Source organism: Malus domestica, chromosome 07 (assembly GCF_042453785.1).
Source record: "Malus domestica chromosome 07, GDT2T_hap1".
NCBI lineage: Eukaryota > Viridiplantae > Streptophyta > Magnoliopsida > Rosales > Rosaceae > Malus > Malus domestica.
Window position 1 is genome coordinate 23,014,568 of NC_091667.1, and position 72,089 is coordinate 23,086,656.

Consider the following 72,089-nt stretch of genomic DNA (forward strand, 5'->3'; position numbering starts at 1 on the left):
CTTGTGTGATCTGTGTATTCCAGTTTTAGTTTTAGTTTCGTACACGGTTTTGAATTTTACAGACCATGAGTTAATTGTAAAAATCTATCCCCATAAACTGAAACTAATTTTGAGCTCTGTTCCCAGAAAAAAAAAACATGTCGTGATATGATTAGGTTAACCGTAGTTTTTGAACAAGAAAAACATGTCATAATATGATTGGGCATATTATTATGAAACTTGATTGATCTAGAAGGAAAAAGTTGAAGAGGACACAACTTTTAATAATTGAAAAAAGAGATAGGGTACTCACCGTATCTTTTTTGTGAGGATTCCTAATATCCTTCAATTCTGTTCGTTCATTGTATATTGTGTGGTTAGTTTTCGTCAGATACTGTTTGTGTTTATTTTAAATAATATAATTTAAAATAATTTATGACCGTACGATGTACGATGAAAGAATAAGATTAAAGGATCCCCGGGATCCTCGCTGTCTCTTGAAAAAAAATGGAAAAAGTTTGCCCCGAAAGGGCTTGAAGGCCATGACTTTAGAGAGTAATTTAAAGATCTCAGATTTGATATTTGAGTTTACTGAATCTGTTGGACCAAATAATATCTTGTGTAACTCTTTAAATTTAGCAAGCAACAACGTTAATTAATTTGTAGAGGTTGTTGAATATGCTCTAACATGTCAAATGCAAATATCAATTTCGTCCATATGTTTTTTATATATTTTTTTCTCTATTTTATAATTGTACGAGGAGGAAAGCTCAAAACAAATTCCAGCGATGAAGTTTAGGGTGAATAGGAGTTGCTTTCAAGTTAAACTATAGTTCATTTGTTACTTGCATTAGCTAATTAATTATGAAATTCTTTTCATGGTTTGTGCAGCATTTCAAAATGCCTTTATAAAACAGAAAATTAACTTAACTAATTAACAAAAAATTGGTGGCACATTTGCACAAAAGTTGAAGTTTAAATGGAAAATTGTTGAAAACAAAACACTACAACAAAGTTAAGGTCTTACGGCTTGTGATCTAAGGAGTGTTTTTAGTGTGTGCTGTAATCCAAATGATGTGGTTATTGGCAGAGCTATCTCTGAGATTTTGGGGGCCCTGTACAAAATTAATAAAGGGGCCCCTATTTAAGATAGTTTTTAAAAAAAGGTAGGACAATATATTGACGCTAAAAGGTAATCACTTAAATTAAAATAAAGTTTAGCACTCATTAATTGCAAGTTTAAAAATGTCATTAATAATAAATAAAAAGAACTACAAACATAACGTTCATTAAATAATCAAAAGCAGTTTAATCTTAAATAACCAAACAAGAAAAAAAAACTTCAAAAACTCTAACTTTAAAGTTTCACTTGAATATATAACATTATTATATAATAAATTGAAAAAATACCCTTTTTTAAGGTATTATTATTGCCATTAAAAGTATCTCATTGTACTCCAAATTTTTTATATTTAGAAAGGAAAAAAAATTAAAGCTCATAAGGAATGCATGATGAGATTTTAAAGTGCTAACAAAAATAATTTTTAAATATAGAACATTATTACATATAAATATTAGGTAATAAAAATTTTAGGGGCCCCTTCAAATTTGGGGCTTTGTGCGACTGCACCTTTCGCTCCTCTTCATCGCCCCCTCTGGTTATTGGTGATTGGATTATTACTTAAGTGTTGATTAACATGTTTATTTTCTATTGATGACATATCATTTAATTTGTAAATTTGGTTTAATATTTTGGTCTACTTAGCATTAACTTATAAATAATGGGTAGTGCTAATCACCCACACATTTTTACCTCCCACGCATCCTATTTGGTTTTTGTTCATTTATCTTTAATTCATTCGATCCGACGACCGAAAATTGAGAGGAGTGTGTACAAAGTACAAATAGGTGTGTTGATAGTACCACCCTAAATAATAGTATATACGGTGTGCAATCTATAATACGTAAGATCTCCTTAACAAATTTCACATCTAATTTTTTTTGCAATTATTCATGATTTATCGTACGCTTCGTAAATTAGCTATATTATTCATGACTCGAGCTTAGCGTCACCCCTTTTATCATTCAATCATATCATTTTCATTACACACCTAATATGTATCACTTATGAATGCAACTACAACCATACGAAACCGAACAAAATGTCACCCATTGTTCTTTTTCAAGTAATTACTTTCTATTTGTTTCAAAACTAATAGTATTAATCAAGCATCAAATGCCACTTTCATATTTTTTCTTACAATACCAAGCATCAAGCCATTAATAAAAGATCATTAAGTGTCATGTCAACATTAATCACATCATTACACATCAAATGACTAAATAATTAAGAATATAAAAATATCAACTCAAATTTTATCATAGCATAGTAAAATATATGTTTAACTCTATAATGTTTAAAAAAGAAAAGAAAAACTCTATAAGCCTATAAGCTCTGATCATCTATAAGATTTCGAAATTTACATTATATAGTTTACTATATAGAGACCCAACCAATTAAATTAAGTTTATTTAACTCGAGTCAATGACCCAATGCTGCCCATCAAGCTTAATCTTAAGTCCATAAACTCGAGCAAACAAAGTTACCGCCCTTCTTACACCTCTGTCATCTGCCGCCGTAAAATAATCATGCCCGAATATTATTCCGCCAGGACGTAAAATCCGGTAGGCCCGGTTAATATCGGACCATGCCGAAATAAAATCATGACCTGCATCCACTTCGATCAAGTCTCCAAACACGCCCATCTGGCAGAGCCAGTCAAGCCCCGCCCCGGTCGAAAACGGGACGGGCAAAACCGACTCCGTGGCGTTTACTGACACGACGTTCTGCATGAACTGGTAAAGCAGAAGAACGTCGCTATTTAGGAGGCTGATGTCGCTAAATCGACCGCGGAAGCCAGGCCAGCCACGGAAGTCGTCGAGGCAAAGGATTTGGGTAGTGTTGAGGCCGAATTGGTGGGTTAACTCCGCCATGTGGATGGCGGAGGCGCCGAGGAAGGTGCCAACTTCGATGATGGTTTGGGGTTTGAGTTTTTGGATGAGGTTTTGGAAAACGGCGCCTTTGGAGCCCCAGCCCTTGATGCGGCTATGGCGGAGGAGAGGAGCGGCGTGGGGAGGGGGGAAGTTGGTGAAGGGGGAGGTGGAGTTGAAGAGGTGGTCAAGGAGAGTTTGGCGGATGAGGTGAGGAGGGAGTGGGGGAGAGCAGTGAGTGGTGAGTAGGAAGTGGTCGAGGTTAGTCGGGAGGCTGGCTAGTTGGTAGAGTATGGGGGTGGAGGGAGGAAAAGAGGGGGGTGAGGAGGAGGTGGTGGGAGAAGAAGAGGAGGAGAGGTAGCCTAGGGTAAAGGAGATGAGGAGGAGGAGGAGGTAGGCGATGGGTTTGGCTAGCTTTAAGGGGGTGAATATTTTTTGGTGGTGGGGATGGTCTCCTCTCATGGCGGTGGGTGATTTTAGTAGATGGGCTAATGAGGGGAGGGGGAGGGGGGGGGGGGAGGTGTGGGAGAGAGAGAGATAGAGAGAGAGAGAGAGAGAGAGATAGAGAGGGATTGAGGGGGACTGATTCGAACTTAAGACCAGGTGTTATGAAAATGACTGGAAAACGTCCTAAGACATGAATCTCCTTGCATGAGTTTATAAGTAAATTGAACTATTTTCCAATTAATTTTATGATTGGACTTGAACTTCTTTATAGTATCAAAGCATGTTGTCTAACGTGTGAAGCTCAACAGCCATATGTGCTTCACATCACCTCATTTGTCTTGTCCACGTGTTTGACTGGAAAATTCACTAGAGGATGCATGTTGACATGAAACCCACATTGATGAGAGGAGGAACCTTGCATGAGCTTATATGTTAGGCAAATCTCTATATTACTAATTATTTTTAGGGTGCTTTAGATTTTGGCCCTTACAACTCATTATTTCTAGACAAAAACCCATCTATCTTTAAAGATCCAGTTTAAGCCCAAATTTAAAATTTGCAAACATATGAGAACACTATTGACCTATTAATACAATTTATTTACACTCATGCCACTCATACTTTATGGTCCCTTTTCCAAATTCCTAAATTTATGCCAAATTAAAAGTAGTAGAAAAAGTGAAATAAAATGTAAAAAGTGTTTGCATTAACCGTATCCATGTCAAACTAGAAATGTAGTTTTTTTTTTTTTCGTGATATATTTTGTAGCAATTTTACCCATATTAATGGGTAGGTAAATTAGTTTGTTCCAATTATTTAAAAAAAAAAATACTATACCTATATTATATATTTTGAATCAAATAATATTCTTCTAACTTGTAGGTAAATTATTTTCTATGTATTGTTATATATGTTAGACACGTTTTGTTGTTGTATAAACATGAGTGGAACATAATATTGTTGATTTTATACATTAAACTGCATTTCTTTTATTATAGGTAAATTATTTTCCATGTACGAGTACTTATGTTAGGCACATTTTGTTGTTGGTACATACAATATTTTGTATCATTGTAAAGAAAGATATTACATTACACCCATGGTATAATTGTTGTAGGTAAATGATTGGAAATTAATTTGTAGTTAGGTAATGAACATTTTGAATCATTAGAAATGAACATTTCAAATAGTAAATTAATTTGTTCTAATTATATAAAAAAACAATTACACTACACCTAGTTATATTTAATTTTTCCAATTATTAAAAAAATTTATACTACACCCAACCAAATAACATTTATCTAACTTGTAGGTAAATTGTTAACCATGTATTTTTAGATATGTTAGGCACATTTTATTGTTGTATAAACATGGGTGTAACATAGTATTTTTAATACTATGCATCTAACTACATTTCTTCTTAATATAGGTAAATTATTTTCCATGTATTAGTACATATGTTAGGCACGTTTTGTTGTTGTTATAAACATTATTTTGCATCATTGTAAAAAAGAGATATTATATTACACCCATGGTATAATTGTTGTAGGTAAATTAATGTGCATGTAGATAATGAAATACAATGTTCTAATATATTAATAAAAAAAAAGGATAAATTCAAAAGTATTCAAGAGTAGGGTGAAAAAAACTGAATCGAATAGTTTTATGAAAATTCAAAGCCTTTCTAAAAAATTAATATGCAATAAAATTTTAACATTAATGTCTTTTTTTTTCTTGTTGCAAAATCATTTACTCTCTCCTTACAATTAATTGTCTACATCAAATATGTAATAGGGGTATTTTAGGCATGTGAAAAATGTAAAATGTGTGAAGTAATATGAAATTAATGAATTTACTTATGTGGATCCTAGTCATTGGGTTTTCTTTGAGTAAAAATGTTATATAGGGTTTTATATGAAGAAAATTGAGTTGGAATGGCTAAAATCATATTTTCTGTTATTTTTATTGTGCAAACTCAATCTTTTCAGTCTTGACATAGATACGTACCGGGGTGAGAGACGAAGGTTTGAATTATAATGCATGAGTACCATGGGAAATTTAAAAAACTAACCATTTTTATCACATTAATTTGATGCTTACTTGATATACATTAAGGACATGTTTACCTAGACTTCCTATAGTTGTTAATTTCCCTTGTAATAACTAGCTAGCAACCAGAACACGATTTGTTTGTGCAATTAAATGTACTTTTTTATTTTTTATTGTTTAAGGTATAATTGGAACATCCAAAAGTAGATTATAGAATGTCGCATTTTTGTATATGTTGCTCGACCTTGTTAGACGAAGTCAACAATCAGTTACTATCCACGTAACTTGATGAGTTTTGGTGTGCTTAGAAATCTTATCCCGTTGGTCTCCCATGTTTGTAGGACTTGTTTTCAAATGTCTTTTGTAGTCAAATTGTTCGTAATCTATTTGTAATCTTTTCATCTTTCTGTTTTTAATTTTCAAATTCAAAGTTCCATGTAATTTGGGTTTTCAAACTCACGATGTAATCATGAAGTTATTATATATACATGCAACCCACAGTTGTTTGGGTAGGTAACTGAAGTGAAAAACCTGAGTTCGTAAGTTTTACATTGTTTCTAGAGCATTTTTTGTCTAACGACAATGACCCTAGACCTTTCTTTTTCCATCACTGCTTCCATGGCTCAAACCATTGACGCTGCTTCCCAAACTACCAACCCCACCCACCAAACAACCATTTCCATCCTTTTTCATCCTCCATGACTATACTTTAGTGCACATTAAGCTTGATAGGACCTACTACCCACTGGGGTTGCCCCAAATTCTTCCCATCATAAAGAGTAGGGCTTTAATGGGATATGCAGGACCAAATGATCCTTAGTTGGATCACTGGATCTTTGATTGCTTCTGTTTTGTCAGTGGTGGCAAGCAAACAGACTGCTCGAGCTATCTGGGAAGCTCTTGAGCAAAGGTATGCGTCTTCTTCACAAAATCGCATTTTGTTTTTATGAAATGAATTATTGCAAACCAAAAAGGGTGATCTATCTGTGAAGGATTACCTTGATCGCATGAATGCGATAACTGACAATCTTGCCTTAGCTGGGCTATCTGTGAATGATGATGAACTAGTTCAAATTATGTTGAACAATCTGGGGCCGATGTTTGAGATGACTGTTGGTGTTGCTCAAGCTCGTGACACACCCATTACTTATCCCACCCTTTTGGCATTACTATTGACTACAGAACACATAATAGTGGAGCGAAATCCTCATGTGATTGAGAATGTTCTGTTAATGCCTTCGTTGCTACAAGAGGCTGCAGTGGTGGACGAACTTTTGGCTCTGGAAGAGGTGGATTTCTACCAAACCGTGGTGTAGCTTTCAACCAATGAGGTTTTAACCCTCATATCAACATCATCCAGTGTAATACATCATGTAATACAGAAAAATTTGTTCCAAATGGTTATAGGATTGTGTGTTGAATTTTAGCAAACCTAGGCATCCAACACTTGATTGCTACCAAAGGATGAATGGTGCATATGAAGGCAGAATTCCTACCAAGCGTTTCTCAGCAATGGCGTCATCCTATCCTATCACTCTCAACAAGCAACCAAATGGAACATGGCTGCTGGACACGGGTGCAAATGCACATATTACTCCATAAATCTAAAATTTGGTCAATCCAAAGGAATACAATGGTAATGATGGTGTAAGAGGTGTAGGTAATGATTCTGGCATCCCTATATCTCACTATGGTTCTAATAAATTATATACTAATGCTTGCTCATTTGACTTAAATAACATTCTTCATTGTCCCACTACCTCCACAAATATTATTTCTGCACATAGGTTTACTTTAGATAACCATTGCTACCTTATCATATTTCCACACTTTTTCCTTGTTAAGGACCTTAAGACCCGGAAGACGCTTTTCTGAGGAGGGAGATGTGAGAATGGGTTATACCCATTTCCAAGTGGCAGTGGACAAGTCAAATATCCAGTTTCATCATTTGTGGGAATTAGAGTCTTGATTCAAAAGTGGCATGCTCGACTTGGTCATCCTGCCAACTCAACAATAAAGTTTTTAATTTCAAATCAGTTGGTACCAATTCTTGGTACTTCACATGTAACTTTTTGTGAGTCGTGTCCTTTAAGAAAGAGTACTAGGTTAGTTTTAAATGTCTTTGAGTCTATTTCTCAATTTCCATTGCAACTTTATATTCAGATGTATGGTGTTCTCCAGTTATTTCCAATGAAGGTTTTCATTATTATTTGCTTTTTGTGGATGATTATTCTAGATATTCTTGGATTTTTCCTATGAAAAACAAATCTCAAGTCTTTGAAATTTTTGTCGAATTTAAAGCTAAAGTGGAAAAAATGTTTAATTTGTCAATCAAAACCCTTCAATGTGATGAATGTGGTGAATATAAAAGTCATGCTTTCCAAACTTTCTTGCACTCAATGGCATTTCTCAATAGTTTTCATGTACCAAACATCCTAAACAGAATGGAATTGTGGAACGAAAACATCAACATATTGTTGAAACAAGTATTGTTATGCTTTCACAATCTCAGGTGCCCACAAAATTTTGGTTATGCATGCTTGGCTGCCACATATATATTTAATAAATTGAATGCCAACTCGTGTTTTGTCTAATTTGTCACCCTATGAGAAACTTTTTCAAAGAAAAGCCAAATATGAAATGTTAAAAGTTTTTGGTTGTCGATGTTTTCCTTGGTTAATGCCATACGCACAAAATAAGCTTCAACAAAAGTCAAAATTTTGTGTTTACCTAGGGTATTCTTTGAATCATCACGGCTACAAATGCATGGACTTCACCACGAGATGTATATTTGTCTCGCCACGTCCTATTTGACGAGGACAATTTCCCTTTCAGAGACTCACATCTCCTTCAGAAAATGTTGACACACAAGGTACGATTCCCTCCCTGACATATTGTTTACGTTTCCCTTATCCCACTCTCCAAATCTACCTCAATTACCTAACTCTAGCCAACCTACTTTAGCCATGATCCAAGAAACCTCTTTTAATCCAACCATATCACCTTCCACCACCTTTTAGCCTTATCCAACTATTCCCACATATTCAACCCATGTAGAATCTACCAATCCTATTCCCATCGTGACTTTAGAACCTAACCAACAATTAGGGTCCCTTTCATCATCAAATGAGCAAGTGTTAGTGCCTCTAGAACATGTGTCAGTGCAATCTATGCCTCCCCCAATGTGCCTGAACATCATATGATGGCACGTTCCAAATTTGGGATTCAAAAACCAAATCCTAAGTATGTTATGCTTGTAAATGTTGATCATTTTCCTATTGAACCTACATGTTTTAGTTAGGCTGTTAAGCACCAAGATTGGAGGAATGCAATGGTTCAACAATTTAATGCTTAGCAAAGATGTGGAACTTGGGTTTTGGTTCCATATCATGCCAAGATGAACTTGCTGCCAAATAAATAGGTTTTCAAAATTAAGAGACGTGCAGACGGTACCATAGAAAGACATAAAACTCGTCTAGTTGCTAATGATTTTCATAAAAAATATGGAGTGGATTTCAACGAGACATTCAGTCCCGTAGTCAAGCACAACACCACAAGACTTATGCTTAGTCTTGCAGTCTCAAAGAGGTGGCATGTTAGGCAACTTCATGTCCAGAATGCTTTCCTGCATGGTTATTTAAATGAAGAAGTATATATGCGCCAGCTATCAAGGTTCATTGACAAACAATTTCCAAAGCATGTATGTAAGTTGCAATGCTCCATTTTTGGTTTAAAACAAGCCCCGAGGGCTTGGTTTCAACGGTTCTCAGATTTTTTGCTTCAACTTGGCTTTCAAGACTCTATTTGTGATTACAGTCTGTTTGTCTACAATCATAAAAGTGTGTATCTCATTTTGTTAATCTATATGTAGATGATATATTGGTCACAGGGAACAATTCTCATCAAATGGCATGACTGATTAGGAAACTGGGCACAATGTTCTCTATGAAAGATTTGGGACCACTAAATTACTTCCTAGTGTTGAAGTGAAGTATGATGGTAACTCTATGCATCTAAGTCAATCCAAGTATGCCTTGGATTTACTTACACATACTAAATTTACAGAAGCGAAACCTATCTCAACTTCAGTTTCATTTGGACAAAAACTAAGTGCATATGGAAGTGATCCATTTGACAAACCAGAATTGTATCGAAGTGTTGTTAGAGCCCTACAATACATAATTATTACTCGGCCAGACTTGTCCTATGCCGTTAATCAAGTATGTCAATTTATGCACTCCCCTAAAACTACTCACTGGATGGGTGTGAAGAGGATTCTTTGTTAGTTGAAGGCCACACATAACCATAGACTTGTATGCAAGCCTGAAAGTTCACGGTTGACAGCATTTTTAGATGCAGATTGTGTTGGCAATCTGGACACACGACATTCCACATGTGGCTTTTGTATTTACTTGGGTTATAATCTTGTGTCTTGGTGTTCTAAGAAGTAGAAAACAGTTTCACGATCGAGTGTTGAAGCTGAGTATATGCAATTATACTGCAGCTGAATTATCCTGGCTCAGGTTTATGTGAGGATATGCACTTGAATTTTACACAGCCCACTATTTGGTGTGATAATATTTCCTCCATAGCCCTAGCTTCGAATCCAAACTTTCATTCACACACTAAACATTTAGAGGTTGACTACCACTATGTGAGAGAGAAGATGGTGCGTGGACAATTGTTTGTTAATTATATTTGTTCCCAGGATCAGCTTGCTGATGTGTTTACCAAAGGGTTGTCTTCATCTTGTATTAAGTTGCTAGTGTCCAAGCTTCCAGTCATTCCACCACCTGTTAGTTTACGGGGGGTTGTTAGATGAAGTCAGCAGTCAATTATTATCCACGTAACTTAAGGAGTTTTGGTGTGCTTGGAAATCTTATCCTGTTGGTTTTCCATATTTGTAGGACCTGTTTTCAAATGTCTTTTGTAGTCAAACTGTTCGTAATCTGTTTGTAATCTTTTCATCTTTCTGTTTGTACTTTTCAAATTTAAAGTTCCATGTAATTTGGGTTTTTAAACCCACGATGTAATCATTGTGGATGCAAATTTCTTTCCCCTTGATCTTGGACAAGATTGCACATACAAAACAATTTACACCTTAGGTCAAGGCCAAGAGCCTCATGCGCCCACGATGAATTGGGGGGGGGGGCTTTGGCCGAAGAACCTCCGATGCCAAAGTTAAAATTTAGAGAGAAAGTATTTGATAATTTTGGAGAATTTTAGCAAGAGAATGAGAAATGTCTTTTGGAGAAGAGAATAGGGCTTTTATAGGGGAGTGTGGCTGGTCCCCTTTGGAGAAAAGGTGGCCGGCCTTTAAGTGTTTTTTGGGGTGTTATTTGGTGATTCAATCAGCAATTGATATATTAATTAGGTATAAATATATTAATTGGCTAATTATCATAATAAAAGAAATGTTTTGGGAGGTTTTTGGAGGTTATGTAATGATAACTTAATTAATTAGATAAAAGAAGGAAAGAAAGAGGTAAATATATATGGAATGAGGTAGGTTTTGGGAATTACCTTATAAGAGGGATTTGATGAGATGATTTTTGAATTGTTACCTTTTTTTGGCACTTTTGACTTAGCTGAGAGATGATTGCCCGCTGCTCGCGCGTAAGAATCCTGTTGTACCTCAAGGGTATTTTTGTCCTCTTTTGTCCAAAAATCCACGTGTCGCCTTGTGATTATTTTTGGCTTCATAAATGCCCCTACACCTGCTGGGCTACTCGTAGGAAAGGGCAGCAGGTGAAAAGATCTTCTTACTCTAGGAAACTTAGGATTGCTTCCTATTTTGATGTAGATTCCCTCTTTAATATGAAATTAGATCCTTTTAGGAAAGGGAAATAAATTTCTCTCAAAGCCTATTTAAGTCCACATTAAGTGGGTTGTTAAATCAACTTTGGAGAGCGATTTATTCTACCTTACAAGAGAGAGAAAGGTTAGAGGATATTTGTTCCCCCTCCCCTAGCAATCTTCTACACTTGCCCATGCAAATGACCGTCTTTCGTTGCTTTTTTCGTCTTCTCCGTGCCGCACTGATGTAAGGAAAACTTAATTCTCTTTGTCTTCTTCTTGGGAGGTGCTGCCACGAGGCAGCTGTCGGGATGGTGCGGCACGTCAGTTGGTAGGGGCCAGGAGTTGGCTTGTTATGGGCCAATGAGGTGGTGTGGCAGGGGCCATTGCTTGTGCTGCTTGGTTTGATTAAAGCCAAGGATTAGCTCGGCATGGGCTGAGGAAGTGGCATGGTATGGGCAACGGTTTGGGCTGCCATGTCTGGGCTGCTTACCAAAAATGAGGAAACTACTTGAGTTTGATTTCTCAACTGCCATAGATGGAGTAGTCAAGGATAAAGCTGCCAAGATCGAAGCTGCTGAAGATGAAGTGTCGGATGAGTGAACTGTTAAGTGAAAAAGTGGTTGCTGCCCCATGACCATTTGCTGCCTAGTTGATCTTCAAGCATTCGATCTTTTAAGCTATGTGGCATTCTCGCACTGGAGAGCTTACCCAAATGGGTGTCAGGGAATTAGTTTACCTTATCGTACTGGAGAGCAATTAGTTTACCCTCTTGCACTGAAGAGCAATTAGTTTATCTTCTCGCACTGGAGAGTAGACCCATATGGTTGTATGTGAATTAGTATACCCTCTCGTACTGTATGTGAATTAGTTTATCTTCTCGCACTGGAGAGCAGACCCATACGGGTGTCGGGGAATTGGTTTACCCTCTCGCACTGAAGAACAATTAGTTTATCCTCTCGCATTGTAGAGCAATTATTTTATCCTCTCGCACGGAAGAGTAGACCTATATGGGTGTCGGGGAATTAGTTTACCCTCTCGTACTGGAGAGCAATTATTTTATCCTCTCGCATTGGAGAGTAGACCTATATGGGTGTCGGGGAATTAGTTCACCCTCTCGCACTGGAGAGCAATTAGTTTATCCTCTCGCACTGGAGAGCAATTAGTTTATCCTCTCGCACTAGAGAGCAGACCCAGAAAGGGTTTTTAAGCAGTTGTTGTGGACAACAGTTGAGCTAGGCTTATGAGTAACTTCTTGAATCTTCATTGAGAATAAAGAAATAAATCAATTGTGCTGGAAGGTAGAAACTGCATAACAAACTGGATAATCTTTGGCTTGCGAGGCCTTGTTCGTCGAGTTGCTTGAGACTTCGAACTTATTTGGAAAAGCCCAAACAGGGTTCAGGGGGTGATGAAGACTTCCCCTGCTTGGGTAGGCTGTTTCGTTGACCTATCAAGATACTCATCGCATCGACCTTCATTTGTCAGCTTCTAAAGGTACTGCTTCCACTTTAGGCAGCCGTTGATAGTGTGGCCTGGTCCTTGATGGAATGCGCAATACTTTATATGATTTAGCCTGGTAAGATCGCCTTTCATGGGTGACGGCAGTTCGAACCAAGGTTCGTTCTTGAGCTTGTGGAGTATTTGGCCAATTGGAACTGTGAATTTGGTGAATGTTTCAGGCCCTAAGTCTTATTTGGTCGAGGAAAGTTTCATGTGCTTCTTTTTCGACTCGTTTTTGTTAGACTGCTTGGCCTCGTCCCATTTGCATGCTTTTTTGCCTAAGCATACGAAGCTGCTAAGGTTAGTTCTTCTCCCATGATTAGTTTTCTGAATAAAGAATGTTCGGTGGGAAGCCCATTTTTGAATGCTGCCGTTGCTATGTCTTCATTGTAGCCAACAATCTTGGCCTTCTTAGCTTTGAACCTCTTGACATAGTCGTGAAGTGTTTCCCTAGGGTCTTTTACGATGCTGAAGTGATGGTCGGATGTCTTTTTGATTGAGAGGTTAGATGAATACTTCTTAATGAAAACAAAGGAAAGTTCGTTAAAACTCTGGATCAACTGCGGCGGTAGAGTGTGAAACCAATCTTGCGCTTCGCCTTGTAGAGTTGTGGCAAAATTTTTGCACATAAGCGCGTCGTTGTTCTTGTAGAGGATCATGGTACTGCAGTAGTGCTTGAGATGTCGATCCGAATCTTCGTCTCCTTTGTACGGAGTGAAGTGAGGCATAGTGAACCCGCGAGGTGGATCTGTTCGCTCGATCTCATTCGTGAATGGTGACATGCTTATGTTGGTCATGTCTCGTCGAAGCGCATCATCAGCAGGCTTGTTACGTTGGAAATTGCGCAATCGTTCAGTTAGGAGCCTCTCAATTTTTTCTTGAATTTGCCTCTGCTAGGGCAGTGGAACTTTTGGCTGCCCCGGTCGTGATCTATGGGTTTGGGCCACTCTTCCCTATGATTGACTCATCTATGTCGCGGTTGCGGTGCATGTGGCATGTTCCTGGCAGGCAAACAGGCTGCTCGTAGGTTGTCGGTTAAACTTGAGTCAGATTAAGGTACTGCTTCTCTCCGTCTACCGTGCTGCCTACTCCAATGTGAGGTGGAGAATACTCCTTGCGAGCCTAGTTGTGAATGAACACTTCGCCTGGAAGGTTGCCCATATTGATAATCGGAGTGTGACTTCAACCGTGATCGTATGCTCGTCCATAGGCTTGATTGGGAATGCACGCTCATCCGCGCGCTAAGACGTGAGTATACGCTATCCCAAGGATCCAGGTGGGAGCATAAACTGCCAGAATGCTCGGATCGTGGTTGGTTGATGGGCTGCTTGCCGGGATGTTGGTGGAGAGGTTCATATGCCCTTGTCCTACTTCAGGACACCTCGTCTGAAACACGTTGGATCTCGATGCGTTGCAAGAGTTGATTCACTAAGGTTGTCTGTTGTGCAAGGATGTTCGTCAACTCTATGACTTGTCGAGACAAGTGTTGTTCGCCATTTAGATTGGAAGATCTTGGAAGGAATGTGCATCCTTGAACAGTGGAAGTGTGGTAAGCTCCGGGTGCGAGATTTGAGTTGGGAAATGTCAAATCCGTGAAGAAATATGGTGAAAATTCCCCCGGCTTGATGGTAGGTCCGGATGGTTGAAATAGTCTTGGGCCGACTTGGGCTACTTGGGAGGCACAGAGGCATGCTGGGCTGCGGGAGTAGACTGGGCCACGGGAGTGGGCTGCTCAGTGGGAGCAGGCTGGATCACGGGAACAGACTGGGTTGCGGGAGCAGGCTGGGCTACGAGAGCAGGCTGGGTCACGGGAGCAGGCTGCTCAATGCATGGTGCATGCAAATATAAGGCTTGGGCTCGGGCCCGTGCAAGCTTGGATGGCATGGCTTGGGCCATGGTGGAACCTTGTAGTGGTGGTGCCACTCTGCTTACGACCGCATTTTGCCTCATGGATCTCCACGATCCCATTTTTTGAGTATTGGAATTTTCACTTATGGAATTTTCTAAATTTCTAGCCATTATATTTTTCTTATACGTTTTATCAAAGAACCTTTGCAAATAAAGAATTCTAATAATAAGAACATATGAAAAATATTCAAATGGACTAGAAAATAGAGAAAAACCTTTTTATGCGAGAGTCTTCTACGAGTATGGATTTCAACTCTCAATAAAAGCACCAATTTGTGGATGCAAATTTCTTCCCCCTTGATCTTGGATAAGATTGCACCTACAAAACAATTTACACCTTAGGTCAAGGCTAAGAGCCTCACGCGCCCACAATGAATGAGGGGGGGCTTTGGCCGAAGAACCTCCGATGCCAAAGTTAGAATTTAGAGAGAAAGTGTTTGAGAATTTTGGAGAATTTTAGCAAGAGAATGAGAAATGTCTTTCGGAGAAGAGAATAGGGATTTTATAGGGGAGTGTGGCCGGTCCCTTTTGGAGAAAAGGTGGCCGGCCTTTAAGTGTTTTTTAGGGTGTTATTTGGTGATTCAATTAGCAATTAATATATTAATTAGGTATAAATATATTAATTGGCTAATTATCATAATAAAAGAAATGTTTTGGGAGGTTTTTGGAGGTTATGTAATGATAACTTAATTAATTAGATAAAAGAAGGAAAGAAAGAGGTAAATATATATGGAATGAGGTAGGTTTTGGGAATTACCTTATAAGAGGGATTTGATGAGATGGTTTTTGAATTGTTACCTTTTTTGGGCACTTTTGACTTGGCTGAGAGATGATTGCCCGCTGCTCGCGCGTAGGAATCCTGTTGTACTTCAAGGGTATTTTTGTCCTCTTTTGTCCAAAAATCCACGTGTCACCTTGTTATTATTTTTGGCTCCACAATCATGAAGTTATTATATCTACATGCAACCCACAGTTGTTTAGGTAGGTAACTGAAGTGAAAAACCTGAGTTCATAAGTTTTATAGACCTGACCACCAAAAACAATGATATGATACATTTCCATTCCATTTGTTGGTTATATGTCAGCAATCTGTGATAAATTTATATATGCTAATAAATAATAAATGTGTACAACTAATTAACAGTGTATGAACAATGAAATAATATTAAACAGAAATATTGAAGATCGAGCATTGCGTACCGCAATGTCCTTAAAACAGAAATTTTGTCTCTACTCAGTGCTTGTAGTTCTACGGACGTCTGCTTCACCAGGATTCAACAATTAAGTTAGAATTCCAGCATCGGAAAACTGACTTCTGGCGAATTTATGTGTGGTTCTCTCAGTAAGAAGGTTTAGGAATGTAGAAGAAGAATTTGATATTTTCTGTGTTCTAAATGCCATGCAGATGGATGTATATATAATATGATTATGCCTGTTCGCAACATGTATGTGGAAGGGATGCATCTGTTGGGAGACATCTTCTCAGAAGGGTGTTTTCTTTTTGCGTTTTTTCACACTTCAAACTTCATCTGAAAGGATGAGTCTGTTGATAAAATAATTAAAAAAACTAATTAAATTAGAAATTAATTAAAAATAATTTATTAAATCCAAAAATAATTAATTAAAGTATTTAATTATTAGAGCCCAAGCCCCATCTTTTGATAATTAATCAGTGTTCTAAAATTTGGCCTAGGTGGCCGCCTAGGCGCTGGGCGGTGGTCGGCCGCAGGGATTAACTCAAAATCGGGAGTAAAATCAGGACAGGAATTAGGCGGCCGTCAAGACGGCCTGGGCGGCCCTTGGGCAGCCTAGGTGGGCGACTTAGTGGCCTACGCGGTCCAGGAATTTTAGTTTGTTCTGTTTTCAAGAATGCAGATCAGCTGCATATTGCCTTTCTGGGTTTTTGGTTCACGGTTTGGTGAAGAAGACGAAAGGTTGAAGATGATGAGAAATGACTTTCTCACTCTTCCTTTCACACAACGTACACTCTACATATTTTTATTATTTAATTTTTTTTTAGTTTAGCTCCAATCAAGTTTTGACAGCATGCACCAAGTTGCTCGCTTTTTGTAAAAAAACCATAGGCTGTCAGTCCTATTTTTCGTAAAAAATAATGGGGTGTCAGTCCTTACACAAGTAGAGCAACCCTAGAATTGTCTGATCCACGTCCTTTGTCCAATAGGATCTGCTTGTACCATACTTAGGGCCTCGTTATTTAGATCTCGTATAAATACTCAGGGGACTTAAATGTAATTATGTAATAAAGGAATGGGCAAATATGTAATAAGTGAGGAGCCTTTATTCTATAAAAGGACCCCTCACTCTCCTTATTAAGAGCAAGTCCAACCTTGCTCTTTGCTCAGGGGACAGGCACCAGGAAAGGGCCCGAGGGCCGGTTGGTTATTCTTTAGCCATGGAAAGCTCGAGTGAGGGTGGGAGCCCGAGGGCCGGGAGGGGTGGGCAATCGACAGGCCTGTGGCCCGAGGCCCTTGCCGTCAGGCCTGGGTCCGGGCTTTTATTTTTTTATTTTTTTGTGTCAGGCACGTGCCCCTCACTCGCGAGTGGAGGCGCGTCGCCCGACAGGAATTCAGAGCACGGGCCCAGCAACCCAGTTACCGTTGGGAAGCCAAGTGGCTTCCCACGGTTCGTTCGATCCTAACGGCTCTTTAATACGAGCCGTCCGATTTGCAACGGTAATAAAAAAAGCTGATTTTATATCAACCGTTCGATTTGAGATCAACGGTTGATATTAATCTGCTTTATAAATTTAAAAAAAAAAGAAAAAAAAGTTTTAAAATTAAGAAAAGTTACCATTGTGACATGTGGCACAATCTGAAGTGTTAGAATTCAATTTTTTTAAAATCCAACGGCAAAGATTAATTATTTGAATAAAAATTAAAAAAATGTAAAAAATCCGAAAAAAATTGTAAAAAATCTGAAAAAAATTTGTAAAAAATTGTTTTTACTTTTCTATAAATACCACTTCTTCTCCATCTACCTTACACCACAATTTCATATTTTCTCAACTACTTTCAATCAAATTCCTATCTTTCTCTCAAAGTTTCAATCCAATTTTTTTTTCCACAAAATGATTACTGATGCAGGTACGAATTGGTCGCTTCTTGAAGATGTTGCGTTGTGCACTAGCTGGGTTGAAGTTACTCCCTTATGGGTAATGAGATGCAGTTGCAAGAAATGTGGAGTTGAATTCATACCAAATTTCTTGAGCGAATGAGTGGGAAAAGAACCAAAAAATTGATGTCTAGTCGTTGGAAAATACTTAGCCACTCCTTTAGTATGTGGAGAGATGCCTTGACACAAGCTAGTAGTAATGTTCGAAGTGGGGCAAATTATGCGTATGAGGTAAGAATATATTATAATTATTTGTTTGTATTATTATTTTGTTACCTAATTTGATTATAATTATTTGTTTGTTTTATTTATTTGTTACCTAATTTCATTATTATTATTTGTTTGCATTATTTATTTGTGACCTAATTTCATTATTATTATTTGTTTGTATTATTTATTTGTTACCTAATAATTTCATTATTATTATTTGTTTGTATTATTTATTTGTTACCTAATAATTTCATTATTATTCATTTGTAGCAACTTCAAGCACGAGCATGGTATGCTGCCAAAATCAAATCAAGAAACAAATCATTCCACCAGTGGGAATGTTGGAATATTGTTAAAGATTGTTCTAAATTCAAAGTTGTGCCTCTTGGTCCAGAAGTATGCATGAACAGCACCTCTCTACACAGCACCTTTGTACACAGCACCCCTCCACACTCTACACCCGATCATGGATCCCATGTTGATGAAGAAGATGGAGAAGAAGTGCCTGAAACGCCCATTCCTGAACAAGCGTTGGGGTCAACCCATTATCCAATTAGGCCTCAAGGTAAGAAGGCTTCAAAGAGGAAAGGGAGTGCTTCCAAGAATGATTATGGAAAGTACATGCAAGAACTTGCTCATCAAGGTGAATTGACGTTGGTACGGGAATTGGCGAAATATGATGCTGAAAAGGCTAGAGATGAGGCAAAAGCTGCAGCTATTCAACAATCATTTCAAGCTGAACAGAGGGAAAAAGAGCTACTTAGGCAAGAAAGGGAGTTGCTTAGAGAAGAAATAATTGCACAATGATATCGTGACATTATGAACACGCGTTTAGAAGGGAAGTCTCCAAATTCTAAATATTTTTGGCAGTCGGAGAAAGCGGATGTGGTGCAAAGGAGGCGTGCAAGAGAAGCGAGATCAAGACAAGATGGTCCTAGCACAACAAGACAAGATGGTCCTAGCACCACATATTGGTTAAGTGATGATGAATAGGGTGCTTTTTGTAATCGGAGCCCATAGTTTTCCAATCACTTTGGGTTGTAATTTATTATTTATGTTGTTTCCAATTTATTGAAGTTAGTACTTTATTTAAAGTGAGAGTACATTTATTTAATTTCGTAATATATTTATCCAAATAATAGAATCTTTATTCATCAAATTGTTCACGTATAATGAAATAAAATTACATAAACATACTAAATAATAAAAAACTCACTACAAAAAACACACCAAATAAAATTACATAAACATACCAAATAATTCACACCAAATAAAATTACATAAACATACCAAATAATAAAAAACTCACTACAAAAAACACACCAAATAAAATTACATAAACACACCAAATACAAACAAACATACTAAATAAACTAAGTATCTTCAGCTTGTTTCAATGCCCACTGGTGCTCTATCAAGTCAATTTGCCGATCATTGTGCATAGATGACCTTTGAAGTGCAGTATATTGTTGAATGACCCTTTCATTATAACGTCCATCCCTTTCTAATGGCTCGTGTTTCACGGGTTCTTCGGTGGCATCATGCGCACAATATATCTGTGTTCTTGAATTGTTCATCCTGTTTGGCTCTGGCTCATATTCATCAACTGCATCATAATCGAACTCATCTTCCACAATCATGTTGTGAAGAATAACGCACGTCATCATGATGGATCGCAGTGACTCTACATCGAACATTCTGGCATCACCCCTGACGATCGCCCAACGAGCTTGAAGGATACCAAAACAACGCTCCACATCCTTCCTGCACCCCTCTTGACAGCTTGCAAAGTGTTTTTCCTTTGCACCTCGTGGACGTGGCACTGTTTTGACAAATGTTTCCCACCGTGGGTAAATGCCGTCAGCTAGGTAGTATGGCCCGTCGTGCCTACGTCCGTTGACAACGTACGTGACTTTTGGTGCCTTTCCTTGCAGGACGTCGTTAAACACTGGGGATTGGGCAAGGACGTTGAGATCATTTTAAGCCCCCGGAACCCCGAAAAAGGCGTGCCATATCCATGTATCAAAAGATACCACTGCCTCCAAAATGATAGATTTTGCTCCTTTTCTGTCCCCATATGCGCCTTGCCATGCACTTGGACAATTTTTCCACGTCCAGTGCATACAATTGATGCTTCCTATCATCCTAAGAAAACCTCACATCTCGCCCTTCTTCAGAAACCTTTGCAAGTCCATGTGAGTAGGTCTTCGGAGGTACTCTGGGGTGTACAAAGATTCGACTGCTCCGCAAAACCTCATCATTTTCCATCTCATTTTCGGCTATCTGAAGGTTGAACATTCATTCAGATTGGTTAAACAATTCTTCCTCTTGCTGATCGATTTCCCACATCATCCTTGATGAAGAAGAAGACATTGTAAGGATGGATGGTGAAGAAGAAGCAGAAACTATGAATAATTAGATAGAGATGTTAAGAAAATTGGTGTGAGATTTGTGAGGATGGATGGTGGATTATATGGACGATTAAGAAAGGATTGGATTGTAGATAAGGCCACATGGCATGCCGTCATTTGTTAAAAATCTGATCGAAATCTATCCTCAAAGATTCTAAAAAGATAATGACACGTGGCACGATCGTATTGGATAAAAATCTTATCGAAATCGATCTCTAATAATTATCTTCTCGGATAATGACACGTGGCGCAATTTTGAATGAGTTAAAATCTGATCGAAATCAATCGTCAAAGATTCTCAAAAGATAACGACATGTGGCACGATGACATTGGATAAAAATCTTATCGAAATCCATCGCTAAATAATTGTTTTTTTTATAAAATGACACGTGGCGCAACGAGAACGATTTAAAAAATCTTATCCGAAATTACAAATAATTTTATTTTGTATTATTTAAACAAACAAAAAAAACTAATATTTTATTGCGTATTGCCAGGAGAGAGGGCTCCAAGGGTGGATATGCAAATGGAAATTATTGTTCATTAATGGCAGTTACTATTCATTAAAGGCAGTTACTGTTCAAAAGGGTGGATTCAATAGTGCATTGCCAGGGGGGAGGGCTCCATGGGTGGAGTTGCTCTAAGGGAGGCCAACTCTTAGGCCTGAAGCCCCCTCACTCTCTCACATCCCCTCTCACATTATAGAGGTTCTCTCATTCACAATCCTCTCAGAGAAATACAATATTAGTGTGGACGTAGCCCAAACATTGGGGTGAACCACGATACATCTTGTGTTATTTACATTTCCTGCAGATTCACGATCGGATTTACGTTGTTCCAAGACCTCCTGTTTTATGCATCAACATTTGGCGCCGTCTGTGGGAACCGATACGAAAAGTTGTGTCAGTTCTCTTTCATTTTTTCACCTCCACCGTGAAACTGCAAAATCACAAAAACCTAGAAACGAAAAAGAAACCTAATCTGTGTCTACCTTTTTTTATTTTGGGGGCAATCTACTCTGTATATTTCAATCACACAAAAAAACAAGAAAACGAGCAGCCCCGTCCCAACCGGGCTTTTCTCTCTCCTCCTCACCTAAATACACGCTAGATATTAGAGTTAGGGACACCCTGTCACCCAGCACCCAAGATCTCAAATTCTTAATGTTTATAGGTCGGTGACAGGGCCAAAATATCAAAGATCTAAGGAGGAAGACTAACCAACCAATCAGATCTTTGAAAATCCTCTGATTTTTCCATCTGGGTTTTGCTGGGCTTATGATGGGGTGGAGGTACAGAGCTGGGTTGTTCCTAATTGCTACTGTTGTTGTCATTTGGGTCACTTCTGCAGAAGTTACCCAGTTTCAGGGACTGGCGTTCCTTTGTTAAAATGTCCTTCTCGGTCATTTCGCCTCCGCTGCTCAAGTCTCAACTTTCTCCGGCTCCGCCGCATCTTCGATATGTACGACAAGAATAAGGACGGCTTCATCAGTTTCCACGAGATTAGCCAAGCTCTAGCCCTTCTCGGGTTGGATACTGAAATCTTCGACCTCTGTTCCATGATAAAATCCTTCATCCAACCCTCAAACGACGACCTCAACTTCGACGACTTCGTTTCACTCCACCAATCCCTCTATGACACCTATTTCGACAATAACAATAACGATGAAGAGGCTTCCACTGCCGTTGCTGAGGAGTCTGATCTTTCGGAGGTGTTCAAGGTGTTTGACGAGGACGACGACGGGTACATATCGGCTAAAGAGCTTGAAATGGCAAGCTGCTTTTTTTTTTCTTTGTTGCAACTTGGTTTTGTTTTGCTACTGGAGAGATCTTACTATTGATCGGGTAAGTGTGGAGTCAGGGCACTTGAGAAAATGGTCCAACCCAAGACCCAGTTGCCTTGTCCTTAGAGATGGCGTGTTATCTGCTACCGGGGTGTTTGCTTTGACAACATTTTTCCTTGTTGCTGGGTTATACTTGACTGCATTGAAAGCACGAAAAGCTTTGTTGAGAGAATATTTCAGAAAAAGAGAAAAAGAAAAGAGCAAAGCAGAAAGTAAACAAAAGCAAAAACAGATAATATTAATGGGGTGCATAGTGGGGTGGTGCAGTCCACAACCATGATGATGATGGGCCAACAAGCCAACTCATTCGAATTCAGATTTGACAGTAGTTGCATGTGCATGGTCATGGTGCTGTAGTAGATAATATTAATGGGATGCATGGTGGGGTGGTGCAGTCCACAACCATGATGATGATGGGCCAACAAGCCAGCTCATTCGAATACAGATCTGATAGCAGCTATTACTCCCAGTCTATAAAAAACCATCCAAGCCAACGAACGCTACCAACAGAAGCAAACTAGTACGTAGTAGGCGCAATGCACACCAAAAAAGGGGGGGCAAGCCCAAAATAATGGGCTGCAATGTCGTGTGGAGGGCGAAAGCCCATATGCCCAAAAGAGCCAAGCCCTATGACTCCAAAATTATTCGGCAGCCTGCCGCTATTACTACCAACCAGGTGATCAAAAGTACGTCCAAGTACTTCAAATTATACATGAGCATCACTCATGTCAATCATACATAAACATTCATGAGCATCATTCATGTCAACATTCATGAGCATCACTCATGTGAACATCCATGAACATCACTCATGTCAATCAACATAAACATTCATGAGCATCACTCATGTCAATCAGTTTTAAAAGCTTCATTTACAGATCTCTAGCTTCAAAAGCTTCATTTACAGAGCTCTAGCTTCAAAAGCTTCATTTACAGAGCTCTAGCTTCGAAAGCTTTATTTACAGAGCTCTAGCTTCGAAAGCTTCATTTACAAGAGCTCTAGCTTCGAAAGCTTCATTTACAAGAGTTCTAGCTTCAAAAGCTTTATTTATAGAGCTCTAGCTTCAAAAGCTTCATTTACAGAGCTCTAGCTTCAAAGCTTCACTTGCAAAGCTTCACCTACAAAGCTTCAGTGCAGGGTATACAACTACCACCTCCGAACAACTGTCACTTCGGCCCATACATGGATTCAATTTGAAGTCTCCAACCAACAGACTCTATTGACCGAAGACTTGGGGGACTACACTATACACCATATATTGGGCCTCAACTGGGCCTCATGAAAAATACTTGGAGACTTAGCCCATTATTTATGTACTGAGGAGTGAGCCCTTATTCTATAAAAGGGACTCCCTCACTTTCATTAGAAAGCACCCATCGTTTATGTACTGAGGAGCGAGCCCTTATTTTATAAAAGGGACTCCATCCTCCTCATTAGAAAGCATCGCCGCCAGCTAAGCAACCGCCTCGCTGCGAGTATCACTCTAACCCATCATTTATATATTGAGGAGTGAGCCCTTATTCTATAAAAGGCACTCCCTCACCATGATTAGAGAGCATTAACTCTAGCCCATCATTTATGTATTGAGGAGCGAGCCCTTATTTTATAAAAGGGACTCCCTCACCTTCATTAGAGAGTATCGTCGCCAGCTGAGCAACCGCCTCGCCGTGAGCACCAACTCTAACCCATAATTTTTGTAATGAGGAGCGAGCCCTTATTCTATAAAAAGGACTCCCTCACCTTCAACGCCACAAGACAAGCCAATCAAGGCAACACAAGCAAAGCAGCCTCGCAACATGTGCTACTTCTAGTTGAGCATCATTTCAGATTAGGCACCGCCTCATATCGAGCATCAGTTCTAGACGGCATCTAGTTACTTCGGCCCACACATGGACTGAATTTCAAGTCTCTAGCCAAAAGACTCTCTTGACTGCAGACTTGGGGGACTACTGTTTGTACCGTACTTAGGGCTTCCGTATTTAGATCTCGTATAAATACATGAGGGACTTAAATGTAATTATGTAATAAAGGAATGAGCAAATATGTAATAAGTGAGGAGCCCTTATTCTATAAAAGGGCCCCTCACTCTCCTCATTAAGGGGGGCCAACTCTTAGGCCTGAAGCCCCCTCACCCTCTCATATCCCCTCTCACATTACAGAGGTTCTCTCCCTCACAATCCTCTCAGAGAAATACAATATCAGTGTGGACGTAGCCCAAACATTAGGGTAAACCACGATACATCTTGTGTTATTTACATTTCTTGCAGATTCACGGTCGGATTTACGTTGTTCCAAGACCTCCGGGTTTGTGCATCAACAGGATCTAAGCAAGATTTTAGAGGATTCTTAAGACTTTTGATGTGACTTGGCATGGGTGCATAAACCAAAGAGCTATTGAAGCCTAAACCCTAAAGTTTGCTATCTCTGACTGCTTTTTCTCACAACACCATTTAAGTCATGGCATTACTTTTAGGGATTTGATTTGCTTTTAGATTAATTGGTATGGCTCTCTTCAGCACGTGTACCATCGGGTATATTTGACATCTTTATTTCTTTTTAAATTAAACATAAATTAATATGATCTCTAAAAAATATTTTTCCTTTTTTAAATTACTATGAACCTCCCACCATCTAGATACTTTATGATCAACATATTACATTTACATTTTTTTTATACAACCCCTTCTCTTGATATCTTTTTATATCTAATGGTTCAAACATCAACGAATGCAAAAAGAAAAAATAACAACACACATTTGAAGATATATTTTGATGTACATCCAAATGTACATCTCTCAAAGATGGTGTAATCTCTAGCACTAATGAAATGAAACCAAATCCTACAAGGAAGAGCCAAAAAAAAAAAAAAAAAAAAAAGTAAACATCACAGTACAGTACAACATTTTATCACGTTTGGAAAAGATTAAATGTAAAAGGGTGGAGATTGTTAGACACCTTGCACTTTTTTTTGGCTATGAGAAATATAAATGGAGGAAAATAAGGCTAAATAGCCAAAATGGTCCCTGAGATTTGCATAACTCATCACTTTGGTCCCTAACATTTCAAATTGATAAAAGTGGTCCCTGAGATAGTCCACCATCCATCATTTTGGTCATTCCGTTAAAAACTGTTAGAAACCAATCAAATGTCACTGACACAATATATATTTTGCACAGTTTATTTCGAATGCGAAATTCAACAACAAATACTATAAATATAAAAATACAAACACTTAAGTAAATTGCGTATAAAATCACAAATCACTGACTTGTTCTTGAAGATAGAGGCTTGCAAATGCAATCACCAAAGACAGAAATTCGCCCCTACACTCGTGCAGTAGTTCAACGGACGTCTATATTGCATGATACAACTATCTAATCCAAGTTCTTGCACTCGAACTTGGATTCTTGGCGAATTGGTTGTGTGTTTCTCTGTGTAAAATGAAAAGGAAGCGTTGGAAAATCTATGTTAAGTTTCTGATCTTATTGCCATATATATAATGGCATAAATTGAATAGACATAACTGTTCATTCTTATCAGTTATAAAACTGACATAACTGTTCAATCAGTTTTATCCCTTCAGAAAAAACTGAATAAAAAAAAAACGTAACTTGTGTTTTCGTCCATCCGAGCCCTAAGGCCCAAGGCCCATCTTTGACATTTAATATATACACCCAAACCCTCCAAGTCTAAGGCCCAAGGTCCATGGCCTTGGCCCAATTCTTTTCAAACCATAAGTGTGAGGACACACTTATAAAGATGACTTTAAAATGGGATATGGCCGATATGGGACTCCCAGTCTCACATATGCACAAAAGTTCCAACAATACCCCACATTTTCTATTCAAACTCTAGCAATACCCTTGAATAGAAAATAAGATACTAAGTAAATTAGTAACGTCTTTCTAGAGAACTTAGATATGATGTGCATCGGGATAGATGTCTTTTGGACTTGAATCTTCTCTAGTGAGTACTTATCGGATTTACCCAATGAAGCAGTGAATTTAATATCTTGAACTGATCATTGTTAGTAGTAAATCGAAACAAGAAGTATCACACATATCATATCTGGACACACTTCAATTCATACGGTTGTGTTTATTTTGGTCCTGAACATATCCTGATTTCATGAGACCTTTAGAGAATTGTAGCCATATTAATTCTCAAAGATGCGACCCCACATCAATCTCATATAGGTAATGCTAATTGAGAATAGCCTGTTATATTCATCTTAAACATAAGATATTAGCATTATTAAGAATAGTAATTCACCCCTTACTTCTTACAGGTAACACACTGTTTTCCATCATAAGAATGAGTAAGGATTGTGTGTTTCTTACTTTGAGTTTTCCTTAACTAGTTTGCCTATTGAACCTAGACCATGGGATCTCCAATTAGCTAGGTTAGGTTTGCGTCAAGTTATAACTCACTGAGTTGGCTTTAACCCCATTCCTCTCGATATAAATGCCACTTGATCCTTGGATAGGTCTTTTTGTCAAAGGATCGGCAATATTCTCCTTAGATTTAATATAATCAATGGAAATAGTTCCATTCTTGAGTAGCTGTTTAATGGTTTTATGTCGTCGCCTTATGCAGCCATGCTGTCACAATGTATACATACTGCAGTCACAGGCTTTGGCCATAACGGAATATCTTCCAGAAAATTTTTAAGCCATTTAGCTTCATTAGCAGCTGCATCTAAAGCTATAAACTCTGATTCCATTGTTGAACGTGCTATACACATTTGCTTAGATGATTTCCATGACACAGCTGCTCCACCAAGTGTAAATACATATCCACTTGTGGATTTACTATCTGTGCTCTCTGAAATCCAATTTGCATCACTATATCCTTCTAAAACTGGGGGATATTGAGTGTCATGCAAACCATAGTTCATTGTATGCTTTAAGTATCGTAATACCCTTATTAATGCATTCCAATGATCTCTTCCAGGATTACTTGAATACCTACTTAGTCGGCTTATTGAATAAGCAAGATCAGGTCTTGTACAATTCATAATGTACATCAAGCAACCTATAACTTGGGTATACTCTAATTGAGATACACTATCTTCTTCGTTTTTAGTAAGTTTATGAATGGGATCAAAAGGAGTTACTGCAGGTTTACAATCATAATGTCCAAACCTTCTTAGAACCTTTTCAACATAATGTGATTGAGTTAGAACATATCCATCTGAATTCCTTAGAATTCGAACTCCAAGAATCACATCAGCTATTCCCATATCTTTCATATCAAAACTAGAATTTAGCATTTTCTTTGTTGAGTTAATCACATCTTTGTTTGTTCCCAATATAAGCATGTCATCAACATATAGACATACAATAACACAAGCAATTTTTGTTTGCTTAACATAAATGCACTTATCACTTTCATTGATCACAAATCCATTTGTGATCGTATTATGATCAAATTTTTCATGCCATTGCTTAGGCGCTTGTTTAAGTCCATATAATGACTTAATCAATTTGCAAACTTTCTTTTCTTGACCTTTGACAATGAAACATTCAGGTTGTTCCATATATATTTCTTCGTCTAATTCACCATTTAGAAATGCATTTTTGACATCCATTTGATGTATCTCGAGATTGTACACATATGCTATAGCTATTAATAACCTTATAGAAGTTATTCTAGCTATGGGTGAACAAGTGTCAAAATAGTCAATTCCTTCTTTTTGACGATACCCTTTGGCAACTAGACGAGCTTTATACTCGTTTATGGTACCATCCGGTCTCAATTTCCTTTTAAAAATTCATTTGTGTCCTATTGGTTTATTTCCAGGAGGTAAATTAACCAATTCCCATGTATTATTTTGCATGATGGATTCGATTTCACTTTGAATAGCTTCTTTCCAATAAGGCGCTTCAGATGATTCTAATGCAACCTTATGAGTTTGAGGCTCTTCTTCAGTTACAAAAGTGAGGAAATCAGGACCAAAATCCTTTGCAATTTTTGCTCTTTTACTCTTCCGTGGTTCCAAATCTTGGCTTTGAACCCTAGAAGTTGAGGCATGATTTTCGTCATCATTTCTTGTAGTATCATCATGTACTCTTTTGTTCAAAACATATCACCTATCTTTATAAGAAAAAATTTCCTCAAAGAACTCAGCTTCAGCAGATTCAAGTATTGTATTTACATGAATATCTGTCATTTCAGATTTATGAACCAAAAATCTATATGCCGAACTATTATTGGCATGACCAATAAATATACAATCCACTGTTTTTGGTCCAAGTTTTTGTCTCTTTGGAAGAGGCACTTGAACTTTTGCAAGACAACCCCACACTTTCAAGGTTTTGTATGTACGTAACCTACCTTTCCAGATTTCATAAGGAGATTGATTAGTCTTCTTATGTGGAATTCAGTTCAAAATTGTGTTTGCAGCAAAGAACGCTTCACCCCATAGATTATGTGGTGCACCAGAACTGTTCAACATGGAATTAATCATATCCTTTAATGTACGTTTTTTTTCGTCCAGCCACTCCGTTTTGTTGAGGAGTATATGGTGCTGTCGTTTGATGTATTATTCCATGTATTGAACAAAATTCTGCAAAGTCATTAGATTCGTATGCACCACCTCTATCCGATCTTAAGACTTTTATTCTCTTGTCTAGTTGATTTTCGACTTCGGCTTTAAATGTCTTCAACATGTTTAAAGCTTCATCTTTACTATGAATTAAATAGACATAACAATACTTGCTGCAATCATCAATGAAAGAAATATAGTAGTTATTTGCTCCACGAGTTGGTGTGGATTTGAAATCACAAAGATCACTATGGATTAAACCAAGTATTTCGTTGGATTTTTCCACTGATTTATATGAGTGTCTTACATATTTAGATTCTGTGCATATCTCACATTTCGATAGTTTGTTCATGGAACATTTGGGCAATAGGCCTAAGTTAACCATTCTTTGAAGAGAACGAAAATCAACATGACCTAATCTTGCATGCCATAATGTAGACGACTCAATCAAGTAAGTAGAAGAAGCACTAGGCTTGTTATTCTTATTAATAGCATTAACAGAAAGTACATTAAGTTTGAAGAGCCCTTCAACCAGGTAGCCCTTTCCCACATACCCTTGGTGATTACAAACTTATCAGATTCAAACACAATTTTGAAACCTTTGTTACTTAGAAGTGATCCAAAAATCAGGTTCTTACGAATATCAGGAACATGCAGAACATTGGTGAGTAAAAGCTCTTTTCCAGAAGTGAGTTTGAGCGTCACTTTTCCCTTCCTTGCAATAGCAAATGCAGTTGCATTTCCCATGTACAGATTTTCTCCACCATCAATAGATTGGTAAGTAACAAACAAATTCCGATCAGCACACACATGCCTTGTTGCTCCTGTATTAACTTACCAGTCATTGGAATTAGTTAATAAATTGACTTCAGATACAACTGCAACAAACTTGTCTTCTGCAACGTTTGCTTGATTGGAATTCTCAGAATTCTGATCCTTCTTGTGGCGGCATTCCTTTGCCCTATGACCTGTCTTTCCACAAACCCAGCAACCTCCTTTGATTTTCTTGAAGGTTTTCCCTTTCACAGCCGTGAGTGCTTTCTTTGCAAAATCTTTGCCTTTGTTTTTCTGATTATGCCTTACCTTGTGTGAGTCACCTCCTTCCACAACATTGGCTTTTGCCTCCAACGATGAGACATCATACTTCTCATTTCTACGATGATCCTCTTCTACACGCAGTTTGAGAATCAATTGATCTATGCTCATGTCCTCAGTTAGATGCTTCAGATAAATCTTAAAGTCCTTCCAATCTGAAGGCATTTTCTCTATTATAGAGCCAACCACAAAACCTTCTTTCAAACCAAGATTTTCTTTATCTAACTCATGAACAATCACTTGGAGTTCTTCGACTTGTTTGACAACAGACTTTGCGTCACTCATCTTGTAATTCAGAAATTTTCCAATTACAAACTTCTTGGAACTTGCCACTTCAGACTTATACTTCTTGTCCAAAGACTCCCACAGTTCTTTCCCTATCTTATATGATGAATAAACATCATACAGAGAGTCATCTAAAGCATTCAGAATGTAGTTCCTGCATAGAAATTCATTGTGAGTCCAGGCTTCTACAGCCTGCAGAATTTCTGCAGGAATATCTCCCTCTTCTGGAGCTTTAAGGGCCTCAGAAGTAATCACATGACTCAAGTTCAGAGTTGTCAAATAGAACAACATTTTCTGTTGCCAACGTTTGAAATCAACTCCCTTGAATTTCTCAGGTTTCTCAACGTGTTGCTTGATGACACCAACATTTGATTGATCCATGGTTTCACAATAATTTCGGTCGTAAATTGTTAGAAACCAATCAAATGTCACTAACACAATATATATTTTGCACAGTTTATTTCGAATGCGAAATTCAACAACAAATACTATAAATATAAAAATACAAACACTTAAGTAAATTGCATATAAAATCACAAATCACTGACTTGTTCTTAAAGATATAGGCTTGCAAATGCAATCACCTAAGGCAGAAATTCGCCCCTACACCCGTGCAGTAGTTCAACGGATGTCTATCTTGCAGAATACAACTATCTAATCCAAGTTCTTGCACTCGAACTTGGATTCTTGGCGAATTGGTTGTGCGTTTCTCTATGTAAAATGAAAAGGAAGCGTTGGAAAATCTATGTTAAGTTTCTGATCTTATTGCCATATATATAATGGCATAAATTGAACAGACATAACTGTTCATTCTTATCAGTTATAAAACTGACATAATTGTTCAATCAGTTTTATCCCTTCAGAAAAAACTGAATCTAAAAAAAATAAAAAACGTAACTTGTGTTTTCTTCCATCCGAACCCCAAGACCCAAGGCATTGACATTTAATATATACACCAAAACCCTCCAAGTCTAAGGCCCAAGGTCCATGGCCTTGGCCCAATTCTTTTCAAACCATAAGTGTGAGGACACACTTATAAAGATGACTTTAAAATGGGAAATGGGAGATGTGGGACTCCCATTCCCACATATGCACAAATGTTCCAACAAAAACTCCGTTAAGTGTCCTGGAGTTCTTGGCCGGAAGTTTGGATAATTTTCAAAGCTTCGTAACTAAATCGTTTCTTAACCAAATTCCACCCATAATATATCAAAATGAAGATAGGAAAATGTAGAATAAGATTATATATATTTAGAAGCCCAATGGCTGCCGGAGATAACTGAAAAATAGCCTCAAAATTGACTGTTCTGAAGGAAAACTAGAAAACTCTCCGGAAACTGGGTAAACTTTAAACGTTCATAACTTCTTCAACACTCAACGAAATCAAGTAATTCAAAAATAGAAATCATACTTCTCGATGAGAAGAAGACAATGGTTTTTTTTTTTTTTACAGCTAACTAGCCATGGTTTGGCCAAAAAACGGCTCGAAAATGGTTGTCTTAGTCTCGAGTTAGCCATTTTTGAGCCGTTTTCTAAACCAAACCAGGGCAATTTAGCCATCTAAAAAGGTACCATTCTCTTTTTCTCGTTGAGAAGTATGATTTCATTTTTGAATCATTTGATTTCGTTGAGTATTGAAGAAGTTATGAACGTTTAAAGTTTACCCAATTTCCGGCGAGTTTTCCAGTTTTCCCTCAGACCAGTTAACTTTGAGGCTATTTTCTGGCCATCTTCGGCATCCATTGGGCTTCCAAATAGGTATACTCTTATTCTACACTTTCCTATATTCATTTTAATATATTATGAGTCGAATTTGGTTAAGAAACGATTGAGTTACGAAGCTTTGAAAATTGCCCAAACTTCCGGCCAAGAGCTTTGGGACACTTAACAGAGTTTTTAACGGAATGACCAAAATGATGGATGATGGACAATCTCAGGGACCACTTTTATCGATTTGAAATGTTAGGGACCAAAGTGATGAGTTATGCAAATCTTAGTGATCATTTTGGCTATTTAGCCGGAAAATAATGAACCTGTGAGGAGAAACCCTCCTAGCACACAAAGCTATGAGGATCAGATGCTCCCAAGCATTACTACTTTTGTGGTGAGAGCTGAAGAGGGAGAAACTTCTTTTGATTTTCAAAATTTGACAAAAGAAACCAGAGCAGAAGTGCGTACAGATTTAATCGTGGATTGGGAACCAAGAAGAGACATGTTAAACCAAGGGAGTTTTCAGGCTATTCATAACAACTCTACCACAATCACATGCTGCAATAGGACTGCAACATAATACTGAAGATTTGATTGCCCTTAGGTTAATTTGACGAAACCACATCTCCCAACCAACCCAAAGGTCTTGACAGAATAAGACGCAGCATCTTACCTACCTGCAAATAAATTCCCCAAACACTCAAATTTCAGCTTGAAAATCGAAAGGAATAATCTTCAGAGAGACCCAAATCGATAGGAAAATTTTACTCGAACTTATAGATTGATTCTTGCTTCATTTGTTTGGCAATCTGATGATTTGAACTGAAAATCGGTTAAGTTCGAGAGCAACATGGTAGAACAAAACTGCTATACTTATTGGCTATGAGATTTAAAAACAAAACAAAACAAAAACTTGCTTGTGCAAAATTACTTTAACGCTCATATTTTTTTTTTAATATTTTCTTTCAATTATGTTTTAAAGGATATAATTATAGTTTCATTAGTTTTTGGTTTTTTTAACGATTAATTAATTTTTGGTTAATAAACAAGATTTTATTAATATGTAGTTTAGATATTGGCATGCCAATTTATTCAACTTTAGTTCTATTATACATTTTTCTCTTATAGGAAAAGGTTTTAAATTCGAATTATCTTCTTCCCTTGAAACAAAAAAAACAAAAACAAAAAAAAAAACGAAATATTTCAAATTCGGCCAAATTGCATTTAATGATCCTTATACACAAATTTTTGTCCTTATAGTGTTTTTTTTTTCACTGTAGTCCGAGTCCAATATATCAACTAAGTTGATTTTTTGCAACAAAACGTTTGCCTTATTTGACGGATCAGAATAACAATGCTAACAGAATGAAACTACCAAGGTAAAAAACGCAACAAAAGAAACTAGAATGAAAGTGACAATTCGAGCAAACTGCATGATTTTTTTTCTTAATGTTCAAATATGGGATGCCACCAGTACTACAATATTGTAGTATTACTCCACACTGATAACTAGGAAAGTTATGTGGATGATTAATTTGATATATAATTATGAATGACACTAGTTTCGGCTCTTAATATCTCTGTATAAAAAAAAGTAAAAAAAAATGTTATTTTTATCATATATTTGTAACATTTTTATACCTTCTAACAGACATATGATCCACATGTATTGGTAATCCTACTTTTATTAAAGAAATGATACAAATAACCTACAAATAAATAATAAGTGTAACATTATGCATGTGAATGCCACGTTAATATCATTATATGGCTATACAATTTATGAAGTCAAATTTCATTACGAAAAAAAGAAAAAGGAAAAAACAACACTTCAACGTCAGTCAATTTTAATTTTCTTTGGGATTTAGACGTTGCCTCCCCCTACATTATACAGCTGACGAGCAATAATTTTAAAACTGACGACCAGTAAAAACTTCTGTAGTTGAGCAGATTATTTCTTTGGCATTGGGAAACGATAGAAAATGAAAAGCCTCTGCAATCTGCATGTTGCATCACAAGGGCTGCACAAAGAGGGGACCAAAGGGAAAAAAATTCGAAAAAGATATGCCCCTACCAATTAAAATTTCCACTTGTATCTATAACAAAAAGTTGATACTCCGAAGCATCATATAATTTCGCTTCCCTAAATCCAACCAACTCTTTTGAGCTCTGATCTCATCTGAGGCATGACAAATCACACTATCCAGTTGGCAAAAGAGTAGATTGTCAATTTCCTCCCTAAACTTTCACCGAACTTTCAATTTACTTCCTAAACTTTTAAATTGGAAAATCAAGAACTTGAACTAATTTTTTTGGCCAAATTTTCCCCTACTGTTAGTGTTCTATAGATTAACGTTAACTCTTATTACGTGTACATCACATGACTCTAAGAACAAAAACATCACTTCGCTAGACTTTCCAACATAAAAGCTATAGAATCACACAAATTTGTACAGATCAACATTCTAGAAATCTAGGGTTTTCAACTAAACTACCCTCACATGTCATGCACAATTTTTTATTTAACAAAAATTTAGATGGAATGAATAGAAAACTAACAGCATGAGGGAAATCAGCCAAAAAATTAGTTTAAGTCCTTAATTTTTCAATTAAAAAGTTTAGAGAGAATCGAAAGCTAAGTGAAAGTTCAGGAGAGAAGCCAACAGTTTACTCGGTTGGCGAATATATGAAGATACAAAGCCTTCTAAACTTCAATCAAGTTATTTTGGCTAAGAAGAATTCGTACACACAAGCACCGAAAAAACCGAAACAAAAGCCGAAAACCTAGCAGCAAAACTTGTAATAGGATCAGAATTTGTGGCGCATTGCTGCATGCATTTTATGAGTTACAAACTGAGACAGACATCATGTGCAGAACACATGCTTCCATCTCTAAAGAACTTGTGAACTAAATCTGTCTTCTCCCACCACTTGTTTCTTTTGATGCCAAAATCCAGTGCATGCAAACGGACTTACAACACAATTCGTCTACCTAATCGCTTAAAGGCTAAAAGACCTGACAACTTTCGCTGCTTCACTTCGATCTGTCACACATCACCGAGCACAGCAGCTACTTTAGGAAAACACCTACTATCAACAGACACATGCTTCCATATGCAATTATCCATAAGGGCCAATTCACTTGCCGTCCTCTCCATCACCATTTCCACGCCCGCCGGCTGAGGTCCCCTGGCCATCACCACCTGCCCCAGACTCAGAGGCGTCTTGCTTGCTTCCTCCACGCCCATCATTTGGGTCTCCAGCTGAATTTGGGCCGCCACTACCACCACCATGTGTGGCCTCAGTATGAAGCATGGAAGGCATGCCGTTAGGCCCTCCAGGTCTCATTCCCATTTGCCCTTGCATGGCTTGTTGGTGCTGCTGTGGATCGTGCATTTGATGCATGTTATTGAATTGCATCGGCATCTTTGGGGAGAAAATACCCTGTTGCTGAGCCATTGCTGCTGCCTGAGGATGTTGCATGTAATATCCTGCCTGTTGCATAGCAGGATGTGGGGCCATCTGCAAGTGTTGAACATAGATGATAAGCATGGATAGAAAAGACGAATCAGTAAAACATCGAGTCATGCTTACTACCCCCACCTGGGGAGGGGCAGCTGGTGCCTGTGGTTGCGCATCGGCAATTGCTGCTAAATACATCAGATTCTTTTGAAGCAGAGCCTGGTACCTAAATCATCAAATTTGCAATAAGAAAAGTCATATCCAAAAATCATAATAGGGAGACCGCCATGAAATGAATGGCCAACGATACCCCCCCTCCCATATCAATAAATGTGTAAAATCAGTTAATCCAACAATTATAATAGTAAACAAGTTCTTAACATTAAGGATCTTGTTATCAATGATACCAATACAAAACATGAGGCTAGTTCGAAATTCTAACATCTCTAACCAGTCAGATTAAGCTCTCTAATTTCTAAGAGACAAGTGCAATCAATTGTATACAGCCCCAACATATAACTCAAAACATAATTCACACAAATGCAAGTGTGTCTGAGAGAGAGAGAGAGAGAGAGAGAGAGAGAGAGAGAGAGAGAGAGAGAGAGAGAGAGAGAGAGAGAGAGAGAGAGAGGGCGGGTTTACTGAGCACACTCAGCAAGTTTTCCAAGATTTTGATTATCCAATATTGCCAGAATCAACTTTTTGTTGTCATCAAGGTACTGCATCAAGAATTTAAAAACATATTATTAATAGATACTTTAAATTCCGACACATCAAGTGAGATCCAATATCATACTTAACAATCAAGGTGGATATCCAGAAATATCAACAACAAAATAACTGTACCACTGACAACTTAGATCCAAGTTATATCAATGGTGCCAGTAATTATCAGCCTATTATAAATTCAGGGGAAAGTAATTAAGGCAATTACAACCATACATGAAGAGAGCAACATTGTACATGATGCGAAAAAAGGCTAGAGTCATCCTAAAATCTGAATATGACAAGTAACAACATAAGATACTAGCATCTAATGCTGGTAATGACCATCGTATGTCTTAATTCTTCATCAATTTTAGGTTCAAAAAGCATAATTCAACCTTTCAAAAGAGCTTCTTGCTTATATGGAAATTTTAGGAAAAACATCAACCCTATCTGTTACTTTATCTAACTACTCACTAGCTTAGGGTTTCAGACAATGAAGCTTTGGGAGAGAGTAAATGAGCGTAGATTGAAGCAAGAGACACGGTCTCAGACAATCAATTTGGGTTCATGCTAGGGTGCTCGATTATGGAGGCAATCTATCTCTTACAAAAATCGATGAAATGATATAGAGGCATGCAAAAGAATTTGAACATGGTCTTTATAGATTTGGAAAAAGCATATGATAAGGTCCCAAGAAAAATTCTTTGGAAGATTCTAGAGAGAAAGGAGTATGAGTAGCACATATCCAAGTAATAAAGGATATGTATGATATGTATGGTGGAGCAAGGACTACAGTAAGAACTCATGAAGGACAACTAAAAGCTTTCCCATAACCATAGGGTTACACCAAGGCTCAACTTTAGGTCTTTACCATTTTGCATTGGTAATGGACGAGTTAATGACACATATTCAAGATGATATCCCTTGGTATATGCTTTTCGCAGAATACATGGTGAGTGCTGACGCATGTGGGAGTAAATACAAAACTTAACCTTTGGCGGGAGGTCTTAGGAATCTAAAGGTCTTTGCCTAGACAGAATATATAGGGTGCAAGTTATGTGGGAATGGGGTTCCGAATGAGATAGGGATGAGGATTAGAGACTAGGAAGTACCAAAGAGTCGACCCTTTCGTTATTTTGGATCTATCTTGCAAAAGAATTGAGATTTGAATGGATATCCCAACCATAGAATACAAGCTAGATGGATGAAATGGAAGAGTGCATTGGGTGTGCTGTGAAATTGTCTTTCGCCACTAAAACTCAAGAGAAAATTTTATATGACGACAATAAGGCCATAAATGCTTTATGGCACCGAATGTAAGCCTTTTAAAAATGAGTGTAACAAAGATGATAATGCTTCGTTGGATGTGTGGGCACACAAGAAATGACAAGATTAAGAACAAGGATATCCGAGCTAAAGTAGGAGCGGATACAATTGAAGATAAGATAAGATAAGAGAAATCCGGTTAAGGTGGTTTGGACATGTGAACCGAAGATCTATAGATGCTCCAGTTAGAAAATGCAATTATGAGATAGAGACTCGGGGAAAAAGGGGTAGATGAAGACCTTAAAGACTTAGAGCGAGAATTTAAGAAAAGAGATAGAGTACTTGGAGCTAATGGAATACTTGGAGCAAAACCCGACACAATGGTGTTCTAGGATTCATACAGCTGACCTTAGTGGGATAAGGCTTTGTTGTTGTATCAAGAATCCTGGTCTCGTAAACAAGAACATACATCTTAGGTGACAAGAGAGCTATATCATGTCTGCCTCGATCCCCAATTCAGGGAAGACTGGTAACCAGTGAAACAAAATCTGCACAGCAGTAGAGTAACTAGATAGCTTCTCAACATGAAATCCAATGGCCAGAAGGCTGATCGAGGGAAAAATCTAAACAGACATTAAAAAGGCACTTCACACAGATTAGGAGAATAAACTACAAGAAATACTAAACATCCCTAATGTTTCAACAAAACATTGGACAAGCACCAACTGAAGACTATGTCCCGTGGGCTTTTTTTTCATATAACAAGAAGAACGTTCCCCTATTACTATGAACTAGGATTCTGTATTTGGTGAAATAAGTTAATAATCTTTAGTTATTACACTTGACGTTGCAGAGGAAACACTGCCAGAAATTGAACTTTGTTAAAAAATTTCTTTCATACCCTGAATGGGCAACAATTGATTAACTACCCTACCGAGGGGGGAAAAATAAGCTTTGTTCCTAAAAATCTTTCATGTGCCACATGCTCATGATTACTTGACTCCTATGTGAAAACCACTTAAAGTAGACACAATTATACACATTAATTAGACACCACCTTTTGAGTTAATATTTCATTTCCGTCTGCACAGACGCTGCTTACAATATGAAACAGTTGTTCTTTTCACACTCTCAGCCAACAGTAGTTCAAAACTCTGTAAATGATCATCACCTATGATACATCAGTCCACCATAAAACTATACAACAACAGCGGGACTTATCGAATTCCTCCCTAAATATCGTCAGCTAAAGGGCTCTCTTATATGCAGAACAAAATTTAACAAATTTTATTCAAGTAATCACAACTAACATAACAAAAAATTAAGGAAAAACCCGGAAAACAATTAACAGTTAACAGTTTCAAATACACAAGGGAAAAAGGGTACCTTCTGAATTTGTTCGGTGGTGATGTTGGTGGGAGGAAATGAAGGCATGACGGGGATCATTTGTGGTGGCTGCTGCATCTTTTTTTCTTCCAAAATTTTCTCTGGTTTGAGGAATACAAAGCCCTAACCCTAAATCAGCCCCCAAAAGAGAAACAAAATCAATTAGAAGCAGAATTAAGAGGAAAAGGGACGAAATTAATGGGGTTGAGAGACAGAGAGAGACAAGGGAAGGGCGGTCGAGTGAGAGTCGAGGAAAGGGGGAGGTGGGAACAAAGATTTTGAAAGCGGATTTAGGGGAACATCTTTTCGGTTTTTGGTTTTCGGTTTTGGATGTCGACGAGGTTTCTCGACTTTTAAGGTCAAAAGGCTCCAAAATAAAACAAAAAATAAAAATTCTTTTATAATTTCTACATTTACCGCTTTAATGCGCTTACGAAAATTACTCATGTTAAGCACCAAAAGTAATATTCTTTTTCACTTGATACAATACGTTATAATATTATTATGAGAGCTGATCTTAAATTAATTATGAGATAACATAGAATTTATGTAGAATTTTACTTTGAGAGAGTTCTCATAATATCTTTGATAATGATGCCGATTACTAATAACCAACTATTTAATACATAGTATTTATGTGTACATAATTGATACTTAAATTGTCTATATTATAAGAGTGATTGTGTTTGATAATTAAGATTTGATCGTGGAATTGGAAACCATCAATTTAGTTCGATGAGAAAAATCCAAATCTTCAATCTATTGAAATTTTCATTAAAAAAACATTTCTAAAAATATAAATAATTTACCTTTTCTGCCATCTGTGAAAATATTTTAGTATAAAGAAATTAATTAAGTTTTTGTTCAAAAGTATAAAGAAATTATTTGTTTGTTTGAGAAAGAGAATAGAGAAATTTTATTCATATGTAAAATTCAAAGAAATGAGGAAGAAAAACTCATCGTATACTATAATCATCATTTAATTAACTAGTTTTTTTTTAATTAGTAGTTTATTAAATAATAAATTATATTTAAAAATCTGATTAATTCAAATGATATGACTGTTCACATTAAATATCATGTGGCATGAAAATGTGGTACAAATCCATCCTATGAATAGCATTCCTCGAGAAAGAAAGAGAGAACTGACACGGTGGAATGAGTTTGTGACAGATCCTCCGACACGCCCGAAGTACCAAACTCAGTTACTACTGTTGGAGTAAAAGTCAGAGGAGAAGTCGACTTTTCACTCAGCAAAGTCCCTCCCCACTTCCAACTCCAAATCCCGGAACACCTTAATTCTGGCTCCTGACATCTGGAAACGCCTCTTCCCACCGCGAACCAGGCGGCCAATCACCCTCCCCCAGTTCCCAATCGGCATATCTCGGCCGTTCCGAATCCCAACCAATCCCGGAATGAAGATAAACCTCTTCAGGCTCTGCTCCGGCCTCAAAGTCATCGGCTATTTCATGATCCTCCTCGTTGCTGCCATCATCTCCGTCTCCTACTATGCAGTCGTCGTCGTCACTTGGGGACCCAAGCTGCTCTACGGCGGGGTCCACTCGTTTCTAGCTTTCTTCATCATCGTAATGTTCCATATTCTGGTAATTCTCAACTTGTTCAGTCATGGATGCTTCAAGTTTTCTCTTTTTTTTTTCTTTTTTTTTTCTTTTTTTTTTCTTTTTTTTTTCTTTTTCTGCTGTATTTGAATTTTTATTGAAGGGTATTTGGAAAATTAGAAATTATGAACAACCCACTATTTATTTTGCAAAAAGGATTTGTTTTTTGTTTTGTGGGTTGTGTGTTAATTCCAGTTGATTGATATGGTTAGATAGCGTTTTGGTACATCAATTAGACTGATAGCTGCTGCAATGGGCACAATTTAGTTTAGTTTGAACAATTTACTAATTTAGATTAATGGATGAGCTTGGACGAAGTTGGTCTCGAATGTCTGACGAGCTAATAAGATTTGGATTTGAAATGAGACCCGAAGTTTGGGGAGACAAATCAATATCGGGTTCAGTTTTGCTTGCTGGTATACAACTCCTCTCAAAAACATAGTAAGTAGAGAGGTACATTTGATACTTATATCGAGAACCCATGGGAGTTTTGAAGAAAGTTTAGGTTTCACCATAAAACCAATTGGCAATATGGGGAGTAGCCCAACTTACTTATAAGCACTTGCAAGGTCCATCCTCTCATCAATGTGGGACGCATTCTCAACACATCCCCTTACATGTGACGAATTTTCAGGCCAAACGCGTGGACAATACAAATTGGGTGACGTGGAGCGTGTTGAGAAGTCAATGATATCATCCCTGATATCTTGGCTTAGTTTTAGGAAACTATTTTGTAAATTGTTTATAATTGATTTGAGAATATCTGTAAAACCTAGAATGTAGGATAGGTTACCTATTTGGTTAGATCTCTCTTTGTATAAAGACTCTAAGAAGCAATAGAAGAAATTAATCTTCTGCAAAATATTTGTGGTACGATTTTACATGGTATCGAGAGCTAGGCCGAAACCCTAGTTCCTTCCTCTGCCCTTTGTTCTTTGCTATTTTCACATAGCCTTTTTTCGTCAACCTCCATGGCTACCGACGCAAGTTCTGGAAGCAAATTCAATGCTAAGGCTGATGCTTCCAATCCTCTTTTCATTCATCATTCTGATCATCCAGCCATGATGCTGGTTTCGAAACCCTTGAATGGGGATAACTATTCAACCTGGTCTCGTGCTATGAAGATCTCGCTGAGTGCCAAAAATAAACTTGGCTTTGTTGATGGCACTGTCCTGCAACCTTCTGTCAAGACCATGCCGGACGATCACGCTTCGTGGCAGAGATGCAACGACATGATCGTTGCGTGGATTATTAATTCTATTGACTCGGATATTGCTGATAGTATCCTATATATGACTGATGCTCATGCGATATGGGAGGAATTGCGTGAGCGATATTGTCAAAGTAATGCTCCCCGAATTTTCCAAATACAACGGGACATTGCTTCACTTACACAAGATCAACTTTCCATTGCTGCGTATTACACGAAGATGAAAAGTTTGTGGGATGAATTGTCGTCATACAGTGAATCTGTTTCTTGCACCTGTGGAGCACAGAATGAGAGGAACAAGTTGATGCAATTTCTTATGGGACTCAATGACTCCTATAGTGCTGTTCGAGGACAGCTCCTGTTGATGAATCCTTTACCTACGGTTCGTCAAGCCTATGCATCTATTTCCCAGGAGGAGAAGCAACGAAGCCTTGCTTCTTCTCGAGTTACTACAGACGTAGCAGCTATGGCAGTACGTCAACCTAGTTCAAAGTCTTCTAATCGCAAACCTTTGCATTGCACTCATTGCGATCAAGACTACCATACCATTGATACCTGTTATCAGCTTCATGGATATCCACCAGGACACCGTTTGCATAAAGTTAAACCACAGAAAGGAAACCAGCGACCAAAAAAAGATCGGGGATCTTCCTCGGCGAATCATGTCTCGGAAAATGCAGCCACCAAAGAGGAGTTGCAGTCCGTCATGTCTGGACTTTCTGATGCCCAGTTTCAACAGATTCTACAAATCATGAATGGTCAGAGCCGTGAGGAACAGCCACAGGCCAATGTCGCTAAGACAGGTTTGTCGAACTCTCCCTTGCATCTCCATCGATGGATAATCGATAGTGGTGCAACGGATCACATCACTTCTTCACCCGAATTGCTTACTGGTGGTGTTAAAAATAAGAATATGTCTCCTGTTTTGTTACCCAGTGGAGAGCAAGCCCGCATACTTTCCATTGGCCATGTCCCTCTGAGTTCTACTTTTAAATTGCAAGATGTGTTGTGTGTGCCTACTTTTAAAGTAGATTTGATGTCAGTAAGTCGTATTACGAGTGGCTTACATTGTTCAGTAACTTTTTTTCCTTCCTGGTGTATTATGCAGGACCTAACGACGAGGACGGTGATTGGTTTGGGTAAGCAAAGAGGCGGGCTATACTACTTGGTGGCCTTGGCTCCTGATCAGTCTAAGTTTCCTCGACGGTTCTGCAACCTTGTGCTTTCACCAACGGAGCTCTGGCATCGGCGTTTGGGTCACTTGTCATCCTCTCGTCTAGATTTCATGTCCAAACAGTTGTTACATTTCCCTTTTGCATCTAATAATGCTTGTGATATTTGCCCTTTAGCCAAGCAACATCGATTACCTTTTACTGTTAGTTCAATTTCATCTAATCAACCCTTTGTTTTGATTCATTGTGACATCTGGGGACCTTTTAAAGTTGCATCTACTTCTCGAGCCAAATATTTTTTAACCATTGTCGACGATTATTCTCGCTTTACATGGATTTTTCTTATGCAACACAAACATGACACACAATCTCTTCTCAAGGATTTTTTTTCTTTTGTTAAAACCCAATTTAATACTTCTATTCGTAATATCCGTGTTGACAATGGTGGGGAATTTCTTTCCCTTCGTGATTTCTTTAAAGATCATGGAGTGATTTACCAACACTCTTGCGTTTATACGCCTCAACAAAATGGGGTCGTCGAACGCAAGCATCGTCATATACTTGAAACTGCTCGTGCCTTACGTTTTCAAGCTAATCTTCCCCTCCATTTTTGGGGTGAATGTGTGCTCACAGCCGTTCATCTCATTAACCGTCTTCCTACACCCATTCTTTCCAAGCAAACACCGTTTGAACGTTTGTATTCTAAACCTCCTACCTTTTCACACCTTAGGGTCTTTGGTTGCCTCGCTTATGCCACTGATGTCAATGTCACTCACAAATTTTCTCCTCGTGCCCACAAATGTATTTTTTTGGGATATCCCAGTGGTCAGAAAGCCTACAAATTATATAACCTCACCACTCGCCAAATTTTTACCAGTCGTGATGTTGTCTTCCATGAAAATATTTTTCCTTTTCACACATCCCCTTCTTCATCTTCCCATCAACCTATGTCTTTCTCCAACCCACTTCTTGAACCTTCTTCACCTGATCCCGTGTTACCCTCGGTCATCCACCCCTCTGACCCTATGCTCTTTGTTGAGCCGACCTCTTTCGCTGATGCCGAGTCTCCCGCGCCTCCTTCTCCTGCCTCGCTACCTGCATCTGCTGTTCCTGACCTCACGCTGTCCGTGTCTGAGCCTGCACCTGCTCCGGCCCCGGTGCTCCGTCGTTCCAGCCGCCATTCTTCTCCGCCACCCAAGTTACGAGATTATGATTGTCCTACTCTCAAGCTTACCCAACCCCATCCTCCATTGTCTTCGTCGTCTGGTCGCACTCCAGGTACACGGTATCCACTCGCTAATTACCTTACTTACCATCGTTTCTCACCCACACAACAATCTTTCCTTGCACATATTACTCGACAGGTTGAACCTCGGAGTTATGAGGAAGCAGCTCGTTTTCCTCATTGGCAAGCTGCCATGGCTTCCGAATTAGCGGCATTGGAAGCCAACTGCACTTGGTCTCTTACTCCCCTTCCCCGTGGCAAAACTCCCATTGGTTGTCGTTGGGTTTACAAGATTAAGCATCGTTCTGATGGCTCCATTGAGCGTTATAAGGCACGTTTAGTTGCCAAGGGCTATACCCAGCTTGAGGGTGTTGATTTCCATGACACGTTTTCTCCCACTGCCAAAATGGTCACTGTTCGCTGTTTGTTGGCTCTTGCTGCTTCTCGGCAGTGGTCTCTTCATCAGTTAGACGTTCACAACGCTTTTCTTCATGGTGACCTTCATGAAGAAATTTATATGACTCTTCCTCCCGGTCTTCGGCGACAGGGGGAGAACTTGGTTTGTCGCCTTAGTAAGTCTTTATATGGTTTGAAACAAGCCTCTCGACAATGGTTTGCGAAGTTTTCTGAGGCTATTCAATCCGTTGGTTATGTGCAATCCAAGTCCGACTACTCTTTATTTACTCGGAAACAAGGCAAGTCCTTTACAGCTCTCTTGATTTATGTTGATGACATTTTGATTACGGGAAATGATTCGAGTACTATTGATGCCCTTAAACAATTCCTTAATGGTCGTTTTAAAATCAAGGATCTTGGTGATTTGAAGTACTTTCTTGGGATTGAAGTATCACGTTCTAAGAAAGGGATCTTTATTTCCCAACGGAAATATACTTTAGAAATATTGAAAGATGGAGGTCTTTTGGGAGCTCGCCCCGTCGACTTTCCCATGGAACAGAATCTTAAATTATCAGACAATGGTGCAATCCTTAAAGACCCGGCAAAATATAGAAGATTAGTGGGGCGTCTGATATACCTAACAATCACTAGGCCGGATATAACCTATTCCGTGCATGTGTTGAGTAGGTTTATGCATGAGCCTCGCACACCACACATGGAAGCCGCTCTTCGGATTTTGAAATATATCAAAAATACACCTGGACAAGGTTTGTTCTTCTCTGCGGAAAATGATTTAGTCTTAAATGCATATTGTGACTCGGACTGGGCAGGTTGTCCAACAACACGAAGATCAACTACGGGGTATTGTATTTTTCTGGGCGCTTCATTGGTTTCTTGGAAGTCAAAGAGACAAAAGACTGTGTCTTTGTCATCAGCAGAGGCCGAGTATCGAGCCATGGCTGGAGCTTGTTGTGAATTATCATGGCTACGATGTTTGCTAAAGGACCTAGGTATACTACATCAAAGACCGGCTCTGCTCCATTGTGACAATAAAGCAGCTCTTCACATTGCTGCTAACCCAGTTTTTCATGAGCGAACCAGGCATATAGAAATGGACTGTCACTTCATCCGGGACAAGATACAAGATGGTTCAGTTGTCACGAGATTTGTTCCTTCCTCCAATCAACTTGCAGATGTACTCACGAAGCCATTAGGAAAGGATACTTTCTCAAAGATCATTCACAAGTTGGGAGTTCTCAATATCCACTCTCCAACTTGAGGGGGAGTGTTGAGAAGTCAATGATATCATCCCTGATATCTTGGCTTAGTTTTAGGAAACTATTTTGTAAATTGTTTATAATTGATTTGAGAATATCTGTAAAACCTAGAATGTAGGATAGGTTACCTATTTGGTTAGATCTCTCTTTGTATAAAGACTCTAAGAAGCAATAGAAGAAATTAATCTTCTGCAAAATATTTGTGGTACGATTTTACAGAGCGTGTATGGCCGTTGGGCTTCACATGTGGGGCAGCTTGCTCTAATACCATGAAGAAAGTTTAGGTTCCACCATAAAACCAATAGGCAATATGGGGAGTAGCCCAATTTACTTATAAACGCATGCAAGGTCCATCCTCTCATCAATGTGGGACGCATTCTCAACACACTGCCATTGACAGATATTAAGGGAGTGAATGTTGATTTCTTGTCATGTAGAATTTTTTTCAATCTTGTTATAGCAAACTGTAAAGAGAAACTACATTGTTAAATAATGTTATTTGTGTATGACTTCTGAGAAAGCTGAATTGAGTAGAAATATTAATTTGAAAGAAAATTAACTATTGAGTTTGGCCCTCGTTTTCAATTTCCATTTGTGGTTGCAGCTTGTAATGTTATTGTGGGGTTACTTTATGGTAGTCTTTAAAGACCCTGGTTCTGTTCCGGAAAATTGGAAACCTCTTATAGATGAGGAAAATTTGGAGGCTGGTAGTTCTCTGACTTTGTCAGAAAATATCGAACCCGAGGCTTTCACTTCAACACAATCTTCAGGTGGAGGAGAAAGACGACCACAAGTACAGTATTGTAGTCCATGCCAAAATGGCAAGCCACCACGATGCCATCATTGCTCTGTCTGTAAGCAACTTTCTGCTAACGTTGACAATACATATATTGTTTACATTCAGCGATCAGTGAAACTGTCTATTAAGTGATAAAGAAAATAATTTTGTTTTCTTATATGCTCTGTAGGTCAAAGATGTGTACTTAAGATGGATCACCATTGTGTTTGGGTGGTGAATTGTGTTGGTGCACGCAACTACAAGTTTTTTCTTCTTTTCTTGGTAATGCCATATTCCTTTTCATATTAATTTACTTGCAGTCACGAAATAAGAACTTTGTGTAGATTGCCTTCCCCACCAAATTTTTTGTCAAAGGCGCCAGTCCCACAAAATCTAGGGCTGGGAACTGGAGATGTTTGAGTTTTCTTTGACGTGTGTGTGCGTTGGGGGAAGTGGGGGTGGTATAGAGACATGGGAAATGACAATTGATTATGAAATAAATACCTTCTGGTGTGCAAATAAATTAAAAGTGGGGATAATTGGCTATTTTACTCTCCTTTTGTTTTTGCTCACTCTTTCCAGTTTCTGTTTGTGCCTTGAAAGCTTTATACATTTCTGGAAACGACGATGGATACCTTAGTTTTGCTGCCAAATTTTATCGATTTTTTCTCTGAAGCCATGGATCATTCCGAATCTCCTGGCCATCTTGCAGTCGTTTTTTTGGCTTTTGGTAATATTCCACCGAGTAAATCATTGGTTCTGCTTTCATTGTTTACTTGTTTCTTACAGATTGTTTACCATGTTGCAGTACTTAATTTAGCCTTTGCACTGAGTCTTCTTTGTTTTGTCGTTATGCATGCGTCCCTTCTGTCTAGCAACACCACTACAGTTGAGGTAATACACTCAACTGCTACTTCTTTTTACCAATTTTGAGATTTATGAATATTTTTGCAGTTTGCACTTACCATTTGAGACCTGAATTACCTAATGAAGTTTTGTTCATTTGGTTATTACATTCTGCTTGAGTTTCTGTATTACTTTTATGAATTCTTTTTACATGCATTGTACAATAAGAATTTGCTATAGTTGCCTAAAATGATCCAAATTTTCAAAGTAATCTGAATCTACGAGGAATTTTATAATGCCACATATTTATCATGTCTTATTAGATCGTATAATTATATGCCACTATTTGAAACAATGTTTCAGGTTCATGAAAAGAGAGGAGCAATCGGATGGAAGTATGACTTGGGCAGGAAGAAGAATTTTGAGCAGGTGGTACTCTCTCTCTCTCTCTCTCTCCCCCTGTATGTAAGTCCTTCTTCCATCGGACATTTGATGATTTTTAACTCTTTCCCCACCCTGTAGGTTTTCGGCACGAAGAAGGCACTGTGGCTGTTACCACTGTTCTCAAAAGAGGATTTAGACAACGTACCTGCTCTTCGGGGACTGGAATTTCCAACACTTTCAGATACTGATGTTTGATGCTTGGTGAACTCCCATACTTTTACCTCCCACCAGCCGTTTAAATATTTTTACAGACTCATACATACTGGTCGCATTGGGTCTAAAAAGATGTGTTACCCCGTCGCCAATTTAGTCAACTTAGTCTTTTAGTTAGGAGAGGATCTAAATTTGAGTCGTGGTTTTTGTTTTTTATTTTTATATGTTGGCTTCAGACCTAACAGGAAAACTCAGTTTGCAACGCATCAATTGTTCTACAGGTAGTTTTTCTGCTCCATTTTTTGCCCCTCGTCCAAACTATGTGTACCCAATCTCTTGGATACGGGGAAAGAAGCCGTGTTGAAGTAGTCGCGTCAAAGATATTATACTGAAATCTTCATAAATCTATATTGATGTGTAGCTAAGTTTGCTCTACTTCCTCGAACTATTCGTTGCCGGAAATTGTGATTTCCAGTAACTCATTCATAGTGCATGGGATGTTCATGTGCACTTGGGGTGATAATTTGGATGTCCAGTTGGCTGAAAACTGGGTTTATGTTATCACCAAATATTTTCTGATCATAACTCAAGGCGTATGTGTGCATCACTGGTTAAAGGAAGTTTTGATTAACTTCCTCCCTCTCTTCTTTCTTTCAATTTTACCGGTTAATCTTTACCAAAAAAAAATTGGCTTATTTTTAGCTACGCTGTTGGAATTTTATTTTGATCTCACTTTACCTTCTGTAACTCAAAAATCACTACTTTATTCATTGAAACTTGCGTTCCATTTGACTTGTGGACTCTCTCTTCTCCCTGAAACTTATAGGTCGACTCCTGAAACATATGTGGAACCTAAAACACAATAAAATTGTATCACTTGTGCAACAAATTTGATTATAAATCTCGATTATGTGTTGACATCCAACAATAAGAGAATATTAAGTTTAAAAGAAATTGAAGAGATGAAAAAAAATTTTGATTAGCTTGGCGCACCCAAATCAAACTCACATAAGAAATTAATAGATTTAAGATAATGTGGAGCGGATTTAGAATTTTATAGAGACAACCTTCAAATTTCAGGGGACAAAATGGGATCAAAATCGAGTGTCAGGAGCCAAAGTGGTGTGAACTAGGAATTTCAGAGAGTAAAATTGTGACTTTTGAATTACAGGGAGTAAAGTGAAATTAAAATTAAGTTCCAAAAACCGTAACTAAAAACAAGCCAAACAAGTTTCAGGTAGCATGAGTACTTAGTCCCAGCTCTTAGAGAATCTTCAGTGGAGTCCCTATATATGGATAATCATCGTATAAAATGAGTATAAAACAAATATAGGGACAAAATGAATCTCTAATATATCGAAAAGTGAGTCCCTAAAGTATATATAGGGACTCACCGGATACTTGGTGTATGTACCCACATATAGGAACTCTATAGGTACTGAAATGGTGGACTCAATAGGACAATTTAAGTAGAAAAGCAAGCGTTTGTCCCAATCACATGACCTTGTCTTTTTTTTTTTCTTTTCTTTTCAACCGTTTAAAATGGAGGGTCTAGATTGATTCTTGCTTTTCAATTTTTTTTTTACCATTGAAAGATTAACAGTTCCAATTAGATAACCATTTCAATTTAGGTTACTCTCTCATGTTGGTTTTCAAGCTCTTTTGTTTTCTCTTTTCATAATGCCCCAGTTGGAATATTAATATTTTCAATTTGGGTTACTCTTTCATTTGTTATCTCATCATTCCTATAAATACCAAATTATATAACCAAAACTTACCACAACTTCATCTCCTATTCTCAGTTCATTCGTACTCAATTCACTCATTCTAGTTACGTTTTTGTGAAGAAAAAAAAAATTAGTGTCAGAATTTGAATTTTTTTTGGTTAAAATGTTCACAAAAATATTTTACAAGAACATAATGTTAACATAAATAAAAAATGTGCACTTAATAAAATTATCACATAAAATTGTAAAATCTGTTGTAGGCATAATTTACTGAACAATTATGGAGGCCTTAGAGAAAGGGGGTGCGGCAATAGAGAGAAGAATAGAGAGATGTGTAATTGTGGGTGTGTGTTATCTCACCCCATTGTGCCTTTATTTATAGTAGTAGGAAGGGTAAAACATTTCCCTTTAGGATTACAACATTTAATAGGTAATCTAATCCTAATAGGAATATAAGATACATTCTCATATTTCCTAGGATTTACACAATCACATTCCTATTCTAAATAGGACTGCAACACTCCCCCTTGAGTGTGTAAATACTCAAGTAAATGGCGCATCAAGTCTTCATTGATGAAGTAAGTACAGTTGATGAAGTCGTCGACACAATGGGCAAATGCGAGTCTCAAATCAATGGAAGAATGCATAAAAAGTAAAACTCACAAAACCTCGCTATGGTAAAACCCAAGATGGGAGAAAAACCCATAGTCTAAGGAGAAAAGTGAGAAGTTGCATTAAGTCAAAATTATACGTCTTTTGGATGTAATTAGAAGAGCTCTCAAGGGTATGATCAGCCCAGGATGGGTGCCTCGTTAAAACCTAGTTAGGTAGCAAAAACCCAGTGGGAAAAATGCTTCTATTCGTAGGGAAAAAGAGTACATTAAGATCAAGTGAGTATACTTCTGGATACTCCCCCTGAGTTTGACATAACTTCCAAATGAGAACTATAAGCATTGCATATGAGTAGTTAGGCATACCAATTCCTCGGACAAGCTTCTGGAAGGTTGACTTCGGCAGTGACATCGTGTAGAGGTCGGCAAGGTTGTCTGGGATCGGTTTGCATGACTTCAATCTCCTGATGCTTTGCTAATGTAGATGTAGACGCAATATGTCTTGGTGTTGACTTCGCTGATGTATCATGGCTTGGTCAGGTTGATACATGTGGCATAATCTTCATGGATCGTCGTTAAGACTCAACGATGAATGAAAATATAGCAAGTACTTCGAATATGCTCAACAAGAACTCCTAACCATGTCTCACTTATGACATAGTGAAGTAAGGTGAGTCTTGGAACGATTCGAAGATTTCGCAACTAGGGTCATATCGTGGACCTCCAAGATATTGCGATATCCCTAACGGTAAAGACATAACCATTCGGGGATTTTACCTTGTGCGGGTTTGATAAGTAACTAGCGTCAGCATAACAAACAAGGCAAGCATCATTTCGAGAATCAGGGGGGTTAGATCCGCTCAAGATGCGTTGAGATTTGCCCACGTAATACCTTCAGGGTATGTCTTTAATACCAATTCAGTGGTTACGTGTAGGCGCGGTGCTGCATCTTTACCAAGATCAACAGCGAAGGAGATGTTTTGTCTAAATACAATGAGCTAAGTACAACGAAGTGCAAAGTTGAACTTTTAGATATGGAATTTCGGATTCCACAGACTCTTCAAGAGTCTCATTTGCATATAACGTATGGACGATCATGGGTATACTCAAAGGTGACACATTCTGGGTGTAGTTCAACTGGTAGACTAAAATACCGTCAGAACAATGCTTTAACTTCAAGTCAAGGCATAAAATAGTTTTCCTAAGATCCTTCATCTCAAATTCCATCTTCAGGTGCGAGGCAATTTTCTCAAGCTCTTCCAGAGTCTTAGTGAGATTCGTGTTAACGACATAAACTGTAACTCTAGCAATTTGGAATAAGACTTCATAGTTTATAACACGCAAGGGCATAATTCATATCCTTGACTGATCAAATAATCACTTAGACGGGTATAGCACATCCGTCGGATTTTTCAATCCATAAGTGAACACCTCAAAACGAGTTAAGAGGGTGTTCTGTGGTTTGGAACTATTTGAACCAGTCCATGTAATTCTTCGGAAACTTACACGTAAATCTCCTTATTTATATCCCCATGGAGAAATACTAATCACATTTCATAATGCTGCTATCAATCACATGACGTTTTGAGAGAAACCTTGTGTCGTAAGGCGTGCATCATATCGCACTATTTCATTCATCTCATAACGTTTCCTTTCCCATTTGTAACTCAACAGGGTTACCTTGGGCAGTGTAGGAACTACAGGTCCAATACACACTTTGGTAAGGAATTTGACCTGGATTGTAACTTTAGTTGTCCAATCAGTTCTACATTGTCACTTAATCAACAGAACATGGTTCGATATCGTCGCTTTTCATTTATGTCGGTAGCTATCATATAAGTGAAAACATCATCGATTATAATCTCATTTCAATTCCATTTTCTCATCCAAACTAGTATACTGGACCAAGAACTTTAAGTCTCGGGAGTAATCCGGATTAATCTCATAAGATGGAAATGATTTGAGACAGCGATCGAGTTTAGATTCATTGTTGTGCCGTGTCTTCCTCTTCCAGGGAAGTGAATCCTACGAATCGAATGATATGTCGTGCTCCAGGCCAAGACATATTGATTGGCTATCCGCTGGTGTACCGGACCGTCTAACATGGGCGGCATACCCTCCAGGGATGTTGACTCGACGTCTGTTAAGTACGTCTATCCTTGCAGGCATGTTTGCAGCTGGTATATGATCTCGTCACTTTAGCTAGATCAGAGGAATGCGTCTGGAGCAACATTCTGAAATCTAGAATTCGTCGCACTTGCTTATCATACTTGTGCGGTATGGGGATCGAGATGAGACATAGTGGGCAATGTCCATGCAAATTCGCGCCGTTCTACAGGAACATTGACGTTCTTATCTCCCCCTAACGGCGGGAAAACTGTCTCATTAAAGTGACAACCCGCAAATAAGCGGTAAAGAGATCGTGTGCAAAGGCTCGAAGAGAGCTAGTGTGAAGGAGAATCATGATCGACAAAAGATACACATCCTTCTTTGAGGACCCATGGTGGTACGTTGCGGTGGCGCAACTTGGCACATGGAATGCGCACCCAAATGCGTAAATACGAAAGTCGTCAGGTTCGTACCCAGTAACCAACTGTAACGTCATATAGGTTGGGTGGCAATGGGCCTCAAGGCGGACCAACATAGCTGCGTGCAAGATTGCATAGCCCTAGGCAAAGACCGAAAACTTGGTACGTTTACCAAAATTCGGGCGATCATTTAAATTGCACTTTATGATCGCTAGGCTAGGCTATTTGGGGTGAACATGGGAATGCGATGTTCAATTAAAAACCCAAAATGACATGCAATACTTTATCGAAAACTGTCGATATAAACTCTCTAGCATTATCTAGTCTTCTAGACCTTAAGGGATAAGTAGGGTGGTGAACCCTTAATCGGCTAAGAGGTTTAGCAGTAATGTGTGTGGACAAACATGTGACCAGTTTGTCGATTCATCAACCAAAACCATAAATATTTATATGGTCCGCATTTTGGTTGGATTAATCCACATATATTCCATTGAATCCACTGCGAAAATGGAGTCGTGTCGTATCTTTGCAAGAAATGATATAGAAAATCAATTTCCCTAATGAGCAGGATTGGCAAAGTGTGCTTGTAGGCACAAAATCCTTACTTCAGATAAGGAGATGCGTTGTAGCATCATTGTTCGACCTAAGTGTCCCAAAAGGTTGTGCCAAAGCAAGTAAACTGCTCAATCACCAGGCTATAGGCCGGCCACATGTGGTGTATTCCCAGTTGGGAGACAACCCATTGGCCCTAAATCAAAGCTTCTGGCTCATTTTTGGAGGTGGTGCAAAGATATTTCACTCTATTTTCTTCAGTTGTTTCATTTATGATCATTATCATCTCGAATATCCTTAAAAACTCAATGTCAGGAAGAATTTAAGGTCCTTTAAATGATAATTCAGTATCATTCATACAACGAGGAGCGTGCCAATGTTCTTAATCAGGTTGGATAAACCTGAAGTCGTTGTTAAAGATGTGATTTAGGTGTAAAGTTAGTGTGTGTAGTACGCATTCATCCAGACAACTAACTTTCCCACATTCCTACCTAATCACATGTTTAATTGAATTGGTCACATGTATTAAGAAATATGATTCAATTAACTCATATTCAAGGACAATATCAATAAGATTATCCATAAGTAAAACATACACCAAACTTGAATCCAAGAACATGGAAAAATGTTCACAAAGTAAATTTACTAAGGGGATTCGGCCAATAAGGCCATCCATGTCGAAATTTTGCTCTACCAACGATGTTCAGTGGAGCAAAATCAATCTCACATATTGACTACTAGAATGGTACTCCTCAACAACATTAGTAGGCACACGAACAGGTGCATAACCAATGATCTAATCCATCAAGACGGGAGTAGATTCTTGCAGGGTTGAGGTTCAAGAATATTATCCCTTATTCTTGAAGTTTTAGGTCTTATGTACCAAGGATCATGCTTCGGGCACGATGCCACACCTTGGCAGGCCCTGATTATACTATATGTTTGTGAACACAAACTCAAAATTATATTGTGAAAGAATATGTCATTCAGTGCATCACCATTTGGTTAGGTTTTGACCGAACTGGGTCGAGCCATTCGGTAGACTCCAGCCGAACTGGATCCATACATTTCTCTCACGTTTGTGGTAGTAATCAGATCCGAGAATTTGGTAAATTTTCACTTTCTACACTGCTGCTTTAGGAGCGAGTTGGAAACATGGAATGACGCGAAAAGTATTCTCCAATCAAGATTCGATCAGATTTATAAAATTTAGAATTGTACTCATTCATGAACGTAATCATGGTTTGCTGCGGGCAATTTCTTTCATGATTAGACGGTCTATAGAAGCGAGCCAAAGAGCCATGGAATCCTCGTTCGGGGAGTATTTCCATTTGTAATGCTTTGAGCATAAGTCTTCGAATGAAGATTATGGCGGAGGCTTATTCAGCTTTTCCTTGCCATTGTTGGCATCAATGGTTTCTCAGCTTCTTGATAGTCAAGTGGAGATTCACGTCTTGTACCCCACCTAAAGTGGTTTCTATTAGAAAACGTCCAAATCAGGAAAATCAAACTTGTGACGGTTCGACAATCCACTGAATTTGAGGGAACAAGATTGTGATTGGTGTTATGGGAATGAATCATCCATAAGCATCAAAGTTAGAACATTCGAGTTCTAAGACATGGTTTTCATGAAAAACGTCGGGTTGTCATGAGTGTATTGTTTTATGAAATCTTCGGGTTTCAAAGGCACTAAATTTAAAACTACAGGTTCAATTTAGTTTATGAACGTTTAGTTCATAAAGGAGAGGTTCCTGCAAGAAACTCATAATGCAATATACTAACTTAGTGTAGTGGATTTGAGTTGTCTTTGGGAACTCAAGTGTGAGAGCTTCGTTACTACGAAAGTATGTGACGGTTCAAAGAAGAGAAATAAATTATTGAATCGTTAATGTTCAAAAGTGATCTTCAGGTCAATAATTTTGAATTCATTATCAGATTAATAGACTGCAGGTCACTTTTAATTAATTCAATAGATCGAGACCATTCGGGGTTGATCGTAGAAGCAAAATAATATTAAAATAATATTATTGGATCGAAAATAGAGCCCCAAAAATAATTGGGCTTAATGTCGGGGGTTAAGAGGCACAGGTTGGGTGCCTTAAGCATAAGGCGAGGCCCAAATGTTCCTTTGGTGGTGGCTGCAGGCCACGGGTGAGGAATGTGAGACCCTAGCCGCAGCTGGGTCGTGTTTTGGGCCACAAGGGAGTGCACGGACAGGTCTAGCGCAAGCTGGCCTGTGGGTTGTCACGGGGATCCTAGCGAAGGCTGGTTACGTGAAAGCAGCCCCATAGTGACTGCAGGTCACAGGCTTGGGTATGGGTGGCGCAGTGACAAGCCCAGCATATGCTGGCTATATGTATGCGGGCCAGAGCAACAAAACCCAGCAACCAAAAAGGTTGCAACGTGTGTATGGGAGGACAGCCCAGACAATTGGGCAGGTTGGATGGTTGCGAGCCAAGGCCAGTGTGCATAGGCTCAGGGCTGCAGGCCCTACCGAGGTAAAATCCAGGCCTAGGCCTGGTGATTATTTGCACAATGATGGTGCGGTGGTGTGCCGCACCATGTCCTGATTCCCCCATTTTTTTTTTCAAATCCTTTAGGGTTTAGGAAAACCCGAAACATACTTCTAATTTAATTGAATACTTTGACTCACAAATTCCACATAGCAATTATTGCGTAATGTATGAAACAAATATATATATTGACCAATATATGAACATATACAATATATATATCGAAAGGTAAATATAAATGTAGGGGGGTTCATGCATCATGTGGAATGTTTTCATGCTTCATAGGTTGTTTCAAATATTTTCATTTATTTTAAGTGTACCTGAGTAGCAGAAAACAACAAAAGCCTTTGAATTTGTAGAAGATCCTTCTTGAAAGCCGGAATTCTCCAATGCGTTGTATTACGTTCAACACGGAAAAATTAAATTGAATCAATAGCGTGTAGATCAATTTAATAAAATAATAAATTAATCATGAAAAAAATGATTAAAACGTAATACTCTCCAAATTGAAGATCAAACTCTCTTGTTAGCGTAGCGTCAAGAGCGTGCTGATAACGTGTTATAGACATAATTTACTGAACAATTATGGAGGCCTTAGAGAGAGAGAGGGGGTGCGGCAATAGAGAGAAGAATAGAGAGATGTGTAATTGTGGGTGTGTGTTATCTCACCCGATTGTGCCTTTATTTATAGTAGTAGGAAGGGTAAAACCTTTCCCTTTAGGATTACAACATTTAATAGGTAATCTAATCCTAATAGGAATATAAGATACATTCCCATATTTCCTAGGATTTACACAATCACATTCCTATTCTAAATAGAACTGCTACAAAACCTTAATTTTAGGAATTCTACTATAAGGACTCTCCTATTATAGGCAATATTCATTTAGGAACACAAAGATTCTCTTTAAATCTTTAAATGAGTACTTAAAAATGGTGGTAGGAGTTCATAAGTAGAGACATCCATTGAGAATGCTCTTATAAGGGGACAGAGGTGCGATATTTAAGTTTACCTAATACATGTTGTTTTGCGAGTGGTTACACGTAACGAAAGGGAAGATTCCCGGGAAGTTTTTATATTTGTGAGTATTAATACTATTTGGAACCATGCAATACTGGGGAAGGCAACATCTTAACCCCTACATATTATAGTTTATAACATAAACTTGATTCAAACAGCTCTCTAACCTTTTTAATTATGGGAATCTTAATGAAACACTTCTAGTATTGTTCATTTTTAACGAAAATGACATTTTTACCTTGAAAAGTCACTCTTGGTACTATTCACTTGCACCTTTATTTTGTTATTTTTCATTAAAATTAAAGTTTTTTAAGACTTTTCGTTAGTTTTCTTTTTAATTATTTAACAATGAGTCAATGATGAAATTATAACTGCACAAACCTGAGACTTATCCCACCCAATCTCCTTGTTTCTGATTTTTAAATTGATTACAAATGTCGTTAAATAGTTTCTAGAGAGAAAAATTAAAGACGGGTTCGATAACTATTTTTGTTTGTACCATACTTGACTAATCCCGAAACTACTGAGCATCGGTCAACGTTATACCGTCAAGGACCCAGAAGAGTTTCCCTTCAACCAGAAGGCCAATCACAATGCGACATGTGTCGACATCAAAAGCCAATCACAGCACGACACGTGTCAACATCAGAAGCCAATCACAACACGACACGTGTCAATATTAGAACAAAACTAGAAACTCTCTTCTATAAATAGGGATCATTCTCCCACAATAATCTCTAATGTCATTTTGTACTAAACTATTCACTAGAACTCACTAAACCAGAGCTTGAACCTATGTATTTGTGTAAACCCTTCACAATTAATGAGAACTCCTCTACTCCGTGGACGTAGCCGATCTGGGTGAACCACATACATCTTGTGTTTGCTTCCCTGTCCTTATTCATTTACGTACTTATCTTCACTAGTGATCGAAGCAACCAAGCGAAGGTCACAAACCTGACACTTTCTGTTGTACCAAAGTCCTTGCTGATTTTGTGCATCAACATTTGGCGCCATCTGTGGGAAATACACTTATTCCTATTCTCTACAGCTCTGTCAAGCTGGTTTCCACCATTCGTACACTTTCTTTTGGCCAAGCATCTCTCTCCGACATAGGGAGCGAAAGAAGCCACAACACACAGAATGACACCCTCGTTGGACCTAGTATGAAGCAACGAAAGCAGAAAGGAAATAGAGTTACTCTTCAAGCTAAAGTCGATGAGCTAGAGGTTCAGAACAACAAGATAGCGATGAAGAATGAAGTCCTCCAGGAACAATATGAAAAACTTTTCGAGATGCTTCATGAGGCTAGGCAGGCTCAAACACATAAGCTCGTCGCCCCTGTTGAGGTCAACAATCAACTGAATGCCCCCCAACACGGAAGGTCGCCGATATCCGACACGGACATCCCTGATAGGGATCGAGCTACACATCAATGTGATAATCAACATGAGACTTCTCTCAACCCAGCTGCTTCAACCCGAAGCAGGAGAAGTAGAGGAAAACACCTCCTCACAGAGGGAGTGGAAGGATCAAAATCTGTCTATCGCGATTGTCGAGACTTCCTATAGCAACGTCGAGAGAATCCCATCCACATAAGCTCGAAGATCAATGACCCAAGGGTTTCTGAAAGACTCGGTCCTCTTCCACGACCCAGGCCAGCCGCCAATCTAGAGAATGGGCAACAAGTCCCAGAAGAATATGAATGTACTGGGGACTCAGAAACATTCCGACATACTCACTCTAGAAGTCAGTGTGGCGAGTCCAGAGAAAGATCATGCTATCTTGATCAAACTTTCCTATTTCCAAGAGGCGATGGAGACTTAAAGAAGAAAACTTCGGTGGTGCACGACTTCGCTCAGGACCCCCTTGTCCTGCAGCTCCTTGAGGAAGTAAACAAGCTGAAGGCTGAACGTCAAGCCGAGATACCTGACTGGAACCAACCCAGGCCTGGCCCTCTCACAAGAAGGATCTTCAACACTCCCCTCCAAGCGAAGACAAAGCAGAAGCTTGACTTACAGCTCTATACTGGAAGGGAAGACCCGATTGAACACCTTAACCTCTTTGAATCCACCATGGTATACTGGGGACACACTGATGAAGAACGGTGCCTTCTCTTCCCCTCCACCCTCTCTGGCGGAGCTTTAAACTGGTATTGCCGTCTACCACCTGAGACAGTAGACTTATTTGAAGAGTTGAGGAAGCTATTTGTCTCTCAACACATCTTCCAGACCGATCGCTTGCATTCCGCAGATGACTTGTACACTATTCGCCAGAAGCCGGACGAGTCATTACGAAAGTACGCTGGCCGCTTCAGCCATGAGTATTCTCGCTGCGCTGAGGCAGATGACAAGACCGCCCTCAAGGCTTTCACGGCAGGCTTACGTGACTGTTTCTTCAAGTACATGATCAATGCCAACACTTGGAAGACTTACTCTGAGGTGATGACACAAGCTTACAACCATGCCTCCGCCGAGGCAAGGACATATCAAGGGAAACCCCCTACAGTCACCCCTTATCAGCAAGTAGGGAGTGGAGGCCAGATCCAATCGAATGAAAAGACCTCAACCTTCCAAATGGTAGCAGCACACCCCCCTGCCTCATTTAATGTTTCGCCAAGTCAGCAGACATATCAATCTCAAGGCAAAAGGAAAGACTTCCATCCTCACCAATCTCATTTTAATAAAAAGAATAAGGGGCACTATCGCGATAACTCAGGATATCGTCACAATAATGCCCGCCCCCAGGCAGTCAACGTAGTGGGCCAATCGCGTGTCAAGACAGGCCCTACCCCGAGGTATGAGACATACACCTCTTTGAATGCTACATGTGCTGCCATCTACCCCAGTATAGCTCACCTGATACCAAAGCCAAAGCCAAGACAGCCATATTACAAGTCCACGAAGAACACGAGCATGTTTTGCTGCTACCACGAGTATAATGGCCATGATAGTGAGAAGTGCATTATCCTCCGTGACCATATTGAAGCTTTGGCACGTGAAGGAAAAATTGATCAGTTCCTCCTTCACCCTCCAAGGGATAACCGTAACCAACGTCAGGTGAATGTGATATATTCCATAAGCGGCGGCACACCCATGTCTGAATCTTCCAATAGGGCCATGAAAAGCAGTGAACGAACTTTGAGACCTGGCCATCAAGTGTTTCACGTGGAAGACATCAGAGGAGGCAAGTATCAAAAGCCTAACTGGGATCCAATATGTTTCTACCCTGAGGAAGAAAGAGGTATCATCTACCCTCACAATGACCCGCTGATCGTGGAAGCTCACATAGCAAATTTTGATGTGAAACGAATCCTGATAGACACAGGTGCTTCAGTCAATATCATGTTTGCTAAAGCTTTCAAGGCACTTAATGTAGCTGAACACTTGCTCGATCGCTCGATTTCTCCTCTGATAAGCTTCTCTGGCGATATCGTGCAACCTTTAGGGAGTATACACTTACCCTTCACCATTGGTACAGGCCCCTACACAGCTACTATTACCATTAACTTCCTAGTGGTCAACTGCCCGACGGCATACAATGTCATCTTTGGGCGCACAGGCATCAACGATCTCAAGGCCATGGTATCCACACATATGTTGTTGATGAAGTTTCCAACCCCTTTCGGCAATGGGTACATCAGGGGAGATCAACTTAGTGCTCGATCATGTTACAACACTTCGGTCAAACAACAACACCTGCCTGTCCCCAAGGAGACTCTCTTTATACATAACCAAGTCGTAAAGACTAGTCCAGATGAATCCAACTCGGGTCTTCAGGATGGCAACAGTCAACCCGACGACCCTCGAGATGACTCATTCACCCAGCAAGCACAACCCGCTGAAGAGTTAGAGAAGGTCTCTATCTCCAAAGACCATCCAGACCGCATGGTGAAGATTGGCACCACTTTGTCACCACCCCTTCGGTTGTCGCTGATCTCCTTTTTGCAAGAGAACGCCGAGGTCTTTGCTTGGTCATATAAAGATATGCCAGGCATCTCTCCCGATATCATCTGTCACCACTTGAGTATTGATCCCAAGACCAAACCAGTAAAACAGAAGCGAAGATCTTATGATGTTGAACGATACGAGGCGATGAAAGCAGAAGTTGAAAAACTCAAGGACATAGGCTTCGTCCATGAAGTCAATTACCCAACATGGGTAGCAAATGTTGTCCTTGTTAAGAAAAATCCGACCAAGGAAAGTCTCATACTTCAAAAGGTCTTGTGGAGGATGTGTGTCGACTACACCGACCTAAACAAAGGATGCCCGAAGGATAGTTTCCCCCTTCCTCTCATTGATAGACTTATAGACTCTACGGCAAGGTGTGAGCTCTTGAGCTTCATGGACGCTTATTCAGGATACAACCAAATCCTCATGAACCCCTCAGACCAAGAACACACAGCCTTCACTACTGACAGGGGACTATATTGCTACAAAGTCATGCCTTTCGGCTTAAAGAATGCAGGAGCAACTTATCAGAGACTGGTCAATTCAATGTTCGCCGAACAGATTGGGAAGAGCATGGAAGTTTACGTTGATGATATGTTAGTCAAGAGCAAACATGCTGACCAACACATCACCAACCTATCTGAAACTTTCACCATTTTAAAGAGGTATCGAATGAGGTTGAACCCCAACAAATGTGCCTTCGGCGTGGGCTCTGGCAAATTCTTAGGCTTCATGATTAGCCAACGAGGCATTGAAGCTAACCCTGAAAAGATCAAAGCGATCCTCGACATGAAAGAGCCAATAACTTCAAAAGACATCCAAAGCCTTACTGGCAAGGTGGCAGCCTTAACCAGATTCATCTCTAAGGCCACAGACAGATGTGCTCATTTTTTCAAAGCACTTAAGGGAAATAAGAAGTACATTACATGGACGGAGGAATGTGCCAAGGCATTCAGGAACCTCAAAGAGTACATGAGTAAAGTCCCTCTGCTCTCCAAACCAGAAGTTGGTGACACTCTCATTATCTATCTATCGGTTTCGACTTCAGCAGTTAGTTCTGTTCTTATTCGAAAGGACAGTGGGGTCGAAAGGCCCGTCTACTACGCTAGCAAGGCCCTACAAGATGCGGAGACACGATACTCCAACATTGAGAAATTAGCTTTAGCATTGGTCATGTCTGCTCGAAAACTTCGCCCTTATTTCCAAGCACACGCCATCATCGTGCTTACCAATCACCCTCTTCGACAGATACTCCAGAGTCCTGACACGTCTGGGCGAATGATCAAATGGGCGATAGCATTGGGTGAGTTTGACATCTCCTACCAACCAAAACTAGCCGAAAAAGGTCAGGCTGTAGCAGATTTCATAGCCGACTTCACATATCCTGTTGACATTGCTTCTACACCTGAAGCAATAGCTTCATTACCATCGGAAGCTCAGAAGATAGAATCAACAACCCCAGCATGGAGTATGTATGTTGATGGCTCATCCAACAAACAGGGCTGCAGAGCAGGATTAGTCCTCACTACCCCCGAAAAAGTGGCGATGGAATACGCTATTCGTTTCAAATTCAAGGCATCGAACAATGAGGCCGAATACGAAGCCCTTCTAGCAGGCTTACGTTTGGCCAAACACCTCGGGGTTAAACGAATTGATATCTTCAGTGACTCCCAATTAGTGGTCAACCAAGTCACGAACAACTTTGATGCTAAGGATAGCTCCATGGCAGCATATCTTGCGCAAACGCGACTTTTGCTCAAGCACTTCCACTACCAGATCACCCAAGTTCCTCGAGCGGCAAACAGTCATGCAGACGCTTTGGCTCGCCTCGCCTCGGCAGTGGAAGACAAGATTGGGAGAAAAATTCATGTCGAATTGTTGGCAGCACCAAGCACCACGGTCATGGAAGTGTGCAATTTACAACAAGGAGATAGTTGGATCACCCCAATTTATAAATTCCTTGCTCATGGCACCCTCCCAATTGACAAAGTCCAAGCTAAGCAGATTCGATACAAGTCTGCCCACTACCTGATCATTAATGACCAACTCTACAAGCGCGGTTTTACCCTGCCATACCTAAGATGCCTTACACCTGCGGAGGCGGAAATTGTCCTTCGGGAAATACATGAAGGAGTCTGCGGAGATCATGCTGGGTCTCGATCCCTAGCACACAAGACTTTTCACCAAGGATACTATTGGCCAACACTCCACCAAGATGCCATCAGAATATCTCGCTCATGTGATAAGTGTCAACGCTACGCAACTATCCCTCACTCCCCTCCCGAGCCGCTCACTCCTATGATCAGCCCTTGGCCCTTCGCCCAATGGGGACTTGATTTGATCGGCCCAATGCCTGCAGGGAAAGGCAAAGTCCGCTATGCAATCGTTACAGTTGACTACTTCACAAAGTGGGCTGAAGTAGAACCATTGGCAACCATTACTGAGGGAAAATAGAAGACTTCGTATGGAAGAACATCCTCTGCAGATTCGGCATTCCCAATGCGATAGTCACGGACAATGGGCGGCAGTTCGACAACAAGAAGTTCAAGATGTTCTGCTCTAAGTTCAACATCAACTTATGTTTTGCCTCTCCAGCCCATCCCCAGTCTAACGGACAAGTCGAGGCCGTTAACAAAATAATCAAGCGCACTCTGAAAACTAGCTTAGACAAAGCTAAAGGTTGTTGGCCAGAATTCGTACCCCAAGTTCTTTGGTCATACCGCACTTCATATCGGACTTCCACAGGAGAAACTCCGTTCTCACTTGCTTTTGGTACAGAAGCAGTTGTCCCAGTTGAGCTTGAGCAAGCAACATACCGAATCCAGAATTACATACAGAGTGAGAACGATAAGCAACTCACCCTCAACCTGGATTTAGTCGAGGAACACAGAAATCAAGCTCACCTGAGGAATGTCGCCTACAAGCAGCGCATCTCCAACTACTACGACTCAAGGGTCAAACCTCGCTCTTTCAAAGTGGGAGATTGGGTACTGAAGAAAAGATTACTCTGTGATAGAGTCCCGAGTGAAGGAACACTCAGTCCTAACTGGGATGGACCGTTCGAGATTGTCGGCATCAGCCGCCCTGGCTCCTACAAGCTCAGAAGCTCCGACGGCAAGACCCTTGGCCATCCATGGAATGCTGACCACTTGAAGTACTATTACAAATAGACTCACATTGTACAAGTGTTAAGCTACAACCGTTCGTCATCCTATGTAACAAAGACCATTTGGTATGAATTCAATAAAGAGGTGATTTAGCCAACTCGGCCCTAAACTCTTTTACATTCTGAGCAATGAAACACTCAAGTGTTGAAGCTTCAACGCACATGTTTCCAATACAAAATAAAATCTAAGTATATGTCAACAAGACTATACAAAGGATCTATGCAAACATAGCCAAACATTCATCAATGATAGGGCGAACACTTGAAGCTTGATAATACAAACACTTGCTTGATAATGCAAACACTCATAAACATACAAAACAAAAACAAAAAAACCCTCAAGCTTATAACATGGCACATGCCATACAAATAACAAACTAGTGCAGGTAGAGTATATGCAGAAAGTGAAAGCACGTCTAGTCATCCTCATCTGAGGTTGAACCCCTGATCATATCACTCTGAGTCCTACCACCATTTTCTGCATCTCCAAACTCGTCATCACCCTGATGACTCTGCTCATCAGCACTAGCCTCATCGCCAGACTCATCTGCACTGCTATAATAAACTGCAAGGTCGAAGGTTTCACCTTTTCGATGATGTTCATCTATTTCTTCACGGTATTTTCGAAGAACACTTCCATCATCATAACGATCAAGGACAGCCATCCACTTTCTTTTTTCAAAATGAACTTCCCGGATACAGCGAGGTCTAAGGACATGGAGAAAGGCCTGGGAACCTAAGAACTCCTTCACAACAGCTTCCTTCTCAGTCGGGATCCTATTCTTCAGCTCAGAAACTTCAACCAAGGCACTATCCAACTCCCCTTTAACCTTGGAAACCTCGAGCATAGTTGTCTCCAACTGTTTCTTAGTCTCCTCCAACTGTACCTTGAGTCTCAAGTTCTCACCATTCTGCCTCTTCAAACTCTCAAAATGTTGATCCTTGAATTGGATGGCCTCAGCTAAAACTTTGCTCGTCTTCCTGGCATCACTCACAAGCTGCTTATTCTCTTTCAATTTCACCTTGCACCGTTCAGCCTCTCGCGGTCTGTCGTGATACTCAGCCATGACCTGCATGATAAGACGATCATCACTACTAAAATAATGCTAATAAAGAGGAGAAAACAAGGGAATGACAAAGTAACACTCACATATGAAGACATCTTCAACATCCGGTCGCAATCTGATTCATCTTTAGCTAAGGGCTCTCCGAGCTCATCGAAAGTGAATCGACGCTCTGCCAGGCAATTGTTGATATACCCAAAGTTCTTTGGCCGCATGGCAACCTTCAAATCCTTCCTAGGGACACTGCCAACCTCTTCCTTATCTTTACCCTTGCTGCTAGAACTAGGATCACCTTCATGCCCAATGTGTTCCCTAACTGGAGGAAATATGGGATTAATAGTAGGAAGAGGAGGCAGCAATCGTCTATCTTCCCCGGCAACTATGGCAGCAGCACATCCAATGGCCTCAGCTTCAGCTTTCTTCGAGGCAGCAACCTTGAGGACTTCTTCTCGAGACTTAGTTTTAATGATTGGTCTCACCCGGTGCTTGCGAGCTTCCTTGTGAAACAGGATGTCTTCTGAAGGAACTAACATGGGCACTCTCCTTTTCTTGGTGCTAGTCTCCACTTTCTTGCCCACCTTCTCCACTGAAAAGGAAAATCAAAGTAAGGAAAACCACATTATATATCTATATAAAAAAATAAATAAATAAAAAAAAGGAAGAACAAGGATCAAGTGAGGATACAACGTACTCGCTCGTCTCTAGCACTCGGAAACTAAGGCCTGGAAACCGTACTTTCGAAACAAGGGTCGTAGCTTACCCAAGTGTCTATCTTCTTTAGGCACCCTCAGCACTTTCTCTACATCAGCTAGCTCCTGTCCGGAGAGTTTGATGGTGCCTCGTGTCACTGCATGAAGAAAAATCTTAGAAGCAAGAGAAAATCACAACAATAGCAAATAATGAGAAAATGGATACATTACAACCTACAGTCTGGAAATGAGTAGGAACACGTCGCTCAGGCGTGACACCCTTAGCATACTCCCAATCATTATAAAGAAAGCACCAACGTTTCTTCCATGTGCAGTACGACTTTCTCTTATCAAAGACAACACGCTCTCTCTCACTCCGACATGCACATTCAGCATAACCCGTACATGCTTTCACCGGGCGCATATTATAACAGTAGCGCCATTGATAGAAGGAAGGTTCACCTAATCCACACTTCATCCATATAATATAAAACCCGATCAAAGTATCCCAGAAACCAGGGTTGAGTTGCCCCGGTGCATAACCAATAAAAGACAGCATCCGTTGCAACCACGGATGCAAAGGTAAATTTACCCCCAATGTCACTAATGTCTGGGTATAGAACATAACATGACCCGTGGGCGGCTCAGAAGGCAATTCTTCATAACGCACCAAACGTATTCCTACACTACGGGGGATACTACATGATTGCCTTAGGGCCTCAAGCTGCTTTTCGCTATCTAACAAGTTATTTTCTAAATGGTCCGCTGTGAACTCAGAGCGAAATATGGGTATGGCATCACAAACAACCCCCTCACCCACTCGTATGGAGGAAGAACCAATCTCGGCTAAGGTTTGACAATTGTGAGGATCAGAACGACATATGGGTATGGCGTCACAAACAACCCCATCACCCACTAACATGGAGGAAGAACCAATATTGGCTAAGGTTTGACAATTGTGAGGATCATCCAACGTTTCTTTTGTACAAGACTCTAACAAAGGCCATGAAGACCCCGACATTGCAGGCTCAAACCTAGAGCCCGAGCTAGGGGAGCCCTCATCACTTAGACTTCCAGACTCCGACATCTACAACAAACAGAAACAAACTCTATCACTACATGAAGGATCAAAACATAAGGAAGCTCACGGGGCATGAAGAACAGCTCAACCAGTTCATTATGTTCTTCACAAAATACATGAACATTCCAACAATTCAACAAAAAGGAAAACATCCAATGTAGTGGAGAAGACTACCAACCTGAAGATGGTGCAGCAAAGCAATGCTAGAATCCCTCTCAAGGAAAAAGCACTCTGTCTTCAAAAATCACTACAAGATGAGCAAATGAAGGTAAGGTAAAGAATGAAAACTTATCCTTTTTATATATAGTTCAACATGGCTATTAATATTCAAAATTCAAATTCAAACCATGAGAAAGCCCCACATGGAAAATCTTCAAACTTCTAACATTAGGGAGTTTCAAATTTCAAATGTTTCAGTTCCCCCCTCCAACCAAAAAAAAAAAAAAAACAACAACAAACAAAAAAACAAAAAAAAACAAAAAAAAAAAACAAAAAAAAAACAACAAAAAAAAAAACAAAAAAAACAAAAAACAAAAAACAAAAAAAAAACAACAACAAAAAAAACAAAAACAAAAACAAAACAAAAACAAAAACAAAACAAAAAAAAAGAATTCCGAAAAAAAAAAAAGGGAAGGGGGAACACAGCAGCTTCATCAATGGGATTCAACTCCCAATCTCAAAAGCTTCGCACTATGTTCAGCAAGATAGTGCGAAGCACAATCAATTTATGGTGCCCACAAAAGCTTCATCAATGGAGGACAAATATCAATCTCAAAAGCTTCGCACTATGTTCATCAAGATAGTGCGAAGCACAATCAATTTATGGTGCCCACAAAAGCTTCATCAATGGAGGACAAATATCAATCTCAAAAGCTTCGCACTATGTTCATCAAGATAGTGCGAAGTACAATCAATTTATGGTGCGCACAAAAACTTCATCAATGGAGGACAAATATCAATCTCAAAAGCTTCGCACTATGTTCATCAAGATAGTGCGAAGCACAATCAATTTATGGTGCCAACAAAAGCTTCATCAATGGAGGACAAGTATCAATCTCAAAAGCTTCGCACTATGTTCATCAAGATAGTGCGAAGCACAATCAATTTATGGTGCCAACAAAAGCTTCACCTATAAAGCTTCAACACTAAAGCTTCACCTATAAAGCTTCAACCCCAATGCTTCACCTATAAAGCTTCAACACAAAGCTTCACCTATAAAGTTTCAACCCCAAAGCTTCACCTATAAAGCTTCAACACAAAGCTTCACCTATAAAGCTTCAACACCAAAGCTTCACCTATAAAGCTTCAAACACAAAGCTTCACCTATCAAGCTTCAACCCCAAAGCTTCACCTATAAAGCTTCAAACACAAAGCTTCACCTATAAAGCTTCACCTATCAAGCTTCAACCCCAATGCTTCACCTACAATACAAAATTTCAACACCAAAACATATAAAAGCTTCGCACACTCTTCATCAAGATAGTGCGAAACTAATTCAAGTTTTGTATCCTAAAAATAGCTTCAACTAGTCACGCTATATACCCAAGCAAAAATCTATAGTCAATAAACCTTACCTATTAAACTATTTCCCAAAACACAAAACCTTGTGACAAATAAACAAATTTTGTTCACAAAACCAAGATTCCCTTGAACCTGTACAAAAACATGGGTCAACACAAACATTTGTTTTGTTCTACACCCACAACATCCCTGTCATAACCAAACAAGCAATTATGTATATGTTTCCAAATATATTATAATAAATCGAACAACAAGCCAAAATCCCAAGTTTAACTACAAAACCAACCCAAGCAACCTCTTTCCCTCTTTTCCTCTTCCGCCTCCTTTCATCTATCAAATTTCTGCAACCTTTTCTCTTCTCCAGTGGAGCTGAATTTTGGACACCCTATAGTTCTTGAGCAGATGAACAACTTTCAAGAAGGAATCGTTTCTGTTTGAGCGACGGAAATTAAAGTGTTGAGGCTCCAAACACGACAGTCGGATTCCCGCAAATTTAAAGACTGCTGTGATGTTTTGAAGATCTGGAAATATTTAACCGTTAGTTCATTCTGAAGTTTTGATATGTCATGAAAGAGATGATAAGAAACAACTTCGATGAAGAAAGTATGTTGATCTGAACAAGAAAAAATGGATTTTAGAAGCTCACAACAAGTCTGACAAGTTGACAGAAAAATGATGAACAGTTACTCATCATACCTGAATTTCTGAAGTTGTACTACTCCGATGGATCTCAAATTTGGATATGTTGTAGTTCACAATATAAGGAACAACTTTCATGAAGACGACTTTGCGATCTGAGCTATAGAGAATGGTGTTATCTTGCTTCCACTCAGGCTGATTAGTGGAAACGAAAAGCAATTCCACCAAAGAAAAGATGAAAAAGAGAGAAAAGCTACTAATTGCACTTGATCTTGTCTAGTCAATAGCATGCAGCATCAAACACACAAAAGTTGGAAATATTTTTAGATACGGCATATATGAAGGTGTGACATCAAAACACGGCTTCGTTACTTTGACAAATTAGTAGCAAGCAGGACACCTCATTCGGCAACTCTCCTCACCTGAAGACTTGGGGGACTCCCACCATATGCTACTGCACCTTGATACTCGGAAGTCTCACAACCACTCATTGACTTGGATTTTTCAAGTCTCCAACCGAGAAGTTTTCCTCACTCGGGAAATTAAGGGAACACTACCTCAAACTACATGCTTCACTCACAAAGCTCCAACAATACAAGTTTCAACAAAAGAAAAAATTCAAAGAACTTTCTGAAGAAGGCTTTGGTGTATTTAACACAATATGTTGAAATGAAGCAAAGCTTATTTATTAATACTTCCGATAAGCTACAAATATGTACATGTACATGAGTCAAAATAAACAAACAAGAGGAAGCCTTCATAAAAATTGCTTAGGGGAAGTGTCAGCAGTCGGTAGAGCCCCAGAAAGAGAAAGCACCGGAGGGTGGTTATCCGGAGCCTCAGTACTTGACAAAACCCCAGAAGGATGAGGCATTGGAGGTTCATCATTTGAAGCTTCGTTACCAGGTACAGCCCTAGAAGACGAAGGCAATAAATGTCTTTGGAACAAACCCACAAACCGCTGATGATCAAGTAAAACCTTACCATCAGATTCCTTCATCTGGTCAAGCTTCCTCTTCATGTTTGTAGCATAGTCATGGGCGAGCCGGTGCAACTGTTTATTCTCATGCTTGAGCCCTCTAATCTCCTGTTTGAGACTCATCACTTCAGCAGCCAATGATTCAACTTGGCGGGTTCTAGCAAATAGGCGTTGGGCCATATTAGACACAGAACCTGCACATTGAACACTAAGAGCTAGAGAGTCCTTAACAGCCAACTCATCAGATCGTTTGGAAAGTAGTCTGTTATCTTTGGGAGTAAAAAGGTTCCTGGCCACCACCGCAGCGGTCATATCATTCTTCATCACAGAATCCCCAACGGTAAGAGGACCAGTAGGGGATATGAAGGATGGGCGCCATATGTTGTCTGGAGAAGGCGTGGCTGTCTCTTCTCAAAGGTTCAAGTCAAAACGACGGTCGGAGAGGCCAGACATTTTCAAGGGTGTTGAAGAAGGAAGAGGTCAGACAAATCAAGATTTTAGAAGTGCAAGAAGGGAGCTTCTACTGGTGGAGATTCAAGTGTGCTGTGGAACTTAATGCCAGCCTCTATAAATATCTGCAATCGACGGAGCTTCAGAAATCGAAGAGGCGTTTGCTTTTTCAAAAGCTGGGCTGCTCAGAGGGCACGAGGGCCGATCTCAGAAATCGAAGAAGCACCTGCTTTTTCAGCCTCGTCAGCACCTGTCACATGCACACTCAGCTTTGCGGAAATTACGGGCAATCTGTCGAAGATTTCTGGTGAAGTAGAAAGCACGTGAATCTTACTGTTCAATCACCACTCTCCACATGCACTATCAACTCCTCGGGTACCACATATAACTTTGCCAAAGATCTCTGACAAAGTTTAAGCACGAGAATTTCGAAGTTCCAGCTACCCTACTATTACCCACAAGGGTAAAGGAACAGCACCACTGCTTGACAACTGGAAAGTCCCTATGTGTGTCGACCTCCGTGTTCTGTGGTAAGACAGACTGGCAAGAACGTCCAACCTTTACTCACGTTCGAGAAAAGACTCCCAACATAATTACTCTCTTAAAAGCAGAAGCGGCACCGCTTTCCGAATCTCGAGAGCCAGATCCCCGACGGGATTGCTTGTTCGAAAATTGAAGAGGCACAGCTCTCAGAACTTCGAGAGCCAGATTTCCTTAGATAAAGCTTGTCTGTAATCTTCACACGCAACATCAGCTTTCCAGATACTACATACATCTTTTTCAAAGTGCTCTGACAAAGTTAAAACACCTGAAGCTGACAGCTCCCACTACGTTACTGTGACCGAGAATGGTAAAGGAATAGCATTACTACTTGCTATTGAGAAATTCCTATATATGTCGACCTCCCTCCTCCACAAACAGACAAACCTGCAAAAATGCTCAACCATTTCTCGCGTTCGAGAAGGCACCCTCAACATAACCTTTCGAAATACTCAGCTTTATTTCCCCCGATAATACCTCAGCAAATAAGCCACACCAAGAACAAGAGTATCTCATATCATCAGGGTCGAAAGCAAGAGTATCCCATATCATGCTTTCTCCCTGTCTTTGTCTTTGTCCTGTCCACACCTGCAGGACAAAGAGAAAGAGAGCAGTCAGTCGGAACCTGAAATCAAACCTCCAATCTGGAACTGACTGCCGGGAACCTTTGTCTGGTTGCTTACTTAGCATTGCTCTCGAGTACTCATCCTCAACTGTTGTCAAAGTCACGAATTCCACCGGCAAATACCTCATGACAGTTGATCAGATATTGGCTCTTTACACTGAAGCTGCCAAGCGTGGATGAGTCACTATGAAGGAATGTTCTGAAGGACCATTTACATGCAAAGGTTGCACACCACTTCTGCCATGCAAAAGATTGAAGCAGAAGGGTCAACGATGAGCTGAAACAGATCACTACATCACGACACATTTCCATACCACATTCACTATTCCGTCAACAGCAAAAGTATCCTATATCATCAAGGTCGAACGTACTATAGATTTGATGGACTTGTTTTGACCCTCAAATTCTTGAGTCGGCCTTATACTCTGGAGGGAACCAGAAAACCCTCTAGCACAGTTCAAGAATAAGCCTGTGGAAAGTTACTTCTTCAAAAGCAAAAGTATCTCATATCATCTCTTATCCATTTCCTTCTCCTTATCCTGGCAGTTGAATGAGAGACAAGGAGAAGGAGAACAATCAACCGG

General features: G+C 39.3%; 4 protein-coding genes across 6 annotated transcripts; 1 reads left to right on the forward strand and 3 right to left on the reverse strand.

Moving 5' to 3' along the window:
• Positions 1-2,222: 2,222 nt before the first annotated feature.
• Positions 2,223-3,549, reverse strand: LOC103439409 (uncharacterized). The gene has a single exon (XM_029104804.2). The coding sequence runs from the start codon at positions 3,430-3,432 to the stop codon at positions 2,512-2,514; it is 921 nt and encodes a 306-aa protein (XP_028960637.1). The 5' UTR covers positions 3,433-3,549; the 3' UTR covers positions 2,223-2,511.
• Positions 3,550-13,043: 9,494 nt separating this feature from the next.
• Positions 13,044-13,562, reverse strand: LOC139197769 (uncharacterized). The gene has a single exon (XM_070825730.1). It carries the CDS (start codon positions 13,560-13,562, stop codon positions 13,044-13,046), a length of 519 nt encoding a protein of 172 aa, XP_070681831.1.
• Positions 13,563-34,491: 20,929 nt separating this feature from the next.
• On the reverse strand, positions 34,492-39,094 carry GRF5 (GRF1-interacting factor 3). 2 transcript variants are annotated; one of them, XM_017333077.3, is made up of 5 exons: positions 38,953-39,094; positions 38,730-38,858; positions 36,012-36,088; positions 35,511-35,595; positions 34,610-35,429 (listed from the first exon to the last, which is right to left on the reverse strand). In XM_017333077.3, exons 2-5 carry the CDS (start codon positions 38,805-38,807, stop codon positions 35,046-35,048), a joined length of 624 nt encoding a protein of 207 aa, XP_017188566.3. In that variant the 5' UTR covers positions 38,808-38,858; positions 38,953-39,094; the 3' UTR covers positions 34,610-35,045.
• Positions 39,095-39,897: 803 nt separating this feature from the next.
• On the forward strand, positions 39,898-48,147 carry LOC103439401 (probable protein S-acyltransferase 12). 2 transcript variants are annotated; one of them, XM_008377970.4, is made up of 7 exons: positions 39,898-40,333; positions 46,233-46,482; positions 46,597-46,688; positions 47,010-47,136; positions 47,215-47,300; positions 47,616-47,681; positions 47,775-48,147. In XM_008377970.4, the coding sequence occupies exons 1-7, from the start codon at positions 40,145-40,147 to the stop codon at positions 47,889-47,891; spliced, it is 927 nt and encodes a 308-aa protein (XP_008376192.1). In that variant the 5' UTR covers positions 39,898-40,144; the 3' UTR covers positions 47,892-48,147. The 2 variants fall into 2 exon arrangements, with proteins under 2 accessions (XP_008376192.1, XP_028961595.1); XM_029105762.2 differs by having other exon boundaries at positions 39,972-40,333; positions 47,282-47,300.
• The last annotated feature ends 23,942 nt before the right edge of the window (positions 48,148-72,089 follow it).

What these genes read in the sequence shown, in the direction of transcription:
- GRF5 (XM_017333077.3), bottom strand. Translation starts at nt 38,807, where the DNA reads ATGCAGCAGCCACCACAAATGATCCCCGTCATGCCTTCATTTCCTCCC. An exon ending in CCACCGAACAAATTCAGAAG is followed by an intron (nt 36,089 to 38,729) that starts GTACCCTTTTTC and finishes TTCTTGATGCAG; the next exon opens with TACCTTGATGACAACAAAAA. An exon ending in CACCAGCTGCCCCTCCCCAG is followed by an intron (nt 35,430 to 35,510) that starts GTGGGGGTAGTA and finishes CAACACTTGCAG; the next exon opens with ATGGCCCCACATCCTGCTAT.
- LOC103439401 (XM_008377970.4), top strand. Translation starts at nt 40,145, where the DNA reads ATGAAGATAAACCTCTTCAGGCTCTGCTCCGGCCTCAAAGTCATCGGC. An exon ending in AGTTTTTTCTTCTTTTCTTG is followed by an intron (nt 46,689 to 47,009) that starts GTAATGCCATAT and finishes GTGCCTTGAAAG; the next exon opens with CTTTATACATTTCTGGAAAC. An exon ending in AGTCGTTTTTTTGGCTTTTG is followed by an intron (nt 47,137 to 47,214) that starts GTAATATTCCAC and finishes ACCATGTTGCAG; the next exon opens with TACTTAATTTAGCCTTTGCA.
- LOC103439409 (XM_029104804.2), bottom strand. Translation starts at nt 3,432, where the DNA reads ATGAGAGGAGACCATCCCCACCACCAAAAAATATTCACCCCCTTAAAG.
- LOC139197769 (XM_070825730.1), bottom strand. Translation starts at nt 13,562, where the DNA reads ATGACCAACATAAGCATGTCACCATTCACGAATGAGATCGAGCGAACA.